The 60,948-nt window shown below is 40.0% G+C and overlaps 8 protein-coding genes, 3 non-coding genes and 3 pseudogenes across 12 annotated transcripts; 6 read left to right on the top strand and 8 right to left on the bottom strand.

Annotated features, from left to right (window-relative positions):
* Positions 1 to 202: 202 nt before the first annotated feature.
* Positions 203 to 309, top strand: LOC147938343 (small nucleolar RNA R71). The gene has a single exon (XR_015567560.1). It is a non-coding gene; the product is annotated as a small nucleolar RNA R71 (small nucleolar RNA).
* Positions 310 to 10,023: 9,714 nt separating this feature from the next.
* Positions 10,024 to 12,771, top strand: LOC104711029 (protein COP1 SUPPRESSOR 2-like). The gene is made up of 5 exons (XM_087467558.1): positions 10,024 to 10,090; positions 10,186 to 10,309; positions 10,405 to 10,478; positions 10,574 to 11,465; positions 11,748 to 12,771. The coding sequence occupies exons 1-4, from the start codon at positions 10,035 to 10,037 to the stop codon at positions 10,635 to 10,637; spliced, it is 318 nt and encodes a 105-aa protein (XP_087323684.1). The 5' UTR covers positions 10,024 to 10,034; the 3' UTR covers positions 10,638 to 11,465; positions 11,748 to 12,771.
* LOC147938342 (transcription repressor OFP5 pseudogene) lies at positions 11,698 to 12,771 on the top strand (annotated as a pseudogene).
* Positions 12,772 to 15,660: 2,889 nt separating this feature from the next.
* Positions 15,661 to 17,561, bottom strand: LOC104711025 (protein NRT1/ PTR FAMILY 2.1-like). Its single transcript, XM_010427697.3, has 4 exons — positions 17,421 to 17,561; positions 17,045 to 17,262; positions 16,453 to 16,961; positions 15,661 to 16,378 (listed from the first exon to the last, which is right to left on the bottom strand). Exons 1-4 carry the CDS (start codon positions 17,482 to 17,484, stop codon positions 15,856 to 15,858), a joined length of 1,314 nt encoding a protein of 437 aa, XP_010425999.3. The 5' UTR covers positions 17,485 to 17,561; the 3' UTR covers positions 15,661 to 15,855.
* A 353-nt stretch (positions 17,562 to 17,914) lies between these two features.
* Positions 17,915 to 19,786, top strand: LOC104711027 (uncharacterized; annotated as a pseudogene). The gene is made up of 2 exons (XR_015567135.1): positions 17,915 to 19,279; positions 19,379 to 19,786. The product of XR_015567135.1 is annotated as an uncharacterized LOC104711027 (transcript).
* Positions 19,787 to 20,309: 523 nt separating this feature from the next.
* Positions 20,310 to 22,477, bottom strand: LOC104711024 (protein NRT1/ PTR FAMILY 2.5-like). The gene is made up of 4 exons (XM_010427695.2): positions 22,268 to 22,477; positions 21,954 to 22,171; positions 21,336 to 21,877; positions 20,310 to 21,263 (listed from the first exon to the last, which is right to left on the bottom strand). The coding sequence occupies exons 1-4, from the start codon at positions 22,359 to 22,361 to the stop codon at positions 20,456 to 20,458; spliced, it is 1,662 nt and encodes a 553-aa protein (XP_010425997.1). The 5' UTR covers positions 22,362 to 22,477; the 3' UTR covers positions 20,310 to 20,455.
* A 551-nt stretch (positions 22,478 to 23,028) lies between these two features.
* Positions 23,029 to 23,131, bottom strand: LOC147938341 (U6 spliceosomal RNA). Its single transcript, XR_015567573.1, has one exon. It is a non-coding gene; the product is annotated as a U6 spliceosomal RNA (small nuclear RNA).
* A 363-nt stretch (positions 23,132 to 23,494) lies between these two features.
* Positions 23,495 to 25,596, bottom strand: LOC104711023 (protein NRT1/ PTR FAMILY 2.3-like). The gene is made up of 4 exons (XM_010427694.2): positions 25,413 to 25,596; positions 25,101 to 25,318; positions 24,482 to 25,020; positions 23,495 to 24,410 (listed from the first exon to the last, which is right to left on the bottom strand). Exons 1-4 carry the CDS (start codon positions 25,504 to 25,506, stop codon positions 23,588 to 23,590), a joined length of 1,674 nt encoding a protein of 557 aa, XP_010425996.1. The 5' UTR covers positions 25,507 to 25,596; the 3' UTR covers positions 23,495 to 23,587.
* A 7,050-nt stretch (positions 25,597 to 32,646) lies between these two features.
* LOC104711021 (protein NRT1/ PTR FAMILY 2.3-like) lies at positions 32,647 to 34,740 on the bottom strand. The gene is made up of 4 exons (XM_010427692.3): positions 34,503 to 34,740; positions 34,187 to 34,404; positions 33,575 to 34,113; positions 32,647 to 33,491 (listed from the first exon to the last, which is right to left on the bottom strand). The coding sequence occupies exons 1-4, from the start codon at positions 34,597 to 34,599 to the stop codon at positions 32,696 to 32,698; spliced, it is 1,650 nt and encodes a 549-aa protein (XP_010425994.1). The 5' UTR covers positions 34,600 to 34,740; the 3' UTR covers positions 32,647 to 32,695.
* Positions 34,741 to 36,140: 1,400 nt separating this feature from the next.
* On the bottom strand, positions 36,141 to 38,401 carry LOC104711020 (protein NRT1/ PTR FAMILY 2.3-like). Its single transcript, XM_010427691.2, has 4 exons — positions 38,168 to 38,401; positions 37,856 to 38,073; positions 37,243 to 37,769; positions 36,141 to 37,172 (listed from the first exon to the last, which is right to left on the bottom strand). The coding sequence occupies exons 1-4, from the start codon at positions 38,262 to 38,264 to the stop codon at positions 36,362 to 36,364; spliced, it is 1,653 nt and encodes a 550-aa protein (XP_010425993.2). The 5' UTR covers positions 38,265 to 38,401; the 3' UTR covers positions 36,141 to 36,361.
* Positions 38,402 to 50,789: 12,388 nt separating this feature from the next.
* LOC147938340 (small nucleolar RNA R71) lies at positions 50,790 to 50,896 on the top strand. Its single transcript, XR_015567481.1, has one exon. It is a non-coding gene; the product is annotated as a small nucleolar RNA R71 (small nucleolar RNA).
* Positions 50,897 to 53,151: 2,255 nt separating this feature from the next.
* LOC104711018 (protein NRT1/ PTR FAMILY 2.7) lies at positions 53,152 to 55,768 on the bottom strand. The gene is made up of 5 exons (XM_019230457.2): positions 55,274 to 55,768; positions 54,954 to 55,171; positions 54,352 to 54,872; positions 53,748 to 54,268; positions 53,152 to 53,662 (listed from the first exon to the last, which is right to left on the bottom strand). The coding sequence occupies exons 1-5, from the start codon at positions 55,371 to 55,373 to the stop codon at positions 53,325 to 53,327; spliced, it is 1,698 nt and encodes a 565-aa protein (XP_019086002.1). The 5' UTR covers positions 55,374 to 55,768; the 3' UTR covers positions 53,152 to 53,324.
* Positions 55,769 to 55,940: 172 nt separating this feature from the next.
* LOC104711019 (mitogen-activated protein kinase 3) lies at positions 55,941 to 58,110 on the bottom strand. Its single transcript, XM_010427690.3, has 6 exons — positions 57,622 to 58,110; positions 57,393 to 57,522; positions 57,134 to 57,271; positions 56,708 to 57,040; positions 56,425 to 56,608; positions 55,941 to 56,324 (listed from the first exon to the last, which is right to left on the bottom strand). Exons 1-6 carry the CDS (start codon positions 57,777 to 57,779, stop codon positions 56,155 to 56,157), a joined length of 1,113 nt encoding a protein of 370 aa, XP_010425992.1. The 5' UTR covers positions 57,780 to 58,110; the 3' UTR covers positions 55,941 to 56,154.
* On the top strand, positions 57,942 to 59,580 carry LOC109126427 (uncharacterized; annotated as a pseudogene).
* Positions 59,581 to 60,948: the final 1,368 nt, after the last annotated feature.

The raw sequence follows: 60,948 nt of genomic DNA, 5'->3' as shown, positions 1-60,948 counted from the left end.
GGCATCTTCCTCTCCTGTAGATCGCACAGAGTGATACTATTCCTCATTGTAGTTGCCATCAGATTGAGCCAAGTTCTCAACTAGATCCCAACCTTCATCAACATCCTTGTTGAGGAAGTTACCATTACTTGCGGTGTCCAACAACATCCGTATCTTTGGAACCACTCCTCTGTAAAGTGTGCTCAGCAATGAAGCATTACTGAAGCCGTGATGTGGACACCGAGTAGTGTATCCCTTGAAACGTTCCCAAGCTTCATTGAACGTTTCATTGTTCTTCTGTACAAAGTCGGAAATGTCATTTTGCAGCCTTGCGGTTCTGGAGTTGGAGAAGAATTTTGCTAGGAATGCCTTCTTGCACGCTTCTCAAGTGGTGATGGACTCCTTAGGGAGCGATTTCTCCCAGATGTGTGCTTTATCTCCCAAAAAAAATGGGAAAAGCCTGAGCTTGAATCCATCTTCACTCACTCCATTGATCTTAGTGATGCTACAGAGCCTATCAAATTCATCCAGATGATCCAATGGGTCCTCTATTGGCAATCCATGAAACTTATTGCGCTGTATCATCTGGATGAGACTACTCTTGATCTCAAAATTGTTGTTCTGCACAGCTGGTGGCACAATGCCATTCCTTTGAGTGTGAGTAGATGGAGCATCTCCTGCTCCTATATTGGTCCTTGCTTGAGGAGCTGGTGGACCGTTCTGATTATTCATCGTCTCCTCAATGATTGCTGGTTCCGGTTGAGCTTGTTGTTGTCTGAGTAGCCGAGGTCTGTCGATGTTGTCGATGAAAGGACTCAGGTTCTGGCTACCTCTGGATTGTGTTTGCATGCACAGGTGTGTATCCGAGTGTGTACATGAGGATCAACTCGATCCAGGTGATCGAGTGACGGGTCGGGTGGGTGCTCGAGTTGTACCTGAGATTCAAAACAAACAATGCAAAAGCAAACAAGTCAGTATCCAAACCGAATATAAACAAACGAACTTGATCTAGAAAGTGCTGAAATCCTAAACGTAGCAAAATTAAGACAACCAAATGGCAACGGCGCCAAATTGATAGACAGGTTTTCACCTAGGGTATCAATCCCCTATGCAGTTGTAGTATAAAGGGTTATCAATCCAAATGGTTGTCTATTGCTAGCAGGAAGGATATGATCAGTACAATACAAGTCAAGCCAAGCAGATAAGGTTTTGGTTCTAACAATCCTAAAATAAACAAAGGAAAAGAATATAAACAAGAAACCACACGACCTAAGTACTCGATGCAAGCAATCAAGTACATGATCGAGTGGGGTGATCAAGTATGCAAGTGAGATATGAACAGCTCGAGGTATTACTCGATGCAGGTTATCGTGTACCTGATCGGGTAGGTAGTCGAGTAAGTGAAGAAAATGCAAATAATGGAAATACGAAAGTTCCTAAGGATGGGGGTAATCGAATCCTAAGTATCTTAGACCAGTACGGATGCCTTACATGCCTCAAGCAATTATTTCCTAGACAATGAACCTCTAAAACCTTATCACCACACTTTCGCACTAGCAACAATTAACCTTGAACACATTACCACACTGTCGCACTAGCAATATGAACAAGCAGGCATTAAAAACGATTCATTATAGTCAGTAGACTTAAACTCATCTAATTTCTTACTCAGAGTTAAGTAAACCTCTAGCATTGGCTAAATCAAGCATTTTATCTACTCCTTTCGGCCTGTAGCATTTGTAAACGCCCTAGATCTAATCTCAACATTTCGGTCTGTTGACAGGATTAAGAACACCAACCTAGAAGGAAATCTATCAATCATTTACAATCAACTAAAGCATCCTAACCGATCAAGAACACAAAATCATCTATCCCATCCCTAGAAACTTTACTACACTACTTGGACATAGAAACGAATAACAAAGCAATCAAAATGAATGAAAATGACATTGTATTAAAAGATAGAGTGGAGTAGAAAGAGTACAAGATAGAAATCTAAGAAAACTACAAAAATAAAAATGCAAAACGAAAAGAAAATGTTTGAGTCGCTCAGTTCTCTCACAGAAGCTCTCGCTCTCTGGTTTGAGGGTCTGTGGCATGCTCGTTTGCAAGCTAGGGGAAGAGGGGGTTTATATATGGAAACCGTTTGACCTAGCTTCCCAGACCTGCCCGATGGTCTACTCGATGGGGTACACGAGGGTGAAGTCGGGTTACTCCTCGGGTGGATCTTCGGGTTGCTCTTCACGCTCTTGGATCCTCTTCGATCGTGTTGGGGTTCGGACTTGTTCTTGTAGCTCGATGGCTCCTTCGGGTACATGCTCGAGTTGTCCTTGTTTTTCCCCATTTTTGGCTCTTTAGCACCTGTTTTCATCCAAAATATGCAAATGCAGAAATGCAACACCCTAAATGGTCTAAAAGTGAATTCCTACAGTTAATGGCCTAAAAATGCTAAGTTAGAGGTATGAACAATGCAAAATATGGAAAAAAAAGGATGCTAAAAACATATAAAAAGGAGAGTTATCAGATTTGTACATGATTGAACAAATAGAGACTTACGTCAAACAACAAGGATGGAGGCCAGGTAATATGACCAATTTATATTTTATTTTTACTACTGTTACTTAAAACATCGTCTTGATATTTTTAAGGAACAATAGTTTTGGGTGTAAATTAAAAGTGGTTGAAGTTGTGAACTGTGCAATAGGTGGCACTACATTTTATGCACTAACTGTAATTTGAAAATAAAAAACTCTGGTTTGACCTTGACACGTCACACTTTCTCTCCATCCGAAGCTGTGAGAATACTCCGGTGTATTGTTTTCAATGAGTCTGGAGTGTGGCAATCCGTTGTTTCATAGTTCTTTTCATATGTTTTTTTTATTTTATTTTGTGTACTAACTATTTGAAGGTACTATTCAAAATAAAATTGCCAACCCAAGTCACTTTTTTATTCTTAGGCCAACTTAGATGAATTGGACGACGAGGTGACTTAGCTCATCAAAGACTTAATAGGGAAGACATTCTATTCCAATGTCAAAGAGTCTACATACAATTTCACGGCTCTATGTACCAGAGTTTCACTGTCAGTCTGTCACATCTATCAAAGACGATCAACACCACTTACCCTTAGAACTTGAGACACACATGTGGAAAGAAATTCAACAAGGAATCATAAACCATTTATGCTTGAATTTTAATATTTTCAATTTTACATTTTTCCCTTTGTTATTTTAACATATAATTACTGATGATGTAAACCAAAGCTTAAAACTGAGGTTGAAGTCTCTCTAAGATTTGCAAGGGATAAAGACATTGATTGGAGTTTTAACATTACTGGTCTATTGTTGACAGGAAATACAACAACAAAAGTAAAACACCTTTTATGTTGGGAGAAACCAGCAGGAAAAGGGAATAAAATCACTTGTCGTTTCATCTGCAAAGCAAAGACAAATACAAGCCACATAAAAAGAAGACAATACAAATTTCAAATTTCACCGTATATTTATTACAACTTGGTAGCATCCAAAAACAACACATTCTAATTGTAAAACAGAGAGATATTTTAATATTTTTTACATTTTGTTATTTAATTAATTAAACAAGACTAATAAATTAAATTATACATCAAGGTTTGTTTTTAGTAATGGAGTGTCGGTTGGATATGGATAAATTATTATTTATGCCATGGATTGTTCAAATCTCCTTGTGATGATGATGTCAAATATCGACAATTAGCCGATCTTTTCATCAGAATTGAATGATTTTAGGTTTTTAGAAATTGATTTGTTGAATTTAGTATTAGACATATCTCTTAAGGATAATATACCAAGTGAAATTTACAAAAACAGGAGGTTTCTATTTTTCTCACTTAAGCTTGTGGGTAGCTCTCTTTTAAAGAGAAAGAGTCTTTTTCAATAGTCAATTATATTAAACGAGAAGTGAAAACGTCCCACATTCAATCTCAGCAAAATTTTACCATTTTACCATTAATGAAATTGCTCTTGACGTTGAAATATTTTGCTCCTGGCCATAAATTTACCTATTTTCGCATTAAAAATAAATCAAAAATCGGTTTAGAAATAATCTAATTGCATAAAAGGTTATTTGCAAAACTAGAATTTGCTAAATTAATCCCTAAATTTTCTGGAAAAACTCTCTTAGACGTTTAATTGGAGAATCTATGACCATAATCTATCATGCACTAAACGAATTTGTTATAATTAATGGGCTTAAATTGTTTGTAGATCAACGTTAATCTAAAAATTAATGGACTTCTGCAGGAAAAAAAATCTGACCACAATAAACCTCCTTACTATAAACCCTAAAAAGATAGGTCTTTACAACTATAAATACAATGCTATTCTCTTCGATTCACCACTTTTAGGGTTTTAATTTTTTCTCGGCTTTGTATCGTCCGAGTTTCTTCAATTAGTTTGATGGGTTGTTAAAAAGGTTTGATCTTTGGTTGATCTATAGATTGGCGTTGGAGGAGGTGAAGTTTTTGCAGAAGCAATAGGGATCACAGCTTTATCTTTAACGGCAGTGGAAAGTGAAACCAGTGGAGAAAGCTGAAGCAGAGTGTAACACCCGCAAACCAAATTTTGGTATTTTGGTAAGGGTGTCGATCGACACCTCCTAGTGAGGCATCGATCGACACCAATTGTGGTCGGTTTGGTCGGTTCAATTTTAATTGTCCGGTTTGCGTGGTTGGTTTAGGGAATCCCTAAATCGAGTTTTAAAGGAAGAAAACGACCTAGGGTCGTGTTGTTTTGTCTTATTCGCCGTTTTTGAGAGAAAACACAAAGAGAGAGTGTTCTTGAGCTTTTGGGAAGAGATTGAGAGATTCCTTGCTGTTCTTGGGAGATCCAAGGCTGGGAAGGTGCTAGAAGCTTGCTAGGAGTGAGGGAATTCGTTCTTGTTGGTCAGAATCTTCCTGCAAAGAGGTGAGTGCATGACCATGGCTTATCTAAGCTAAGATCTCTAGATTCTATGTGTTTTGGTGCTTATGTGGTTGTTTCTTTGAGTTCTCTATGATATTTCGTTGCTGTCTGGGCTGGGTTTGGCTTCTGGGAGTGCAAGGAGCGGATTGGAGAAGATTGGAGGCGAGATTCGGAGTTTCTGATCGAGGGAAATCGCTGCTCGGCATCGGTGTCGGTCGACACCAGTTGGGGTGTCGGTCGACACCAACGCGAGGACGGCTCGGGACTTGGGCGAGTGTCGATCGATGCCATGTGGAGGTGTCGGTCGACACAAACTAGGGTTTTTGGGAGTGTCGGGCAGGGTGTCGGTCGACACCAGTTTGGTGTCGGTCGACACCAGTTTGGTGTCGGTCGACACCAGATAGTCAGTGTCGATCGACACCATCTGGTGTCGGTCGACACCCCTTGTTCAGTTACGATGGATGTTGCATGCTATGTATATTGCCTGGTTTGTTTTATCGATTGTTGTTTGTGGCATGTAGAGATCTTATTGCTTGTGTGTATAGCCCAGTAGATGGGAGGATTGCCTCACTGAGTGTTTATCAAATACTCATGCATCTCAATTTGTGTTTGTGGTGCAGGTAAAGGCAAAGTGTGATCGTGGAATCAAAGGCAATGAAGAGGAGGATGTTCTAGGGACTTGATTGTATGGTTATCTGGCATTGTTAGGTTGCTAGAATTGAGTCTTAGAGCATTGTTAGGATTGCTGGTTGTTTGATTTATGCTGTTTGGGATTAATGCTGGATATTACTTATTTGGTTATTGGATATTGTTTTATTGGATATCTATTGGTATGTTGTTCCGCTGTTGGATTGTGAATGTGGTTAGGTGGCTAGTGGGTATGGGACCACTAGTTGTAGTTATTTATTATATTATTATTTATTATTTATTTATTAAAAAAAAAAAAGGGTCGGTTGTTTCATTTTGGTATCAGAGCCCTTACGGTTCTAGGTTTTGGGTTCACTAGGTTTCTGTTGTAGATGTTTGGGATTGCATGTCTTGATCGATTATGTGAGTTAGTCAATTGTGTGTGGCATGGAGTCCTAGAACATCCTCTTCGAGCCTACAGTGTGATTCCACGGTGAGTTTGTGTTCTTGTGTTTTTGTGTTATGTTAAGATTGCTTGTTAGCCTCTGTTCTTGGAAGTGCATTGGTTAAAGGTGTTTGAGTTGTTGGTCGTGGACGGGGACGTGGTCGTGGTCATGTTTGGGCGGGTCCCAAGGCCAGCGAGTGTGGGGTCCAGAGGTCCACGAGGAGGTACGTCAGAGGGTCGCAAGCGTATCAGGAGGGACCAGAGGGGGTTAGCCGGTGAGCGTGCCGGGGGTGCTGGGAACACAGAGGTGGGATTGCAGCGGGTTTAGCCCAGGGTCGAGATGATCGCTTGGCGGATCTGTTGGCGTGCTGGTGGAGCGGTTACCGAGAAGGGTACCAGGGCAGGCTCCAGTTGTACCGCATGTGGCGGGGTGCAGCCGAGGGATGCGGATGTTGAGGACTTTCCTTCTTATGTTAGGAGGGTGGAGCGGTTGTAGATGACCGGTATGAGATTATTCTCAAGGGGTATCGGGCCTAGAGAGGCGGATAGGGGGATATATGCAGTTAGAGCAAATATTTTTGCAGCTTGGTGGTTAATCCAGTTGGATATTATAAGTTGAGTGGGCAGGTGTAACATTGAAATGTTATACTCGGACCACAGGAGGTACTTTGTGTCGAGAGATGTTTATAGTCGTTAAGGATTGTTGCTCCTAAGGGGATGGTGATTCCCCTGAATACCGATAGCTCGAGGGGCTGAGGGCTCCAAGAGTGGCAGAGGGGATGATGTTCCCTTGAGGGGATGAGTAGTTCCCCTGATACCGAGATCTTGAGGATTGTGGTCCAAGAGTGAAACGGTATAACTCGAAGACGCTGGTCTGAGAGTGAGATCGGTATGGCTCAAAGGTTGCAACCTAAGAGAGGAAGAGTTGGGAGCAAGCAATGTATAGAACGTGAGTATGAACATAACGACGGAATGTAGACCTCGAGAGTGATGATGGTTTAATCTTGGATTTTAGGATTATGTTGGCCGGTGGGCCAGGGTTTTATGACCGGAGTGGTCAAGAATGTGTGGCTGATGTGCCAGGATTGAGTGGCCGGTGGTGCTGGAGTCCCGGAAAGGAGAGCTGCAGCAGATATGAGCCGGTAAGGGCATGGTTGCCAGGTACATAAGATTCACGAGAAGCCTTCATGGCAGGATAAACTAATCATTGCGACGATGGTGGATGAAGTTCATTGGAGATGGACAAGGTTACTAGATTTAAGGTTTTGGTAAGCTTGCTGGGGGGAAACAAGTCAAGTAGGTTAAGTTGGCGGTCTGCAAAGCATTTGGTACAGTGAATCGGAATATGCGAACGTATGGTACTTGTTTGTTTTATTACGCTCGTATTGATGATTTGCTGTGGAGAATAGCTAAGCGGAAAGCTAATTTTGGATTAATCTATCTTGTGGAAGTTTTCCCTAAGAGACAAGTTACTAGAGGTTCTTGGACAAACAAGAGGGTTGACTAACGTACCAACAACGTTTATGAGATTGATGAACAGTGTGTTTCAAGAGTTTCTGGACGTGTCTGTCATCATTTTCGTCGACGATATCCTGGTATTTTCTAAGAGTCCTAAGGAGTATGCAGTGAATTTGAGGGCAGTTCTGGAGAAGCTGCGGGAGCAGTAGTTGTTTGCTAAGATGAGCAAGTGTAGTTTTTGGCAGCGTGAGATGGGTTCTCTGGGTCACATTGTTTCTGCAGAGTGAGTTTCTGTAGATCTGGAGAAGATTCAGGCTATCAGGGATTGGCCTAGACAACAGAATGTCACTAAGATCAGGAGTTTCCTTGGTTTGGCAGGTTACTACAGGAGATTTGTGCAGGGGTTTGCAAGCAGAGCACGTCCTATGACTAAGTTGACAGGGAAGGATGTTCCTTTTTTCTGGTCAGAAGAGTGTGAAGAAGGCTTTGCAAGCCTGAAGGAGATGTTGACTACTGCGCCAGTGTTGGCTTTGCCTGAGCAGGGAGAACCCTATGTGGTTTATACAGATGCATCCAGAGTTGGTTTAGGTTGTGTTCTGATGCAGCATGGGAAGGTGATTGCCTATGCTTTGCGGCAGTTGCGGGTGCATGAAGGCAACTATCCTACCCATGATTTGGAGATGGGTGCTGTAGTTTTTGCCCTGAAGATTTGGAGATCTTATCTTTATGGTGCAAAGGTACAGGTGTTCACAGATCATAAGAGCCTGAAGTATATATTCACTCAGCCTGAGTTGAATTTGAGACAGAGGCGGTGGATGGAGCTGGTGGCAGATTATGATTTGGAGATAGCCTATCATCCTAGTAAGGCTAACACGGTTGCAGATGCTCTGAGTCGGAAGAGGGTAGCTTCGGCTCAAGAGCAGGAGATGGAGTCTCTGGTAGGGGAGATCAGTGCGTTGAGCTTATGTGCTGTTTCACAGGAACCGTTGGGTTTGGAAGCAGTAGATAGAGCAGATCTTCTGAGTAGAGTGCGGTTGGCTCAGGAGAAGGATTTGAGGCTGGTGAATGCCTCTAAGGATGTGGATTCAGAGTATCAGGTCTCAGATAATGGTACTATCTTGGTGCACGGTCGGGTTTGTGTGCCCAAGGATGAGGAGTTGAGACAGGAGATTCTGAGAGAGGCTCATGCGAGCAAGTTGTCCATTCATCCAGGAGCGACTAAGATGTACCGTGATCTCAAGAGGTACTATCATTGGGTCGGGATGAAGAAGGATGTAGCTAGTTGGGTTTCGAGGTGTGATGTGTGTCAGCTAGTGAAGGCCGAACATCAGGTTCCTGGCGGGTTACTGAAGAGTTTACCCATTCCGGAGTGGAAGTGGGATATGATCACTATGGATTTTGTGGTGGGATTGCCAGTGTCACGGACCTTTGATGCTATTTGGGTCATTGTGGACCGGTTGACTAAGTCAGCACATTTTCTGGCCATTAAGAAGACTGATGGAGCAGCGGTCTTGGCTAAGAAGTATGTGAGGGAGATAGTCAGGTTGCATGGGGTGCCAGCGAGCATTGTGTCTGATAGGGATTCCAAGTTCACTTCGGTGTTCTGGAAGGCGTTTCAGGCAGAGATGGGCACTAAGGTGCATATGAGTACAGCTTATCATCCCCAGACTGATGGACAGTCAGAGAGGACGATCCAGACGCTGGAGGATTTGCTGAGGATGTGTGTGTTGGATTGGGGTGGCCATTGGGCAGATCACCTGAACCTGGTAGAGTTTGCTTATAACAACAGCTATCAGGCGAGTATTAAGATGGCTCCTTATGAGGCTTTGTATGGAAGGCCATGTCGTACACCATTATGCTGGACTCAGGTGGGGGAGAGGAGCATGTTTGGTGCTAGTTTTGTTCAGGAGACCTCAGAGAATATTCGGGTTCTCAAGCTGAACATGAAGGAGGCTCAGGATAGGCAGAGGAGTTATGCAGATAGGAGGAGGAGAGATCTTGAGTTTCAGGTGGGAGACAGAGTGTACCTCAAGATGGCCATGTTGCAGGGTCCGAACAGGTCATTGTCAGACACTAAGTTGAGTCCGAGGTATATGGGTCCATTCAGGGTGATTGAGCGGGTTGGACCAGTGGCATATAGATTGGAGTTACCTGAGGTGATGCGTGCATTCCATAAGGTTTTCCATGTGTCTATGTTGCGGAAGTGTCTCCGTGAGGGAGAGGAGGTGTTGGCTAAGATTCCTGAGGATCTTCAGCCTAACATGACTTTGGAGGCGAGACCAGTGAGGGTTCTCGAGAGGAGGATCAAGGAACTTCGGAAGAAGAAGATTCCTTTGATGAGAGTCCTGTGGGACTGTGATGGTGACAGCTTGTCCTGTGGGAAGGTTGTTAAAGGGTGGGGACCAGGGTTCGAGGAACGCCTGGCGCACCAATAACCTACTGTGGATTTGGATGAATAGTTCCATTTTCCCAGTGAGAGGTTATGATCGATGCCCTGCAGGGCCAGCTTCGGGCCTATGGGGGCAAGCTAGCGGTGGGCTAGTGGGGTCAACGGGACGGGTTGTCATACAGAGAAAGAGGAGCTTATGTTGCAAGATATTTTTGCTCAAGAGACTGTTTTTTTTATTGAAGATCCCAACATGTAAGCAAATCTCTCTCCGTTTAAAAATTTTTTAACCTAATTTTCTAGAGTGAGCTGCCTTTACAAGTGTTTTTAGGGTCGTTTTGATTCGTTAGGGTAAAGTACATTGAACAAGAATTGGCTAAGAAGAGGGGGAAAAATATTGATGATGCGGAGGAGGTTGAGAATGAGTTGAAGGGAGTGGAAGATGAGTTATATAGGATACCTGATCATTTTAAAGTAAGTTGCTTTGCCTAATGTAACACATTGGTTGTTTATTGTTTTATGTGGTACAGGGGATTACGAATGTTGTTACTAAACACTTTCCTTCTCAGGTTAAGAAGCGTAGTTTCAAAGAGAGCTCGACACAGTGGACTACCGGAATAGCAGAAGTCCAACTCCCAATCGAGTATGAATATTGTTAAATACACTTTCTTTGATTTGATAATAAACCTTTTAAGTGTTTTAATGACTAATGGTTTGTTATCTGGGTGGATGGTATAGATCTGCCAAGAAGCTTTTGCAAGAGAAGAGGCTTATAGATGGGTCGGCCAAAATCAGAGTTTAGTATTTTATTTTCCTGTTTGTGTAGTGGTTTCTTGGAGAGATATATTATTATGAATTTTTCTCTTTTTGAAGATAAAGCTGGGATCCTTATAGTACAGGGCTAGCATTTAGGATATTGGTCACTAATTACCTTGGTTTAGATGGCTTAAACCATCCTCTCTGCAAGGAAATTCGAGAAGCTGATCGATTCTACTGAAGTTACTCCTGCTGAGTTAGTTGAAGAGCTGATGCAAGACGATGACACTGACATTGTTCTTTGTGGAGTAGTTAGTTTTGTTGAGAAGAGGAAGGTCGAGCGAAGCAAAACCAAGGAGCTGGAGGATATGTGTAAAGTAATTGATGATGACTACGTAGTTGATGATGACGAAATACACAATGGTTCTAGGAATGGTTCGAATAAGAAGAAAGGGAAAGGAAAAGGCAGAGGGAAAGGGAAAGGAAAAGGAAATTAAGACTGAGACTTAATCCTTCCTCTTTATGTGTCATTGTGGTTTTTGCTTAATTTTGCTTTTACAACTCTGTCCTGAAGTGGTAGCTACGTTTTGTATCTATGTCTGTCCAATTTGTATATGATTTTCTGACAGGGACCTTAAGGAAATTGGTTTGCTCTATTGGACTGTACGAGGATCAACTTCACATTACAAAAGTTACTTCTTAATTATACGGAGAAGCTTTCAGATTCTTCTTTGGGGAATAATATAGATGAAGCGAGAGAGAACTGATGTAGATTCCATCAGTGATCTTGACATCAGATGCAGACTGATCAGCGGAAGAGTTACTTATCCTGAAAGCCGCATGTTACTGTCTCAGGCACTAGCCATTTTTCAATGTAAGTGCCTCTGCAGTTCGAAATTGAGAATTAGAACTTTATGTGATATCAGCTATTTTGTTTCAATTAGATAATTAGTACTATTAGACAAAGGGCAACAACCTAAAAATATTACAGCAGTAAGCTCTAGATACATCCCTTCACTTTTATACACCTCTTCATAGTCTATAGCCTAAGTAACCCGGTTAACAAAGACAGCACCAAACGTTTTCAGATTCTTCGATCGTTTGGAATGATGAGATTGTGATGGAAGAAACCTGTTTCTTCTTCATCTTATTCCAGGTTGTCTCGTGCTCTTCCTGTTTCTTGGTTTTCAAAGTTGAGCGGTTCTTCTGACTTGAAACCTGCAAAAGAGAAGAAGCAAGATGATGAAGCTAGCCAGACCATGTCTACAAAATCTTCCTTGAGTTCTACTAAACGTCGAAATGATATTATTGAGAGCAGAAAAAGCTTTCAGAGAGTACAAATAGAAAAGGAGAACGCTGCAACAAGACCAGCGGATAGGGAGTCAAATGAGAAGTTTGAAGAGATAATGAGCAGTGTTAGGAGAAAGTAAGAGACTTCAAAAGAGAGACGTGTGGCTTTCTGGAAGTAGAGGCAATGGATAGAGACAAAGGAACTGTGATCATGACGCCAAGAATTCAGGTGAACAGAGATAAGCAGAGATGTGAGAGACGTGACCAAAGGCTTCTTGAACAAAAGCCAAAGAGTTCAGGACAAGATGTAGAGGTCAAAGCGAAAAAACCAGCAAGAAGGGCAGGTACAGGAAGTTACAGTAAAGAGGATTCTATGAATCTTGGTCATACTGTAACAAAATCGGCTCCTCTGTGGCAAAAGCTCAAGGAAGTATAACTAAGAGAAGTGAAGCTGAAGGCTGACCAACAGAGAAAATCTCTGTACCCTAAAAAGGGAGCTAAACAGACTAGGAACAAAAGAAAACAACAAAGTTAGAGTATTTTCACCAAGAGCATCTGAAAAATGCAGAGTTAAACTGAGAGCACGGGAGCAAGAGTTTCTGATAGAAACAGCGGATGGAGGAATGGAGAAAGAAAGCTTTGCAGTAGTGAAATGCTCGAGCGATCCTCAGAAAGATTTTAGAGATTCAATGATTGAAATGATCATGGAGAATGGTATCAACCCCTGAAGAACTCAAAGAGCTTCTGGTTTGTTATCTCAGACTCAATACCAATGAATATCATGATATGATCATCCATGTGTTTCAGCAAGTGCATAGTGATATGAATTTTCATTAATTTTGGTGTATAATATATAGTAATATAAAGATCTGTGCATGATTGATTCATCATTATGATCTGTGAATAGTTTAAGCTGTCTAGGACGTACCTCCCCTAACTTCATGCTTCTTGGTTATAATTCTATATAACTGATAGAACAAGACCAATACAAAAGTTGAACCAAAAGTAAGACATAATAACCATACGCAGTTTACGGAGTATGGAAATTCTTTAGATAAAACTTATGATTTATATAAAACTTCTTGGTTATAATTCTATATAACTGACAGAACAAGACCAATACAAAAGTTGAACCAAAAGTAAGACATAATAACCATACGCAGTTTACAGAGTATGGAAATTCTTTAGATAAAACTTATGATTTATATAAAACTTCTTGGTTATAATTCTATATAACTGACAGAACAAGACCAATACAAAAGTTGAACCAAAAGTAAGACATAATAAACATACGCGGTTTACAGAGTATGGAAATTCTTTAGATAAAACTTATGATTTATATAAATTTACTAACTTGAAATGATAAAGATGGAAATAACATTGTTTGAAAAAGCAAATTAACATATCTCAAGAATATATATAAATGTTATATATATTTACTTAAATGGATTGTTATCTTTATAATTATAAATATAAAAAATTTAAAGTGATAAATATGGGAATCATCACCTTTTAATTATTTATTAAAATAAAAAAATTACTATTAATAATTTACATATTTGAAACGGTTATGATAAGACATGAGAGTGCCAGTGATTGTATTTAAGTTGTCTTCACGCTATTGAATGGCAGGTAAACACACTTATTTTACCTTTAAAGATATTTACATTTTAAAGTTTTTTTATGTTAGAATTTATATTAAGTTGCTAAATCTGTAGGAATGAATCTGTAAAATGTCATGCCATAAAAATGTCTTCTTCGGAATCAAACGGTGCCATCTCACATATAAATCTGAACCTGTGTTTTGTGTATTGCGCTTTTGGAAGGTTGGAGAATTTGAAGGTACTTACCATACATCTAACATAATCAACAAATGGTAATCTCAAAATTAACTTTAAATTGTAAATGTCTCTAAGTGCACCATGTATTGTAAACACCTTAGCCTCCTCGAGGATCTTTATAAAACCAGAGTTTCAAGGACTTAAACATCACAAGGCTTTGTAAGTTGTTATGAATATTAAAATCAAGTTGTGTATGATGTTAGAGTAAAAATTTTAAATACACTTTCTATAATTACAGTTCTGAATTTGCTGGACGTTTTCACATAAACTATGTGATGTAGCATGAAAGTGAGAGTTCAGGGACTCAAATAGAAGGAGTGGAGGCTTAAAGATCTTTAATGTGTATTTGAACATTAAGATTTTACAATTTGTTAATGGGGTTTCACACTTTTACTATAGTTTGTTTCTTTTAAAGACTAATAATTTATATTGAGTATAATTCTTTCATAAATTTTTTAAAAATATTTATATAACAGCTACTATATGAATAAATCAAATAGAAACTATTTAATATAATCAAGAAATACATATTTAAAATGACATGCGATATAACTATTTTATTACTAACATAATGGAATTAAAAAGGTTCTTTGCCCACACACTTTGACGTATTAAATACAAAATTTACTCATATTTTATGATAACACTTTTATTAATATATGGAAACTGAAAAAGGTTCACTAATTTATATATGCAAATTGAAGTATATGGTCTCCAATACAAATTTTTGATAATCCAATAAAATATTATAAACTTTATTTTTTGTTTGGTAAAGATAAAACACTATATCTTAAGATGAAAATTATTTAATATTAAAAATTTAAATTATCAGATATTTAAAATATCTTTTACAAAAAACACTATATCCTAAAGTGTTAAAACTGTTTTTCTTTTTAAACTGATTAGCAACACTTTGTAAACATAAATTCTGTCTTTTTCCAAATTAAATGTTTGTGGGTGTATAATCGATGTGGAAGATAAAAGGAGGTCTGCGAATATCATTGATAGTAATGAAGTTGTTCTCATATTGTTGAATGGCAGGTAAAAGATATTTATTCTACCTTTAGGACAATTACATATTAAAGTTGTCTCTGTTAAGATTTTTATTGATTTGATAAACATGTAGGTATGAGACTATGAAGTGTCGTTTCAAAGACAACTACGCTTCTCAATTCATGACCATATGGCAATCAAACGGGTGCCATCTCATATACAAATCCGAACATGTGTTCTGTGTAATGCGGTGTATGAGGGTGGGAGAATATGAAGGTATGTAACATTAATTAGTTCTGATATAATCATCATAAGGTAACCAATATATTCACTTTAAATTCTAAATGTCTATAGGTGCACCATGTCTTGAAAACACTTTGGCCTCTTCGAAGATCTTCATAAAACCAGAGTTTGAAGGACTGGAGCATCACCATGCTATGTAAGATGTAATTATGTTTATTAAATCAAGTTTTGTATGGTGTTAAAGTAAAATTTCTTAAAACACTTTATATATTTACAGGTATGAATTTGTTGGACGTTATTACATAAACCATGTGATAAAGCAACAAGGTGAAAGCTCAGGCACTCAAGTGTAAAGATTGGGGCGTTGGCCTTTAATTTTTTCTTTTAGAATGTCTATAAAATTTAGTATGTTTGTATTAACCGCTACTTGAAATCCAACTTTGCATTATACTCTCATCTTTATTTTGTAACTGAGATAATACATTATAAATTATAATTTTGAACTATTGGAAATTGCTTACGCTTTTAAAAATTTGGAATTTACTTATTGAATTTCATATATGTTTTCTACAGTTTAGTAGTTTATTTTAAAGACTCAACTAATATTTTACATTGAGAGTATTATTTATATTTGGTAAAATAACATTTCTGTATATATGCAAATACAAAAACTTCTCTACAATCCAATAAAGCATTTAAAAATTTTTCAAAAGATAAAACACTATATTTAAATATGTCAATTATTACATATTAAGTCATAAAAGCAACATATCATAAAGTTAAAAAACAGTTGTTATTAAAATCTTAATACAGCGCTTTAAGCGCAGGTACCTCCCTAGTTTAATATATGGGGTTTGATTGTAAAATAAGAGTAAAATTAAATCTGTGGAATAACCTCTAGTTCGCCATATAATGGAAGGCATCGCCAATTCCAACTATCACGAGAGGAGGGAATAACCATAAAACTGACATGGGGTGCTCATTTTCAACTGCTTTCAGCCTTTTTACTTCAACGATGGCGTAGATTGCCATGCTCAAGATGTTGAAAACTTGACCTATACCTACTTGTTGAAGCGGTGACAGCTTCTTATGGGTGATCCTCTGGTACATGGGATAGATAGTCCAGTTGTTGAGCACAAGAAAGACGCAGATGAGTACAATGACTGGCAGAGATCCAGCCGGGACTAAGAATTTAGAGCCGAGTTCTCGGTCCGTTACCAGAGCTTGGAGGACCGTCATACTTGCTTGAACACCAATGGAAGTTCCGACGAATAGGATGGCTAACCATAGAGGGACAACTGGAAGAACAGATTTAAAATCTTCTACTTCCTCAACAGAACATAGCCTCCAGGTGTTATAACCCAAACCGTCTTCTTGATTTAAATCCTGTTCAGTCTTCAATGCTGCACGGTTCAAGAACCTGCACATATAATAAAGCTCTTTTAGTTCAGGTTTTAGATTTCAAGAAGACGTACACAAGCTTATTATATTCACCTGAAGCTCTTGGAGGGCATTCCAACAGAAGCCTTGGAATCTTTTCCGACTTCCCGGTGATAATCTTCTTCTTTGGAAGCGACTAAGACGCGGATAAGGCTTGTGAAGGGACTTCCCATTACTTTTTCATGATTGTAAAATCTCTTCCCGGAGATGAAAACAATGAAACTGATCAAATTAGCAGCTGCGCAGAGACCAAACCCGAGTTCCCAGCTAGCATTCTCCTGTGTATATACAATTGCTGTCGCGCTAATAATCGCGCCTGTATTTACCATGAGGAAGTACCAGTTGAAGAAGCTTCCTTTGTCTTTAGGTTTCTCATATTGGTTTGCACCTGCAGATGCCAAAGCCACCCGTGTCCCAGCATTTCCAATGGTCACTAGAGCTAAGGCTGAGTACAGAATCCCAAACTGGAGTTTTGGTGGCGATTGACATAGGAATGAACCTGTTTCACACAGCTGGGGTCTCAAGTTGTTGAAAAATGCGATTAGAGTCAACAGAACGATACCCTAATAAACAAACGTTTCAAAACTTGTGAGTTTTTGTGTACAAGAACATGAAAGAGAACTGATGAAACAGAATTGAGTCTTACAAGCAGAGAAATGAAAGCAGAGGTGGAAATGACGGGAATGTTTCCAAAGAAAGAATCAGCTAGAATGGCTGTAACAACATGCAACATGCTGAGACATCCATTGACAATATTTGAAATCTGAGCAGCAGCGATGTTCTTGATGTTGTATTCCTCGATCAAGAAGACGATTAAGTTCAGTACCCATCCATAAGAAGTCACTGAAATGCCTAATAACGTAGCTGCAACTCATCATAGAACCCCACAATAATCAACATTAGAAGATAATTTTTAGCAACATATAAAAAAAACACCAACAAAACTCTGTGCTAACCCTTCGTAGTATCTAAATCTCACAAAGAAAGAAAAGAAAGAAAAATACCCAAAACACACAACTAACCTATCATGAACGGAAAAGTACTCCAGCCACCGCGGTTGCAATCATCAAAAACTGAATCAGCCATGATAGAGCAGAGTAACTGTGTCTAAGCTGAGAAATGGCGACAAAACCTTTTTCTGACAAAGACTTCTCTTTTCCGGCAATCCTTCCGTTCCGGCGCTGCTCCAGCGCGTCGTCACTCACGATCACCATCATTGGAATCGTCTCATCAATAGCTAGCCATTGAACCAAGTCTCGTTCAGTATTCTCATCTCAGTCGCATGGATCTGTGATTGAAACTGAATGAAACTACCGGCGATCCTACTCCTCCGTCGAGTCTCGACCAGCACACATCATCGCATCACCTTCTCGCATGTCTGGAATCTCCAACTCCGGATCAGCGTTGGCCTAGCAAGCATCGTTGGTCGGCGTCGGTGTTAGCGGGTGAGAACTCCGCTTCCTCTACTCCCGTACATGCTTCTTCTTAGGCAAGAACTGCAAAGATTCTCTCTCCAATGGACCATCCTCCTAATCCAGCGGTGAATCCCTCTGTTGGAAACGCGTCGGATTTGGGACACTCTTCAACTCTGGCGAATTCGCTCCTACCTTCGCTTGAGCATAAACCGACGGAAGCCTCTACTCCGGCGGACTCCCTGAAGAGCTCGTCACCACCGACTTCAACTCCGGTTCTTGGTGAGGCCTTAGTGTCCTCTGGTTCGCCGCCGTTAGCTAATGGTGTTCTCGGTTCTGTTGAGCCACCGCTGAATGTTACAAGCTCCGCTAAGTCAATTAGTGTGAATAAATTAGTATGTCCACATTTGAAAGGTGCTTGGTCAAAGCCACTTAACTTCTCGAATTCTTCTACTTTTGCAACGATTCTTGCTTCGAGGCAATCTCACCAGGATTCAGCGAATGAAGATAATATGAGGTTTCCTTGGGCTGCAAAAATGAATCCAGCAGCGAGGAACTTGTACAGAGCAACATCACCGGAGTACATGGAAGACGGAACTCCAAAGGTAACAATTCCAAGTCATGTTATGATGCAAGGTCTTGAGAATCAAAAGGAATATGTTTTAGGACAGTTCTATAGATGTAGTCCTCCTTCTGGTGGCTTGGTTCATGCGGTAATCAATAGAATCTGGGGTAGAAAGTGTAGAATCTATATGCGCAAGCTAGATGATTCAAAATTTCTATTCCATATTCCGGATGCTTCAACTAGAACCTGGGTTCTTCAAAGAGGGTTATGGCATGTAGATGATTGTATGATGTTTGTAGCTATTTGGTCTACTACAGATACATTTGATCTTCCGGATTGTACTCTATTCCAGGAATTAGCCATATTGCATCAGGGTTAGGTGCTCCTATGGCTACTTACAAACCAAGACTAGACCCTTCACTAATGGGTGAGGCTAAGATCTTGGTGGAAGTTGAGTTGAGTAAAGCTTTTTCTCCTAGGATTGCAGCAGCTGATAAAAAAGGTAATATTTTGATGGTTGATGTTGAATATGCTTGGGTTCCAGCTAAGTGTGCAGGTTGTGGACAGTTGGGACATAAGGCTTCCCGATGTATGCAACCTTCGTTGCCAAATGTGAGTCTCACCAAACTTGCATTCAACAAGGTCAACACTCATGTTCATGAGATTGTAGCTGCTGCCACAGTGTTGGATTCTCCAAAAGCTAATAAACAGGAGCTTCCAATTGTTGATATTACCGCAAAAGCAGTAACCCAAGTAAGTACAGCTTTAGACATTGAGGCTGGTCCAATCCAAGTCACAGGTCAGTGCTCTAAGGAGGCAATTTGCCACGCAAATGTTGAGGTTGAAGTTACTGAGGCGATATGCACAGTTCAGAAAGTTGTGGAAAATGTAGGCACAAAGAATGGTGAGATTCTTAGTGATTGTGAGATAGAAATTGTTCTTGCTGAAAACAGGTTCAGCCGTTTGGGTTCCTCCTTTTCTGATGGAGAATCACTTCCTTCAGATGGAGAGTCCGTTGATTCAAATGGGTCTGATAGTGAGTCTGGATTGATGGATCATATGACTCCCTTCGGGCAAAGGCTGTTGCGTGAGAGACCGGTTCAGCCATCGATCAAAACTAAAGAGGTACAAGAGTCCTCTAATGCTCAAAGAAAAGGTAACCGTGGACGTGGAAACCGTGGCCGTGGAAATCGTGGCCACGGTAACCGTGGTCGTGGCTAGTTGTCCTCCATGATGAACGAAGAAGCTAACCGAAGCGGAAGACTCGGTTACCAAATTTACACTTCTTATAATATTTCATTTTGGCTGTATTGTTTTTTAGTGTTTTAAACTGTGTGACTCATGTCATAGCTTTAATTTGGTTTTAATGGAATTAAAAAAAAAAAAAAGCTGAGAAATGGCTTTGATGAAATAATGTGTCCACTGGTCTTTGTTTATCCATGAAAATCAGTTTCTAACAGCTATGTGAATATTAAAAAGACTGAGCATTCGATAGTCACATGCATTAATCTTCAACAGTTGCGTCCACTAGTTATAATTAAATATTAAAACACGTTTTAAGAATCATATTGTCAATTCACAAAAGAAACGATCCATTGCATGAAATTGAATCCACACAAATTGAAAGATTGAAAATGGTTCTTTGTTACTAAACTTGATGACTTTTATTAATTTCTTCATGATTTTGAGGTGAACCAGGAAAAAGCACGAAGGTTTGGGACCATTTTGACTGCAGCGCAAGTATTACCATCAAAGCATTCTCTTCTGGCTTCTGATAGAACACCAGGTTAACCTCAACCATTCTTTATTCCACTAGAACCTCATTATAATGTAAACTTAAAAATACGAATATCAGTTTTAATTTCAAAGTAACTATAAATTAGTTAAATTAAAACGTATATGCTACTCGGTCACTTCTAATCCAAGATTCAATATAACTAAGTCTAGTGCATACCAATATAGTTATTAGAAGTTCCATGTACAGAGTGGGTTATATGAAAAGAAAACACAACTGTAAAGTGGTAAATAGAAGCACAAACGACAAACAAAGAGTTTGCAGAACATTTTGTGTCTTCCTTGATTAGGTTGTAACATCTTTAAGATCTTGTTTCTGATCATCATCCTTGAGGTTTCTGTACTTGTAAAGCCAAGAGCAGACAAGAAAATAACCAAAATTCAAGGCTCCTCCTATAACTAAGACCCAATAAACATTATCAACTCTTCCATGGTTAATGTCATCTGGTAACCACGCGGTAGTTCTTTGGATCACATCAATAAGAGCTGTACTCAAATAGAAAGAGATTCCAATCACCACCGAAGTCAATGAAGTCGCGGTGTTCTTCAAAGACTCGGGGAATTCTCCATAGAACACTGCAACGTTCGCTGGAAAATGAAATGCTTCGCCTACTCCAACTAGCACGAGAGCAGGAACCAGCCATAGCACTGACATTGGATCCCCATTATCATCAACTGTTTTCAGCCTCTTTGCTTCCACAAGAGCTGATACCGCCATGCTTAAGATGGTGAAAACATGGCCTATTCCAACTTGTTGAAGCGGTGTGAGCGGCTTGCGGATTAGCCTCTGGTACATGGGATAGATAGTCCAGTTGTTGAGCATGATAAAGACACATCCAGATAAGAATACTATGACTTGTAGAGACCCAGCAGAGACTTTGAAGTGAGGGCTAAGTTCGCGGTCCATGACTAAAGCTTGGAGGACCGTCATGCCCATTTGCACCCCTACGGGAGTGGCGAGGAACATTTCGGCTGACCAGAGAGGGAGAAGTCGGAGAACGGTTTTGAAATCTTCTACTTCTTGAACAGAGCATAACCTCCACTTGTTACTAACCGAGTCTTCATCGGTCTTCAGTGCTCCACGGTTCAAGAACCTGCACATGTAAAGCTCTTTTTAGTTCTTGTTTAACTTCCAAGAATATATCATACAAGGTTTTGGTCTTCACCTGAAGCTATCGGATGGGATTGAAGCAGAAGTCTTAGTCTCTTTTTCAAGACCAGAGTGATGATAGTCTTCTTCTTTGGATGTGATCACAGCCTTTCTTTTCAACGTAGCAGCGACTAAAACGCGGATCAGACTTGTATAGGGACTTCCCAAGGATTTGTCATTCTTGTAGAATCTCTTCCCGGCGATGAAAACGATGAAACTGATCAAATTAGCAACAGCACAGAGACCGAATCCAAGTTTCCAGCTAACATTGTCCTGTGTATATACAATTGCTGCTGTGCCAGTAATAGCTCCGGTATATAGTGCGACGAAGAAATAGTTGAAGAAGCTTCCTTGTTCTTTAGGTTTCTTATATTGGTTTGCACCTGCTGATGCCAAGGTGAACCGCGTCCCAGCTGAACCAATGATCACTAGAGCTAAGGCTGCATACAAGATCCCGAGTTGTGGTTTCGATGGAGATTGACATAGGGTTGAGCCCGTTTCACACGGTTTAGGTCTCAAGTAGTCCAAAGATGAGATCAAGGTCAAGAGAGAGATTCCCTGAAAACATGTTTCAAAACTTGTAAGCTTTTGAATTTCAAGAAAACGGAACAGAACAAGTGAGCGTTAGACTTACGATCAGAGAAATGAAAGTGGAAGCCGCGATAATGGAAACGTTCCCGAAAAAGGAATCGGCTAAGATGGCTGCAACAACAGGCAACATGTTGACAACTCCACTGACAACATTTGATATCTGAGCAGCGGCGATGTTCTTGATGTTGAATTCGTTAATCAAGAAGACGATCAAGTTCATTATCCATCCAAAAGAAGTGATGGACATACCTAAGAGTGTAACTGCACCACATAACAACCTCACAATCATCAACATATGTCTATGTTTTGGTTCCAAAAACATTATAAAAAAAAATTTCAAAAAAAAAAAAAACAAACCGAGTATGAACGGTAAAGTGATCCAGCCACCACGCTTTCCATTTGGATCGCTAGAGCGATGAGCTTCTGTGTCACCCGAGTTTGAATCAGCCATGGCAGAGAACAAGAAAGCAGGAGGTACACGTTGACTTGTGTTTGTGTGTTGTTATAATGCAGTTAGATAAAAGCCTTAAACTATATAGATAACGAAATCTATATAACAATTATTATGTTGGTGCAATGATTTTGTAACGATCTTGTTTTGTAACGAAAAGTCGTAATCAGATTCTGACAGTCCATCTACTGTTATTGTTTGCAAAATGACAAGTTGGTGAATGTAATAAACAACTATAAAAGTATTTGACCGAATCTTAAACAGTAGAATCCTTTAATCTTTCAAAACTATAAATAGAAAAGAAAGTTTGATAAAAAAAATTAATATACTCACGATCGTTAGTGACTTGTGTATGATATATAAATTAACAAAAAAACTCATGTATCAGCAAATATAAAAAAGTCTGACCACGTTATCTCACATACTAAACTCTATTTTCATTCCAAGATATTTTGGTTCTCTGAAAGAGACTGATGAATCTTTCTGAAGCCTAATCTTGAGGTCAAACATATCACAAGACCATGCTACCAACACCGTCGTATACTGTTTTCATCGATTAGTTGTCTAGGTCGTTTAGGATTTGTTTTCTTTGGTTTACTACAACCCCATGCAATAGTTAAAACGGACAGATCCAAAATATTACATCTCTGTAATAGAAAGAGAAAAAAAAATTTTGGACCATTTCAAGATTTGTGCGTGTCATCCTTCAGCATGGGCCATGCTAATCTTCTATGTATCATTCCAATTTTATCGGATGTCTCTGAAGGGACAAACCTTGTACCTTATGTTGATGTATATAATTTGATTAGAAGTAAGTTAATGCAACTGATGTGGGATTCATGAGAAAAGGAGCGTCGATCATAGATGATTAATACTAATGATCTCTTGCTGAGCTAGGATATAATCATGCACTACGTACTAATTTGTGTTATCTCTAGTTGTTATTATTGGAATCCTATGTTGTAATTCAAAAGGTAGCAACTTTGTTTTTTTGGGTGTAAAGGCCGTAGTAACTTAATTAGAACTTTGATAAGAATCAGCTGATTACTCTGTCCCATCAGTTTGAAAGTATCATTTTCTGAATGTACTGGAACAGAGTAATTGCAAAAACACACTTTACTCGGTAAAAATTGCAAACAACAGAATCAAAGACCATGTAAGATATTTGATTCAAGATATGTAGACAATTATTGTGGAGAAAACTGAAACAGAACATTTGTGTGTTCTTAGGTTGTAACATCTTTTGGATCTTGTTCATGATCTTCATTTTTCAGGTTTCTGTATTTGTAAAACCAAGCGCAGACAATGAAATAACCAAAATTCAAGACTCCTACAATGACTAATACCCAGTAAACGTTGTCAACTCTTCCGTGGTTAATGTCGTTTGGTAACCACTTGGTGGTCCTCTGGATAAGATGGATGAGTGCTGTGCTGATATAGAAAGAGATTCCAATCACCACCGAGGTCAATGAAGTCGCGGTGTTCCTTAAAGACTCAGGGAATTCTCCATAGAAGAATTCAATATTGGCTGGAAACTGGAAGGCTTCGCCAACTCCTACTATTACGAGGGGAGGAAACAGCCATAGAACTGACATGAGATGCTCAGTTTCAATTGTTTTCAACCTCTTTGCTTCCACAACCGCAGAGACTGCCATGCTTAGGATGGTGAGTACCTGACCTATGCCAACTTTTTGAAGCGGTGTTAGCGGCTTATGGGTTAGTTTCTGGTACATCGGATAGACTAGCCAGTTGTTCATCATGATAACGATGCATGCAGAGATGAGTACAATGACTTGAAGTGACCCGGCCGGGACTTCGAAATGAGGGCCAAGCCCACGGTCTGTGACTAAAGCTTGGAGTACAATCAAGCTTGACTGCATCACCATGGGAACACTAACGAAAATTATGGCTAGCCACAATGGAAAAACGCGGAGAACGGCTTTCAAATCTTCTACTTCTTGCACAGTGCATAGCCTCCAGATGTTATTAACTGAGCCGCTAATGTTATTTACATCATCTTTGGTCATCAAAGCGGCACGGTTCAAGAACCTGCACATGTACATTTATTTCAGCTGTATGTGTAAGTGTCATGAATAAAGAAAGCTTTTTAGTTTCCTCACCTCAATCTCTCCGAGGGCATGGCAGCAGAAGTGTTGGCCTCTGTTCCTAGCCCACGGTGATACTGGTCTTCTCTGGTTAAAATCACTACCTTTCTCTTTGCGGTAGCAGCGACTACAACGCGGATCAGGCTTGTGAAGGGACTTACCATAGGTTTTTCATGCTTGTAGAATCTCTTACCAGAGACGAAAACAATGAAACTGGTCAAATTAGCAGCTGCGCAGATACCAAACCCAAGTTTCCAGCTAGCATTGTCCTGTGTATATACAATAGCTGTTGCGCTAATAATAGCTCCAACGTATAGTGTGAGGAAGTACCAGTTGAAGAAGCTTCCTTTATCTTTAAGTTTCTTATATTGGTTTGCACCCGCGGATGCTAAGGTGAACCGCGTCCCTCCTGATCCAATTGTCAGTAGAACTAAAGCTGTATATAAGATCCCGAGCTGTAGTTTCGATGGTGATTCGCATAGGATGGAGCCTGTCTCACACGGTCGGGGTCTCAACCAGTCTAATGATGCAATCAGAGTCAAGAGAAGGATGCCCTGAAAATGTATATGAACTTGTAAGATTTTGTGTATCAGAGAACACATGAGAGAAGAGAATCAATGAGTCTTGGACTTACAAGTAGTGATATGAAGGCAGAGACCGAGATGACGGGAATGTTACCGAAGAAAGAATCAGCTAGAATGGCTGCAACAACAGGCAACATGCTGAGACATCCATTGGCAATATTTGAGATCTGAGCCGCAGCGATCTTCTTGATGTTGAATTCTTCTATCAAGAAAACGATCAAGTTCGTTACCCATCCGAATGAAGTTATGGACATGCCTAAAAACGTAGCTGCACCACATAAAACCCCACAATCTTATCATTTTTTCAATGTTTTAGATTTTTATAAAAAACACAAAACAGAAACTCCCATTAAAACACAAACCGATCATGAAGGGAAAGGTGATCCAGCCACCGCGCTTGCTGCTTGGATCGCAAGAGCTTTGAGCTTCTGTGTCAGCAGAGACTGAATCGACCATGATAGAGAACAGAGAAAGCAGAGGAGTTACTTACACTTGTGTTGTTTTTTATTATGTATGTTTTTTATTATGTAATGAGATCAAAAATCCTCAAACACTTTACTTATTATTTGTTAATGATATTTTATAGTCCACCTTACCGCATTTAGACAACTTGTCAACAAAACAAAAATATACTAAAACAAAAACTTTGACTAATCTTGATGTAAATTCTCATAATCTACAAAAGTATCCTTAGAGTGATCTACTCTAAGATTCAACCCTAAATGTTGTTATGGTTATGTACGCTTTATATATAAGTTGGGGTTAGCTCTCTCATCCGAGCCACTTATCACTCTCATTTACAAAAGTAGTTTATAAGACATTATTTTCTCTTGATTACCCAATTAAAAATCCATAACTCACAGACTTTCCAATCAATATAATTAGTCAATAGTGATTAAGACTAGTAACACTATTTCACTATTTTAAAACAAAGACATAACTCTACAAATGTTTGTTATTTTGAAAAGTCTTAAAAACATAAATACATAAATTTTAAATTTTGATTTTGTACGTATTGAATTAAGGGAGCTTTAGTAAAGTAGGTATAGTAATTTTTACAATGCCTAAGAAATATGTGGTTTTAAAGTTATAATACATCATATATTGTCTACTAAAACTACCTACTACACCCACCTTACACCAAATATTGTTTTAGATAATCATTCATCCTCCAATATTTTCTTAAAAAATATTGCTAATTATGTTATGAACAGAGAGTTTAGGGATAAAGCTCTTGTGATTGTTATTGATTATGCTCGAGGTTACAAGTATATATAGTAGTGTTACAAGTCTTAGCTTAAACCGACCTAAGTACTAATGGCCGAGTAAGGCTTCGGCTAATGGGCCGAAGCTGTATGGACTGAGTATAGCCAATGGACCGAGACTCCATGGATAACATACGGGCCGGTCTAGTGAGTCCACTAAGTGTTTCACAACACTCCCCCTTGGACGAACGACCATGCCTATGTTGGATGGGATCGCTACAATGTGCTTAGGGGATACTGCCTCATTAAAACCTTACCAGGAAAACCCATTGGGACAAAACCTTGGTGAAGGAAAAAGAGTACAGCACACATTGCTCCCCCTGTTCCAAACATCACTCCAAGTCCCTAAGTCTCCGCATTCCAATCTGGTGCGCGAGCTTCTTGAAAGTTGTTGTCGGTAACAATTTGGTGAAGAGATCGGCTGAGTTGTCACTTGACTGAACTTGCACTATCTGAACTTCTCCGGCCTTTTGTTGTTCATGTGTAGAGAAGACTTTGGTAATATGTGCTTCGTCCGATCTCCCTTGATGTAACCTTCCTTGTGCGATGCAGGCTGTGTTATCTTCATAAATTACGGTTGCTTTTTTGCTGTCTTTGACGATACTGCAATCCGTCCTGATATGTTGAGTCTTCAATCTCAACCATACATACTTAAACTTTCTTTGCTATAACCTGCATCAGCTAAAACCAACTAAAACCTTCTTTGTTATAGTTAGTAAAATATAAACCCAAAAATTAAATGTTCCTCCATAGGTAACATACTTAATTTCACTCTAGTGCCTTTGGGTTTGTCAAGAACTAATTCTTGCTAGGAGGTTCACGGCAAAACTTATCTCTGGTCTAGTGTGGCTAGCCAAGACATTAACTCTCCTATAGCACTGAGCTATGGCATTTTAGGACTGAGAACTTCCTCATTGTCCTTCTTTGGACAAATGGATCTTTATCCAAATCAATACTCCTAACAACCATTGGGCTACTCAATGGGTGAGCTTAGTCCTCATTAAAACTCTTGAGTATCTTTCTGTATATGCCATCTAGTGCACAAGGATACCATTGTTTCTGTACTCAAGCTGCAATCCCAAACAGAATTTTGTCTTGCTTAGGTCTTTCATCTCAAACTCTCTTTTGAGATATTCCACAGTTTGGGCGATTTTCCCAGAGGTTCCAAGGATGTTTAAATCATCCACATAAACTGCTATTATCACAAATCCTTTGTTTGAAAACTTCTTTATAAATATACATGGACTGATTGGGTCGTTCCGATAGCCTTTCTTTGCCAAATAGTCACTTAATCGGTTATACCACATTCGACCACTTTGTTTCAGTCCATAAAGCGATTTGTCTAGCCTTATGCAGTACTGTTCTCGAGAACCACTCTTATCTTTGAGTTCTATTCCCTCTGGTAATCTCATATAGATTTCATTATCCAGTGGACCATATAAGTATGTGGTTACAACATCCATTAACCACAAATTACAGCCAGACTTATTAGATATCTAAAAGTCGTTGCATCCATCACAAGGGAGTATGTCTCCTCATAATCTTTGCCAGGTCTTTGAGAGAATCCTTGTGCTTCAAGCCGTGCCTTATCTCACGCTTTCATTACTTTCATTTCTTTTTCTTACAAAGACCAACTTATGTCCAACTGGCTTTAATTTCAGGTGTTATCCTTAAGGTCGGACCAAACACACTACTCTTCTTCTAAGAGTTTAGCTCCACGTCAATAGCTTCTTTCTTTGCTTTGAGTGCACTCTAATATAGACGTGGGCTCTAGATCCTCATTTATCTCAAGTGCTACCTTGTATGCGAAAATATCATCGATGTCGACATCCTTACAGTTCCAAGTAATTCCAGACATGATATAATTGATAGATATCTCATCTTTATCAATATTCTCAGGACCTAGAGGTTCAGCGTCCTGAACCCCATCCGGCTCCTTATCATTTGCCGCGGCCATGTCTGTACTCTCGGTAATTCCCTTAGCCTCGGTCTGATATGCACCTCTTTTAATTTCCGAGGATTCTTATCTTTGGAACCTAATGGTCTACCCCGTTTCAAACGTGGCGTAGACTCTGTAGCAACTTGATTATTGTGTTCCTTCTGAACATCAATACGTACTGGTGCATTGCAAGCTGGTATGTACGATTTTGTCACCCTCTTTGGGTCAGCAAAGGAATCTGGCAATTGATTAGCTAGCTGCTGAAGATGTACAATCTTCTGAACCTTTGCATCACATGCTAGAGTTCGAGGATCTTGCCAATTTAAGGATGTTTGATTCCATGCTAATTCCTTTACCAGCTTGCTAGTCTCACCACCCAATACAGGGAATTCGGACTCAATAAATTGACAGTCCGCGTATCTGGCCTTGAACAGGTCTCCTGTCAGTGGCTCGAGATACTTTACAATGGTGGGAGACTCATATCCAACATATATTCCCATCCTCCTCTGAGGTCCCATCTTTATTCTCTTGTGATGATGCATTCGATACATAAACGGCACACCCGAATGTCTTTAGATGGGATATGTCTGGCTCATGACCCGTTAGTAATTGGGAATATTTATTCTCACTAGATGGCCTGATGCGTATAAGCTCTACTGCATGTAATATTGTGTGTCCCCAAGCCGACACAAGAAGCTTCGACCTCATGAGTAATGGTCGAGCAATCCGTTTAATGAGGGATTCATCTAATCCACTCTCTGTATGTTCATGTGCCACAGGGTGGACCACACTTCCCCCCATGGACATACCATTATTATTAAACGCTTGGGTTATATGCTCACCAGCACTGTCTAGACTTATAGTCTTAAGTGGATAATCTCTTTATTTACTGGTGATGGCCTTATAATGAGTTTCCCTTGTGTACATACTACACACATGAGATTCTTAGGGATAACTCTTCTCTCTTAGGAGTATGCCCATTTTGATATCGGCTTACGCATCATGTTAGGACCCGGATGGCCAATCCAGTCATGCCATAAAGTGAATTATTGAACATCTTGTTCATTTAACATTATGTGCTTTGCCAAGTTAGCCTCTATCATGTTAATCTTAGCATGGTATAAACCAGAGGCTAGTGCAGGTATAGTCTCTAGGATCTTCTTTTGTCCTTTCACATTTTCTGTAATGTAGAGGAACTCTTTAGATCCTTCACCCTTGGTTTCCACATGATAACCATTCAATCTTATATCTTTAAAGCTCAACAAGTTTCTCTTGGAGCTGGGTGAATATAAGGCATCACTCAATTCAATGTGTGTTCCCTTAGGCAACAACACGTGAGCCTGGCCGTAGCCCTCTATAAGATTTGCTATACCCGCAATTGTACTAACATTGGCACTTTTCATAATTGTGGTTTAATCCACTATCCACCACACTTATTTTCTTGTCCTTAGCCATAATAATGGACAAGAATTTAAACCACAATAATAATCCAATAAACATAGAAATTAAACCAAAGCTATATTTAGGCAACCAGAAATCTCATAATTTAATTGGTCATCATTCTCATGGCCAAATTTCCTTTACCATCGAGATGCACCAAAATTAGTTTCTGGATTCTTTTCAAATTCTCTTGATAGATATTAATTAGATGTTTAGGAGTCATGCATGTCTTTATCCAATGGTTCTCCATACCATATCTATGACAAGTGGACTTGGTCTTATGTTTCGGTTTGAAATGACCCGCGGCCTTTCCCCCGGACCACGGCCGAAGCCTAATCGGTTTCTATGGCCTTGACCATCATAATTATGCCTTTGGTAAGTCCCACGACCAGGACCACCATGTCCACTTCTTCCTCGGCCACGGCCACTCTTGTCCCTACGGACATAGTTAGACTCATTGGTCTCTTTTGGCTCTATAGGCTCTTGAGGATTTTTCTTAGTCATATAAACCTTGTGGGCTTCATTGCACTTTTCATCAATAATATCTCATTGTTTTGCTCATCTAGCATTAAACAAGAGTTTTAGGTCTGCGTAGGTTTAAAAACCTTTCCTCGCGATATTGCTGCTGGAGCACAATGAAATGTTGAGAATGTCTTCTCCAACAATTCCTTCTAAATGACCTTAGTACCACACAACCTTAGGATTGAGACAATCTTTAAAAGCTCTGAGTTATACTCATCCAAGAATTTGAAATCCTGGTTCCTTAGGTTTTTTCAATCGAATTGAGCCTTTGGTAGGAGCACCATCTTGTGGTGTCCTATATTTGCTTTTAAGCTCTGTCCAAAGGTCAATAGGGTCATCTATTGTGAGGTACTGGTTTTCTATTCTCTCAGCAAGATAATTGTTTGATGTCTATATTTTCAGTGCGATCATCATTATTTTCAATGCATCCGCATAGATCATATTTGGAGATTATTAGTCTTTGACATTCACAAGATTTATGACAGGCATCATATCATTAGCATGCGGTATTAGCTCCCATTACCATGCAAATAGGTCATGCGGATTTACCCCTGTTACCATGCCTTTAATTTGTTCATAGGCCATGTTAAAACATGCCTTGCCTTTTTTATAATTTTCGTGGTTTAATATGTCTTGTGTTTATCTCATAATTTCGAACTTAGGACATGCGATATTTAAGATCAAACCATGTCTTAGGCCATGCGATATTTAATATCGAACCATGCCTTATCTTTTCTTATAATTTTCGTGGTTTAATATGTCTTGTGTTTATCTCATAATTTCGAACTTAGGACATGCAATATTTGAGATCGAACCATGCCTTAGGCCATGCGATATTTAAGATCGAACCATGCCTTATCTTTGCTTATATTTTCGTGGTTTAATCTATGCACACAAGACAACAAAACTAAATAGCATGCAATAGTTTCCTTTTCTTAGATAATCTAGAAATTTTCCTTTTTCTTAACTTTTCCTTTTCCAATTAGGAATTTAAACAAAAGTTTAGGGACCTAGACTTTCTCTAGGATCCCGATTTTAATTTGGTTTTTAGGGTTCTTATGCAACCTAAATTTACAGGAAAATTCTATGCCAAATTCGATTAACAATACTCTTATGCAAATCGATTTAATTTCAAAGATGCATGCATGAAACAATCCAAGTTTAAATCTCCTAGAACAGTTAGATCAAATCCTATCTTATGATCCTAACAATTTGATTCTAGGTTCTTATGCAACACAAACAATCAAGCAATCATAGACAATTTAATCAACCAATTCGGATTTTAAGCTTGATATAAGTTTGGTGCAATTATCAATCAATCTAACAATCCTAACAATCCGATTTTAAGTCTTAGGATTTAGGGAATTTAAAGTTTGTTAGATTGTGTACTTGGATGTTTTAGGGTCTGATAGTTTTAAGGTTCCAGATTCGATTATATGGTTTTAAGAAGGTCTCGGATCTTGTTTACCTTTCACCAATTTGGGGTTGACTGGAATTGATCTGGGAGCTAAAGACCTCAGATATACCTTTGATTTCTGATTATGAACCTCGAACCTCGACCACGGACTGCTATCGACCCGATCCTCATACCGCTCTCGAACTGCTTCCGGACTGCTCTCGGACAGATCCTCGTATCGCTCCCGTACCGCTCTCGGATGCTTCCCGGAACCGCGAACTCAAACTCCTTCCCGCGAGCAACTCCTTGCGCGCGAACTCACCCCCGGACCAAGTAACCACAAACCTCGATAAGGTTTTAAGAAAACTCGATCACGAGCTAAGGATGCTCGTGTATCAACAGAAAGAACTTCAAGATCAAGAGAGAATCTCGAAGGAGATGAAGAACAAGAGGCGGTTTAGGGTTTTAGGGAAGAAGGAGAAATCGGCGGCTGCCTTAGGGTTTAGGGTTAGAGGCTATTGTGCTGATAACGTGTTATGAATAGAGAGTTTAGGGATAAAGCTCTTGTGATTGTTATTGATTATGCTCGAGGTTACAAGTATATATAGTAGTGTTACAAGTCTTAGCTTAAACCGACCTAAGTACTAATGGTCGAGTAAGGCTTCAGCTAATAGGCCGAAGCTGTATGGACTGAGTATAGCCAATGGACCGAGACTCCATAAATAACATACGGGCCGGTCTAGTGAGTGCACTAAGTGTTTCACAACAAATTATTAATTCTAGAAAAACCTGAAGATTGTTTATGTGACAAGTTACTGACAGCCTGACAGGGCGCACGGAGGAAGCAAGAGTTACTTTCACCTAATTCTTTTGACTTCAAACTTTAATAAGAAGCAGCTGCTGATTAGTGATTACTCTGTTGCATCAGTTTGAACGTATCATTTTCTAATGCTAGTAAACATACAAAAACACACTTACTAAAAATTTCATACAAATAAAGTTAACAGGAGCATGTAAGGTACTAATTCAAGACATGGAGACAATTGTGATGTATAGAGAAAATTGAAACAACAGGTTGTGTCTTTAGTTTGTAACATCTTTTTGATCTTGTTTCTGATCATTATCCTGGAGGTTTCTGTATCTGTAAAACCAAGAGCATACAAGGAAGTAGCCAAAATTCAAGACACCTAAAATGACTAAAACCCAGTAAACATTGTCAACTCTTCCGTGGTTAATGTCATCTGGTAACCACGCCGTGGTTCTTCGGATAACATCGATAAGAGCTGTACTCAAATAGAAAGAGATTCCAATCACTAGTGAAGTCAACGAAGTCGCAGTGTTCCTCAAAGACTCGGGGAACTCACCATAGAATAATTCAATATTCGCCGGAAACTGGAAGGCCTCGCCAATACCAACTATCACAAGGGGAGGAAACAACCATAACACTGACATGGGATGCTCATTTTCAACTGTTTTCAGCCTCTTTGTTTCGACAAATGCAGAGAGTGCCATGCTAAGGATGGTTAGAACCTGGCCTACACCGACTTTTTGAAGCGGTGTCAGCGACTTATGAGTTAGCTTCTGGTACGTGGGGTAGACAAGCCAGTTGTTCAACATGATAACAATGCATGCAGTGAATATTATTATGACTTGGAGGGATCCGGCTGGAATTTGGAAGTGAGGGCCAAGCCCACGGTCTGTGACTAGAGCTTGGAGTACAACCAAGCTTGTTTGCATGACCATGGGAGTACTAACGAAGATGATTGATAGCCAAAGAGGAAGAACTCGGAGAATGGCTTTGAAATCTTCTACTTCCTGCACAGAACATAGCCTCCAAATGTTATCATCTTCAGTCTTTAACGCTGCACGGTTCAAGAACCTGCACATGTAAATATCTTTCAGTTTTGGTTTTAGTTTCATGCACACGGTTCAAGAACCTACAAGGTTTTTATTATCTTTTACCTAAAGCTCTTAGAGGGCACTGCAGCCAAAGTCTTGCCCTCTTTTTCCAGCCCACTGTGATAGTCTTCTTCTTTGGATGTGATCACAGCTTTTCTTTTTGCTATAGCAGCGACCACAACGCGGATCAGACTCGTAAAGGGACTTCCCATGGGTTTGTCATGCTTGTATAATCTCTTCCCAGAGACGAAAACGATGAAACTGATCAAATTAGCTATGGCGCAGAGACCAAACCCGAGTTTCCAGCTAGCATTGTCTTGTGTATATACAATTGCTGTTGCACCAGTAATAGCTCCAGCATATAGTGTAAGGAAGTACCAGTTGAAGAAGCTTCCTTGTTCTTTAGGTTTCCCATATTGGTTTGCACCCGCAGATGCCAAGGTGAACCGCGTTCCACCTGCTCCAGTGGTCACTAGAGCTAAAGCTGTATACAAAATCCCGAGCTGGAGCTTCGACGGAGACTGGCATAGGATTGACCCCGTTTCACACGGTCTAGGTCTCAAGTTGTCCAAAGATGAGATCAAGGTCAAGAGAACGATGCCCTGAAAACGTTTATGAACTATTAAGCTTTATATATTAAACACACATGAGAGAACCAATGAGTCTTGGACTTACAAGGAGAGAAATGAAAGCTGAGGCCGAGATGACTGGAATGTTTCCAAAGAATGAATCAGCTAGAATGGCTGCAACAACAGGCAACATGCTGAGACATCCATTAGCAACGTTTGAAATCTGCGCAGCAGCGATGCTCTTGATATTGAACTCTTCGATTAGGAAGACGATCAAGTTCATTACCCATCCGAAAGAAGTCACGGATAGGCCTAACAACGTGGCTGCACCACGTAGAACCCAACAAACAATCATCAACGTTTGTCATTGTCTTTGGTTTCAAAAACATAGACCAAAAATAATAAAAATCACTATAGCTAACCAATCATAAACGGGAAAGTGATCCAGCCACCGCGCTTGCTGCCTGCATCATCACCAGAGCTCTGAGCTTCTGTGTCAGAAGAAACTGAACCAGCCATTGACAGAGGAAACAGAGGATTCACGTCAACAATGTGTTTGTGTGTAATGATGCAACTAGATAACAAAAAAAAAAAGAAAACCACTTTAAGGAGTATATATAAGCAAGAACAGAATAATTATATGTTGTGCAATGATTTGTTAATGATCCCTTGTTGTTGGTCCAATTATATAATATCAAATACCTACTCAGATTTTGACCTTTCATCAACTGTTGTCGTGTTCCAAAATAACGTGGTTGAATCTAATAATAATTAACAACTATAAAAAGCATTCCACTTTTCCTCAGTATGCACGCTTATCATCAATCATGGCGAGAGAGAGCATAATTCACAAAAATGGGCATAAGATCAATATTTGTCTTTACACATTCTGTCTCATTGATCCGAGAGAAGAAGCATAATACTCCCTTCGTTTCAATATATAAGATGTTTTAGAGAAGTTTGTTGTTTTATAATATAGGATGTTTTCAAATTTTAATGCAACTTTTAGATTAGTTTAGTATTTTATATTATACAGTATTATTTTTGATTGGTTGAACTTGTTAAAAGTAAAGTCTTCTTAATCTAAGTGCTTTGCTTAAAACATCTTATATTTTGAAACGGAGGGAGTATTATTTACTGTAAATGCTCTATGGTCTCAAGTTCTCTATTACTCGACCTCAATTGGAAGTGGTTGGGATGATTAACGAGAAAAGGTAGATATCAAATGGAGCCTCCACTAATTTATAGTGGACTGCATTATCAGTCGATGATAACAAGAACACATATAACCCTGTTTCTTTTATCTTGTCAAGTCACCACCACGTACGACTCACCACAACTCAAAATCCGTTTGTAATTTGTTTCATGATTTATATAGATATGTGAATTCTAGGAGCTTTAGTTAGCAGAAATTTTGTAGTAAGATTTATAGATGAAAAGGTATACTTCAATTTACGATGCTATTGTCTCGTATATTAAAAGTAAAGATGGAGAGAAAAAGTTAGATTGCAAAAAAGTGATGTTACTGAAAAACCTAACAAAGTAGTTGCACCAAATAGAACACCTAATATATAGATATATCAATATTTTTCTGTGGTTTGGGTTCAATAACATAAAACAATATTTTGCAAAATTATTAGATATTACGAGCCATGAAAAGAACAAGAGGGAGCGTTTGTGTTGTGTGTGATGAACTGATGGTGAAGTCAGATAAAAAGCCTTAACTTATATAAAGCAAAAAAAAAAAAAAAAAAAAAGAAGCAAAAACTTAGCAATTATGTAACTTATGTTGGTGAAATGATTTGGTAAATGATATTGTTCTGACCAATTAGATTAATACCTACCCAACTGTGACATTCATCTACTGTTGTCACTTGCCAATATAATACACAACTAACAAAGGAAATGGCCAGAGATTTTTCAATATCATTATTAGAACAATACATTGACTAGTTTTATGTATCTTTAGAATGGTTTGATAGAATTTGAGACTGTTGCAAAATCAAGAGAGGTATCTTTTGGAATATCAATAAACTTAGGTGACAGATGAAGATGATAGATAGTAAATGACATTTCCTTGATTCGATTACTCTGTTTCATCAGACTGGAAAGAATTATTTTCAGAATGTGGTACATATACAAAATCACATTTCACATAATTGCAAACAAACAAAAAACACACGAAAGGAGCATGTAAGATATTTTGGTTCAAGACATGGAGACACTTAAAATATAGAGAAAGTGAAACAAAACATGTTGTGTCGTCTTATGTTGCAACATATTATGGATCTTGTTCCTGATCATCATTCTTGAGGTTTCTGTATTTGTAAAGCCAACAACACACTAGAAAATAGCCAAGATTCAAGACTCCTCCAATGACTAGAACCCAGTAAACATTGTCAACTCTTCCATGATTAATGTCATCTGGTAACCATGCAGTGGTTCTTTGGATCACATCGATGAGAGCTGTGCTAAGATAGAAAGAGATTCCAATCACCACCGAGGTCAATGAAGTGGCAGTGTTCCTCAGAGACTCAGGGAATTCTCCATAGAATAATTCAGTATTTGCCGGTAACTGGAAGGCCTCACCTATGCCTACTATCACGAGAGGAGGAAAGAGCCATAGCACAGACATGGGATGCTCATTCCCAACTGTTTTCAGCCTCTTTGATTCCACAACCGCAGAGATGGCCATGCTTAGGATGGTGAAAACTTGGCCTATACCAACCTTTTGAAGTGGTGTCAGCGGCTTGTTGGTTAGCTTCTGGTACATAGGGTAGACAAGCCAGTTGTTTATTATGATGACGATACATGCAGAGATGATTGTTATGACTTGGAGAGACCCAGCCGGGACTTTAAAGTGAGGCCCGAGCCCACGGTCTGTGACTAGACCTTGGAGTATCATCATGCTTGCTTGCACCACAATGGGAGTACTAACCAACATGATAGCTAGCCACAGAGGAATAAGTCGAAGAACCGCTTTGAAATCTTCTACTTCTTGAACAGAACATAGCCTCCAAATGTTATTAAATGAGTCATCACCACTAAGTTTTAAGTCCCCTTCAACCTTCAACGCTGCCCGGTTTAAAAACCTGCAAATGTGAAGATCTTTCAGCTCTGTGTTTTAAGTTTTATGTATCAGTCAAGGTCTTTTTGTTTCACCTGAAGCTCTTGGAGGGCATGGCCTCTTCTATGAGCTCATTGTGATGATAGTCTTCCTCTTTAGATGAAATCACAGCCTTTCTTTTCACTGTAGCAGCAACTACAACGCGGACAAGACTTGTGAAGGGACTTTTCATGGGTTTGTCATGCTTGTAGTATCTCTTCCCGGAGATGAAAACAAAGAAACTGATCAAATTAGCAGCAGCACAGATACCAAACCCGAGTTTCCAGCTAGCATTGTCCTGTGTATATACAATTGCTGTCGCGCTAATAATGGCGTCTGTATTTACTGTGAGGAAGTACCAGTTGAAGAAGCTTCCTTTGTCTTTAGGTTTCTCATACTGGTTTGCACCAGCAGATGCTAAAGTCACCCTTGTCCCTGCTGTTCCAGTAGTCACTAGAGCTAAGGCTGCATACAAGATCCCGAGCTGGAGTTTTGATGGTGACTGGCATAGGATTGAGCCTGTTTCACACGGTTTAGGTCTCAAGTAGTCGAAAGACGTAATAAGAGTCAAAAGAAAGATGCCCTGGAAAAAAAGTTTTAATACTAGTAAGCTTTTTGTAATTAAGTAACTTAAGAGATAGTAGAGAGATCAACGAGCTCTTGACTTACGAGAAAAGAAATGAACGCTGAGGCCGAGATGACGGGAATGTTTCCAAAGAAAGAATCAGCTAGAATAGCTGTAACAACAGGCAACATGCTGAAACATCCATTGACAATATTTGAAATCTGAGCAGCAGCGATGTTCTTGATGTTGTATTCCTCGATCAAGAAGACGATCAAGTTCATTACCCATCCGAAAGAAGTTATGGAAAGGCCTAACAACGTAGCTACAACACATAGAACATAGACAAAAGAGTATATCAAGATTTTTATCTCTGTGTTTTGGGATCAAGAAGAACATGAGACAAAAATATTACGTACCCATCAAGAACGGGAAAGTGATCCAGCCACCGCGTTTGCTGCTTGGATCACCAGAACTCTGAGCTTCTGTGTCAGTAGTAGAGATTAAAGCAGCCATTTGACAGAGAACAGAGGAAGCAGATGAGTTGTGTCCAGTACTGTGTTAGTGTCTTGTGATGCAGTTATATAAAAGAAACTAAACAAGTGAGTACAGAATAATTATGTATGTTTTACGCAATGATTTGCTAATGATGCATGATCCACTTTGTTCTAAATTATATAATACCTCAATAACTACATCCAAATTCTGACATTTCATCAATTGTTGTCGTGTTCCAACTTCACGTGGTGAATGTAATCATCATAGACATCTAGAAAAAGATTTTACCAGACCTCCCACTTTACCAAGTATCCACTAACATCGATAGTGGCCACAATATACTTTTCCCAGTCCACAAAAATTGGCATAAGATCAAAATATGTTCCTGTGCACATTCTATTAATTGATTAGTTATTTTAATTTGCTTTATACAGTAAATGGTAAATTCCTCTGAAATGTATTTTACTTTCAATAAGCATCATCGAATCAGATTGTGAATCATTTCGGTTCCTTCAGGTGTTTTGTTGAAGGTTGATATACCTTCTTGTGTTCATTGGAGATGATGTTTCTTCTTCATGCAACTATGCAAGTATAACTACCATGTATGGAGTAAAGGGAAAGAGGGAAAGCCTAAGAAAGATGATAAAGAGAAGAGTGATGGTGCTTGTGTTAAGCAAGCTTCTTGGATAGATTTGTATTAACCAGAAGAAGTTAGAGGTTATGCTAAGCTTGCTCGATTGGATAAACCCATTGGCACTTGGTTGCTTGCTTGGCCTTGTATGTGTTAAGTTTAAAAACTTTGTTTAAAAAATAGACTCAAAGCTGTTTACTGCGAGTTAAGCCATCTCTGTCAGCTTCAAATCAGCCTGTGTGAAAGCAAAACATCGTTCAACCTAATAACATTCAGGAAGTCAACTTAACATGCATGTCCTGTAGATAAATTACTAAAGACAAACCAACTCGTCTTTTATTACTAAAGATTTGTTCATACATCAATAATGCAGATATCTATCTATCTCCTAGAACCAAGCGCACAAAAACATGTTGTAAGTTATTGAATTATAATAGACTACTCACTGCGACAAGCTTTATGCTATCAATGCATTATATTTCATCCTAGATTCACCAAATACCCATTCATTTTCAGAAAAATATGTAATGTCTGCACTATTATAATCATTAATCAACATCACCAAATGATACTAGGTTTTTTTGTGTGTCTTATCCTAGTAGGTTCAATTAACCTTATGTGTTGTAGTACTTAAGGTGTCAATCCAAATGGGATTATGTTGCTAATAATCAAGATGCAATCAAGCAATCACAAGTCAAGCCAAATCAAGAAGAGTGTTTGTCTAACCATCCTAGAATGATCAAAATGCAAAACGAAAATGAGTTACAGAACTAAAAATGAGAATGCATGACAAGAAGCGGAAATGAATAAAAACTTAAACGAGTCTAAACATGAGCTACAAGAAAACGAGGAACGAAATAGTCTCGGGAATGTAATAAAAATCAGAAAGATAAAAGTCTTAAGGATGGGAGTAATTGATCTCGGTGGAGTATCCTAGTCTACAGAGTGTTTAACATGCCACAAGCAATCTATCCCTAAACAATGAACATCATAACTTAGCTAATCCAATCTCTTGGTAAAAGCTACTCAGACTCAACCACTTCCATACCTAGCTCTCGCTAGAGAAACGTGGTCGAGCAGACATGAAAAACAAGTTCATTCACGTCAACAAACGTCCTAGACAACTAATCTCTTAGGCTAGGAACGTAAGTCTCTGGCACTAGTTGGTCTGAAATTTCATCGAACACCTTTTGGGTGTGGAAATGTCTCGAACCTAGTTCCAATTGATCAGAGAGAAACTAGTAATTCTAACTCTAGTCCAGAAGGGAATCATACAAATCAAGCTTAAACACCCTACATCCTAAGATCCTCCACCTAATCTATCCCATCCTCAAGAACTAACGCACTACTCAGATCCGAAAATCATAGTCAAGATTGCAAACACATAAAACATTGAAACAAGCATTCTTAGATAGATTAAAATGTGATAAACAAGTTTGTAGAAGAAATCAAATGCAAATACTCAATGTATCAAAAGATACCTGGATACAAAATCTGAGAACGGTTTTTGGTGGCTAGCGAAACCTTACAAAATAAAAACGAGATCAAAACTAAGATGTTGTCGCGGAGACTTAACAAAACGTATTTATAGTAAAGACATAAAATCCCTAAAACTTAAAACGACAAGATGAAGAGTCGGTTTGGGAATCTCCTGAAGCGTGTAAGATGGAACGTCTTCCTGACATGTGCGAACGAGTAGTGGCTTGAGTGAGTGATGGCGTTGGCTCAAACGGTAGTCGACGATGGAGTGATGGCGCGACTCGAGCGGATGTGTGATGACGGAGTGACGGCGCGACCCGAGCGGATGTGTGATGACGGAGTGATGGCGTGACCCGAGCGGATGTGTGATGACGGAATGATGGCGCGACCCGAGCGGATGTGTGATGACGGAGTGATGGCGCGACCCGAGCAGATGTGTGATGACGGAGTGATGGCGCGACTCGAGACAGCCTAGCTCCAAAGTCTCCTAAATACCTGAAATACTCCAAAATGCACGATGTATGCGAAGATAATGCAAGAACTACCTAAATATGAAAAGTGTACAAAAGAGAGTAGAAATTCATGCAAAACAATTAGTTATCCTAACTAGATGCGTGACAAAAACATGCTTAGCAGAGACAAAATATAGACATATCAACTCCCCCAAACTTATTATTTGCTTGCCCTCAAGCAAACGATCAAGAACAAGGCATGGAGAAGAGGTGTGAAGATGGGGTCTCAGAACCTAAAACATACTGAATAGAGTAGTTAGAATCAAGGTCCTTGTTTTTAGTTCTATGATGCATGGTGAAGGAATTTCATTCGCTTGATCTACACATGCAATCCTATCAATCACCCCCTTTAACATTTATTAACAAAGAACCATGAATCAAGCTATGCAGTGTCATTGAACTCATTTGGCTAGGGTGAAAGGTTAGAGACAAATGTGGTCTCTTTCTCAAGTGGTTCCATCGATACATAACAAGGTTCTCTCATGAAAAGAGTTGAGCTTAAGAGAAGACTAAAGGTTGAAACCAACTGATGCATACAAGAGCAGCGCCCTGTCTACCCAAAGAACATTCCAAACCGAAGTTGGACCTATCTCTACCCTAAACTTCATCTCAAACTCATTCTTTCATTCTTTAGATTTGGTCTTAGGAAGAGTTCACTTCTTATCACTCTAGCGGATTGGGAAAACTCTAATATCACTATGGTTCATTCTCTTTTCTTCTGAAGACACTAGACATCTTAAGCATTTTTACTTTCTTTTCTTTGTCTAATTTTTTTTTTAATTTCATGCCCAGAACCAATTATTCTTTTTACTTTGCTCACCCCAAATCCTTTACTAGACGTGTAAACTTTGAAAACACATCCCCTTCCTTAAGACTTCCTACCCTTTACTTTTCTGCACAAATCCAAACCCAATAACCAATGTCAAGTTCTCACCTAGTCCTACTAGTCCGGATAACGCGAACTAGAGCTACACAGGATCCTACTCTTGTTGGTTAGAACCTAACACTTTCTAACAAGCTCAACTCGGAAAAGACCTGACACTCAAGAATACAATTGGCTTGAAAGAATGGTTGGTTAAGGGTGCGGGAAACTGTTCCAAAGATGGGAATCAGCTACTTGGATTGACAAATGTGGTAAAAATGTGAAAGACAATCCAAGTATGTATATGGTATCCATGAGTTCAACTTCAATGCATAACAAGATAATTGCAAGTCAGGATTAGGTTCAGATAGATAGGGAATGACGTCAATTCAGAACATGCTTCAATCTTACATTTTCAAATTCAATCAACATGCATCAAAAAACTAATAACAAGGGCCTTGATCCTATCCTATTGAATTCAGCATGCTACCAAGGTTACAATCATCATCAACCCCTATGCTAAATGCAACAACCCTATATGAATGACACTAGACTCAATCCTAATATGCAAGTGCAAGCTACATGAACACTCTGTTTTTGTGGAAATTTTCAAAAAATTTCAATTTTTTTTGGTTTTTCTATGCAAATAAATGGATGCTATCTCAAACATGATATTATGCAAAAAATTGAAATAAGAATCACAAGACACAACATCAGATACATCATCTCAAACCCTCCCCCAAACTTAAATTACACAGTCTCTTGTGTAAGAAAAATTTGCAGGAGGATTTAAGAGTCACAACAGAAACAATGCAGAAATGAAATGGTATATACAATGGAAGGTAGGAGTACCTCAGTAGTAGAAGAAGGAGTCTGAGCTCGCCCAAGGAGTTGGTGCGTGGTACTGGCTCTGTCCTTCACCGTGTTCGGGATCCGCAGGAGTGGACTCACCGGGTTGATCGACTTGTTGCTTAACCGCTTGCGTATTCTGATAAGTGCTCGGCTGCTCGTCGCACTGCATGTCGTCGACTCTGGATTCGCCATGGTCCGAGACTAATACTACCACATCCGTAGGCTGATAATCACCTTGCTGCCCAACTTGTTGCTCAACCTCTTGCTCAACATGAGCTGCAGAACAACGCGCTGATCGACGACTTGAGGAGGCTCCTGAACCACGCGAACCTTGTCCCCTTCTCTCCCTAGATTCATGTGACGAATGGCGTGAAGGGACAGGTGTAGGCTGACGCTGCCGTGGCAGAAATGAAGATTGACGCGCTGGAGAGGGAATCAGAGAAGGTGTTCGCGCTAGGTGTGCGGAAGGGCGTCCTGACGTTGGTCTGTTGTCCTCGGGGATAGACCTATGGGCGGCAGTTGTGGAAGTCGAGCAGCTAAACAAACGCACGAGGTTCTTGACAGTCTTGGAAAGGCTGCTAAGCGCCTTGTCTCTGGCTTTCTCCCATTGTTGAAGCTTGTTGAGGCGGTCATGAGCTGCTTTGACCCCTCTGCTCATTCTCGGTTCGGTGTACTCTTCAAAGTAGAATTGGTCAGGGCGGTACTCAACTGCGTCTTCTTCCATTGGATCTTCTCCTGGTTCTGCGACGTCGACATGTTGCTCTTCCACATCAGAGTGGTATAATGCATCCGCTGAGGGAATGAACTCGACATACGCACCCCTCAAGATTGTAGTCAGGTCGACGCAAGGGAGGAGTAATCTCGAGGGTCCAACCGCAGGATGCACAAACTTGTATCGCAATCGTCCATTCCTCAATCCCCAGTCCAAAGTGCGTAGCTGCCGCAAGTTGTTTATGTCTATCCAGCGTGGTGAGTACGGCTCGGATTGTAGAGCAACGCCTGCAGCCTCAAGAAACCAAGTCACTATACCTCCCATACACATTACTCCTGGAGTGCGGTTGCTGGTGAGTCTCGAGACCTAAGTCTTGTATGACATGATGTAGTTGAGAAGGTAGAGCGAGACGGAGGTGTTGGACATATCGCCTTGCAGTGCAGTACAACCCATGGAAGTGAACGAGAGTCCTTTAAGTGCCAGATCGATCATCTCAAGCTCGCCATAAGTAATATATCCCTTAATCTCCTTGGCATAAAAGGCATTTGCGACCGCTTTCTGGAAGTAACGCAACACCGGGCTTCTTAGTTTCTTCGCCTTTGTTTTTGATGTAGTAAATGTTGGCGTGCTTCCGATCGTTGCCCAGAGAGCAGATATCTCATTCCTGTCAAACTGCGGCGTGGTGCCTGTTCAGCTGGGAAAACCGAATATCTCTTCGATGGCTCGGAATGTAAGATTGCAGAACTGGCCATGAACGCGGAAGGTAATGTAGCCCAATCCTCCATCAGACATCATGCCTGGCTCATCCGCGTACCAGTGCATCTCCAAGGTAGAAAGGAACTGAATTGTCTCCTCTTTGTATCCACTCTTGGGGGTGTTCATAATTCTCTCCAGATGACATCGCCGAAACAAGTACTGAACATCCTCCCCAATCCCTAGTAGCTCCATCGTCTCAGGATGTGGATATCTTGTTCCACTGAACTCGCACTGTTGGAACAGCTCGTAGTACTCTTTGGGAGTCAGCTTCGTCTCATATTGTCGTCGTCGTACAGATTTCCTTGGCTCTTGTGCTGGACGCGACGCAGGTTCTTCCTGTTCGTAATCACTGCCTTCGTCTCTGGAGAGGGAAACACGGGCCGGTCTCTTCCCGCGACTCTTGCTCTTGGAGAGTGGTTTGTCTGGTCTGCTCGAACTCGCTGGTTGTTCTGAACCCCCAACAACCTCGTCAACCATGTTTCTCATTTTAATGAAACGCTTCGCCATGGATTCTGGGGATGAACGTTCTCCAGCAACACAACCATATGCCTCTCTCATCTTGTGTATAAGCTCAGTGCTTTTTCTGTTCCTCTGAAACATGTAAACTCAAAGCTAAACGTTAATACGTTAGTGAGCAAATAATAAGAGCAATTAACAACTTTGATATTTAGAATGCTAAGAGAGGAGTGTATCAAACCGCAAAGACAAGTATGGTTCACGTCGGTGAATCAAACGAGCTGGATCGAGTGGACGGTGCTTTGATGGCGTGACACGATCGAAATTTTGACGGCGAGGGTCGAGTGGATGGTGACGGGAGAGACGTGGGTCGACTCGAGCGAGACGGTCCGGTGAGGGTCGAGTCGTGATTCTGACGGCAACTCGAGCAGAGTCGGATTCGGTCGACTTGAACGGTGGTGACTTCGGTGGAACGAGCAGTGACGACGGAGCGAGAAAACCGATCGAGTGAAGTGGTGATGGCGCGACTCGAGTGAGGTGAGTCCAGAGAGGGTCGAGTGGAACGTGAGCAGTACACCAGGGGTCGGGTTACGATGGATGTGGCTCGATCGAATTAACAGCACGGCGGCTCGAGCAGGGTAACTCCGGCGGTCTGTCGATGATGGTTGTGTGCAATGGTTTCGAGCAAAAGGGAGATGAGAGAGTGATGATTGTTTGTGGGTTGGTGAGTTGAGAGTGAAGAAAAGAAAAGAGAGATGGTTTAAAAAAAAGAGAAGGAGAATTGTGAGGATAGGGGTGATGGAGAGAAATGTCGTGCAAGTTGAGAGAAAAAGAGAGTGGTAGTGGGATGATGTGAGAGGATGAGACATAAAGGATGTTTGTCTAGTGGGGGGAAACAAGGGTGAGAGGAGGTGAAATGATGGGCACGTGAGTGAGAGGAGAAAATTGATAAAACCAATAATTAAGATTTTTTCTCCATATTGTCTTCTGTTCCCGCATTAAACCAACATTCTCTCCTTGAATCTGCTTCTCCCTTATATATTTTTTTTTATTCCCAATCTCTTCTGTTGAACTCATCATATTCGACTTCACTCTATATTCACTCTTCTAACCGCATTTTTTTATTGTTGCTTAGACTCCCTTCTGTAGATTCCTGAACACAAGAAAACCAAAAACAAAAATTAAAAACACAAGAATCCTAAAAATTATTTACAGTGATACCTTTGGGACTTCCTCCCAAGTGAGCTTGTTTATAGTCACTAGCTTGACTTTTCAGCTTTTTAGGTTTTTGGGGGTTCATAGAGGGGCACAGAGATCCCCTCTGGTCCGACTTGATCAGCTAAATATTTCTTGACTCTCTGACCATTTACAGTGAATTCACTACCATCCTTGTTCAGAAGAGTGATAGCTCCGAATGGCAGAACTTCCTTGACGTCGACGTTCCAGACCACCTAGACTTAAGCTTTCCAGGAAATAACTTAAGTTTGGAGTTGAAAAGCAAAACCTGATCCCCAGTCTTGAGCTCCTTGACAACGATTTTCTTGTCATGAAAATTTTTGGTCCTTTCTTTGTAGATCTTTGAGCTCTCATAGGCGTCAAGTCTGATTTCTTCCAACTCATGTAGATCAAGAGTCCTCTTAGCCTGAGTTGCGTCAATATCCAAGTTCAGCAACTTGATAGCCCAAAGTGCCTTATACTCAACCTCTACAGGGAGATGACATGCTTTACCATAGATCAACTGAAAAGGTGTTCGTCCTATTGGCGTCTTGAACGCTGTTCTGTATGTCCAGAGAGTCTCGTCCAGCTTGACAGACCAATCTTTCTTCGAAACTCCAACAATCCTTGACAAGATTCCCTTGATCTGCTTATTCGAAACTTTGACCTGTCCGCTGGTCTGAGGGTGATACGCAGTAGACACCTTGTGATTAACCCCATACTTTCTCAACATACTCTCAAACACCTTGTTGACGAAATGAGTTCCACCATCACTAATCACTGCTCTTGGTATCCCATATCTTGGAAAAAATATACTTTTGAACAGCTTTAGAACAACCTTGTGATCATTGGTAGGACTGGCAATGGCTTCAACCCACTTAGAAACATAATCAACTGCCACCAGAATATAGAAATTTCCATTTGATGGCGGGTTGAAAGGACCCATGAAGTCGATACCCCAAACATCAAATATCTCCACTTCCAAGATTGGGTTCTGGGGCATCTCGTTTCTCCTTGTGATGTTGCCCATCCTTTGACAAGCGTCACATTTGGCGATGAAACTGTGAGCGTCTTTGAACAAGGTTGGCCACCAGAGGCCTGCTTGAAGAACCTTCTGAGCTGTCTTGAATGTGGCGAAGTGACCTCCATAGGTGGAGCCGTGACAGTGCTCAAGCACTCCCTGTACTTCCCCTTCTGCTATGCATCTTCTGAACAGACCGTCAGAACCTCTCTTGTACAGATAGGGTTCATCCCAGAAGTAGTGGTTGACTTCTCTGAAAAACTTCTTCTTCCTGTAGGGATCCATGTCATCAGGAACTTCTCCACAGACCTTGTAATTCACGAAATCAGCATACCATGGCGCAGTATACGAGGTGATCGCCATACAGTTGATTTTTAGGTTCTCAACCCCGGCATCATGCATCTGCTTACAAACCTGGGCGACCAGAAGTTGTTCCTCAGGCATTGAGTCATCTATTGGAACAGCATCTTCAATCCTCATCCTTGACAAGTGGTCTGCAACTCCATTTTCTATTCCTTTCTTGTCAACTATCTCCATGTCAAACTCCTGGAGAAGCAGGATCCATCTCAACAGTCTCGGGTTGGTATCCTTCTTCGAGTAGATGTGTCTCAGAGCGGCATGATCGGTATACACAATGACCTTCGAACCCACAAGATAACTCCTGAATTTCTCAAATGCAAACACAACTGCTAGGAGTTCCTTCTCTATGGTAGCATACCTTCCCTGGGTCTCGTCCAAGGTGCGACTCGCGTAGTAGATGACATGAAGCTTCTTGTCAATACGCTGTCCCAGAACTGCTCCAACTGCGTAGTCTGAAGCATCACACATGATCTCAAAAGGATGATCCCAATTCGGAGCTTGCACTATGGGTGCTGAAACCAAGGCTTCTTTAATCTTGCTGAAGGCTTCCAAATATGCTGCATCAAATTCGAACTCAACCTCCTTGCACAGCAACCTTGTCAAAGGTCTTGCAATTTTTGAGAAGTCCTTGATGAATCTCCTGTAAAACCAAGCATGTCCCAAAAAACTCCTGATGTCCTTCACTGTCTTAGGCGGTTGAAGCTGAACCATGACCTCAATCTTTGCCTTGTCAACCTCAATTCCTCTTTCAGAAATCTTGTGTCCCAGAACGATCCCTTCTTCAACCATGAAATGACACTTCTCCCAGTTCAGCACCAGGTTCGTCTCCTCACATCGCGTCAATACCCTGCACAGATTCAACAAACAGGAGGAGAAAGTGGAACCGTATACAGAGAAGTCGTCCATAAACACTTCCACTGACTCCTCAATCAAATCCGAGAAAATTGAAGTCATGCACCTCTGAAAGGTGGCAGGAGCATTGCACAAACCAAATGGCATGCGACTGTAGGCGAAAGTGCCATAAGGACAAGTAAAGGTTGTCTTTTCCTAATCATTTGGGTGGATAGGGATTTGGAAGAATCCACTATACCCATCAAGGAAATAATGATAGGGATGACTAGCTAGTCTTTCCAACATTTGATCAATGAAAGGCAGAGGAAAATGATCTTTCCTAGATACAACATTCAACTTCCTATAATCTATACACATCCTATGTCCTGTGATGGTTCTAGTTGGGATTAACTCATTTTTGTCGTTTTTGATCACAGTTATGCCTCCCTTTTTAGGTACACAGTGTACTGGAGATACCCAAGTACTATCAGAGATAGGATAGATAACTCCAGCATCAAGTAGTTTCAGGATTTCTTTCTTAACTACCTTTTTCAGATTAGGATTCAATCTTCTTTGGGGTTCAATACTAGCATATGATTCATTTTCAAGATTGATCCTATGGGAGTCTAGAATGATCGCGGTCGAGTGAGAGGGGTGCGACTCGATCGAACAGGACAACGGTGTCTCGAGTCGGGTCTTGACGTCGGTCGAACGGCAGATATCACGTTCTGAACTCTCTGTCTCAATTACACATACCTCCTCTGCGTCAGATATCTGCTCGAATTCCTCTGATCCATCCGTTTAAAAAAAGGAGTCTTTATGTCACGTTACCGAGGGCCTCGTTTTTAACTGTTCGTATTTCGTTCATTCCATCGGTATGCTCCCAGGTACCTGTAATTGTTTGATTATTACCGCAGTTAGAAAAATAATTAATTTTTTTCCTTTTTTCAATTGAATATTAATCTATTCTTTTATGCTCGTTTTTCTTTGTGGGAATCTAGCAGATTCTTGTAACAAGTGGTCTCCCCATGCAGAAACCCTTCTTCTCCATCCTTGGTTAGAGCGGTTTTGAGATGATCTTCTTCAGCTAGTCCCTCCAACAACTCGTCAGCCAATTTATCCATCTCTTCAATGTAGAAGACTTGTCCTCCTATCGTTGGCTTCTTCAAGGTATCCTTGATGTCAAATTTCATAGTGAAATCGTCGCCCAGATTGAGGTCAATCTTGCCATTTCTGACATCAATGATGGCTCCAGCAGTCGCTAGGAAGGGTCTTCCCAAAATCAGAGGATCTTTAGGTTCTTCATCCATCTCCAGAACCACGAAGTCGGTTGGCACTTCCACGTCTCTGATCCTGACAGGTAAGTCCTCTAAGATACCATGTGGAAGTCTCACTGATCTATCTGCAAGGATGAGGGAGATGTCGCATCCCTTAAACCTTGTGAAACCCAACCTCTTAGCCACAGAGAATGGCATCAGATTCACCAAAGCGCCAAGATCACATAAGAACCTCTCAAAAGACATAGGTCCAATGGAGCAGGGTAGAGTGAATGATCCAGGATCTTTGAGCTTCTTGGGTACAACCTTCTTCTGGATGATTGCACTGCACTCAAGACTTAGTACAACCATGCCTTGAACTTCTTTTGATCTCTCCATCACCAAGTCCTTGAGGAATTTCTGGTAGTGAGGAACAAGTGCGAATGCATCGAACAAGGCTTTGTACTTCTCAGTAAGCTGCTTCTTGAACCTCACTGGAAAAGGTAGAGGAGGCTTGTACGGTGGAGGGATGAACCTCGCAGGTCTGTCTTCAGGAACAGCAGGCTCCTTAACAGCTTCAGGCTCGGATTGCTTCACTGGCTCGACCGGGTCTTTGACTGCTTCGTCTGGGTTCTCCGTCTGAGTGTCATCCTGACCAAAATCCTCCCCAGCTAATTCCTCACTGTCTTCAGTGACGTCTAGAACTCCTTGCCTGGGAGGCAATGTTTTCCCACTTCGCAGCGTGATGGCATTGGCGAACTCCTTGGGGTTCTGAACAGCTTTACCTAGGAATTGGCCAGGCTTTGGGGCAGAAGTAGAAGTCGATTGGCCCTCCATGTACCTTATCTTTGAATTCAGAGTTTCGAATTTGACGTTCAGATCATTGTAGGAACATTCCATCCTCTGACTAAGGTTAGCGAACTTCTTTGCAGTATCCATGGAACCGCTAGCTTGGCCCTGAAGAATTTGTTGCATCATCTGCTTCATTTCTTGATCTGGGGTTGGTGTAGGCTGAACTGGTTGAGGGCGGAATCCTGGCAGTGGTCCTGAGGGAGCTTGGTAACCCTGCTGGAACTGTTGTTTTGGAACGAATCCCGGATTATAAGGCACAAAAGGTTTTTGTTGCCCTTGCTGTTGTTGTTGCGGCGGGTACACCTGATCTTGTGGATTAGCAACATTGGTACTTCGGTAAGACAAATTGGGGTTCGTCTTGTAGGGGTTGTAACCTTTGTTGTATCCACCCTGATTCTGAACATAGCTGATCTCTTCACTCTGCTCACCCTCCCCATCTGGAACTTGGAAATGGTCGTCCTCAGAGACGAAGTGGACGCTCCTCTGCTGGCTCAGCAAGATACGGTCAAGCTTCTCGTTGACATTCTTGAGGTCCTTCTTGTACTTCTCTTCAGACCCAGCGTCGCCGTGAAATGTGCGGTCATAATCCTCGTTGTAGTTGCCGTCGGACTGAGCGAGATTCTCCACCAGTTGCCAACCTTCATCGACATCCTTGTTCAGGAAGTTACCGTTAGAAGCGGTATCAAGCAGCATACGTATTTTGGGAAGGACACCACGGTAGAGAGTACTCAGTAATGACTCGTTGCTGAAACCATGATGTGGGCACTGGGTGTGGTAACCCTTGAAACGCTCCCATGCTTCACAGAATGATTCTGAGCTCTTCTGAGTGAAGCTGGAAATCTCATTCCTGAGACGTGCTGTTCTGGAGTTGGAGAAAACCTTGGCCAAGAATGCTTTCTTGCAACCATCCCAGGTGGTGATGGATCCCTTGGGAAGGTTTTTCTCCCATTGATAAGCCTTGTCTCCCAAGGAGAAAGGGAAGAGGCGCAACTTGTAACCATCCTCACTCACGCTGTTGATCTTGGTGAGACCACAAAGACGGTCGAACTCGTCCAAGTGGTCGAGTGGATCCTCCATAGGCAACCCGTGAAACTTGTTTCCTTGGATCATGGTAATCAGACCACTTTTGATCTCGAAGTTGTTGTTCGGCACGGCGGGAGGGACGATTCCAGCACGTTGAGTGTGAGTGTTCGGTGCATCCCCAGCACCAATGTTTCGCGGTCCCTGATGTGGTTCATACTGTTGTTCCATAGTGACGTGTGCGGGATGCTCAACGGGTTGACAAGCTTGTCGTGGGCGTTGCAACCGGTTGATTTCGTCGATCATAGGAAGGAGATTCTGATGCCCTCTTGATCTGGTGTGCATGCAAGGTTGCAATCAACAGGTTCCTGAGATGCAAAACAAACAAGCAAACAACCAATACAAGTCAGTACTCAGAATGATAAGTGTAACAGAACTTAATCTTGCAAAACTTGAAATCTCAAATGTAACAAAACGAATCCCAAATGGCAACGGCGCCAAATTGATACTAGGTTTTTTTGTGTGTCTTATCCTAGTAGGTTCAATTAACCTTATGTGTTGTAGTACTTAAGGTGTCAATCCAAATGGGATTATGTTGCTAACAATCAAGATGCAATCAAGCAATCACAAGTCAAGCCAAATCAAGAAGAGTGGTTGTCTAACAATCCTAGAATGATCAAAATGCAAAACGAAAATGAGTTACAGAACTAAAAATGAGAATGCATGACAAGAAGCGGAAATGAATAAAAACTTAAACGAGTCTAAACATGAGCTACAAGAAAATGAGGAACGAAATAGTCTCGGGAATGTAATAAAAATCAGAAAGATAAAGGTCTTAAGGATGGGAGTAATTGATGTCGGTGGAGTATCCTAGTCTACAGAGTGTTTAACATGCCACAAGCAATCTATCCCTAAACAATGAACATCACAACTTAGCTAATCCAATCTCTTGGTAAAAGCTACTCAGACTCAACCACTTCCATATCTAGCTCTCGCTAGAGAAACGTGGTCGAGCAGACATGACAAACAAGTTCATTCACGTCAACAAACATCCTAGACAACTAATCTCTTACACTAGTTGGTCTGAAATTTCATCGAACACCTTTTGGGTGTGGAAATGTCTCGAACCTAGTTCCAATTGATCAGAGAGAAACTAGTAATTCTAACTCTAGTCCAGAAGGGAATCATACAAATCAAGCTTAAACACCCTACATCCTAAGATCCTCCACCTAATCTATCCCATCCTCAAGAACTAACGCACTACTCAGATCCGAAAATCATAGTCAAGGTTGCAAACACATAAAACATTGAAACAAGCATTCTTAGATAGATTAAAATGTGATAAACAAGTTTGTAGAAGAAATCAAATGCAAATACTCAATGTATCAAAAGATATCTAGATACAAAGTCTGAGAACGGTTTTTGGTGGCTAGCGAAACCTTACAAAATAAAAACGAGATTAAAACTAAGATGTTGTCGCGGAGACTTAACAAAACGTATTTATAGTAAAGACATAAAATCCCTAAAACTTAAAACGACAAGATGAAGAGTCGGTTTGGGAATCTCCTGAAGCGTGTAAGATGGAACGTCTTCCTGACATGTGCGAACGAGTAGTGGCTCGAGTGAGTGATGGCGTTGGCTCAAACGGTAGTCGACGACGGAGTGATGGCGCGACTCGAGCGGATGTGTGATGACGGAGTGACGGCGCGACCCGAGCGGATGTGTGATGACGGAGTGATGGCGCGACCCGAGCTGATGTGTGATGACGGAATGATGGCGCGACCCGAGCGGATGTGTGATGACGGAGTAATGGCGCGACCCGAGCGGATGTGTGATGACGGAGTGATGGCGCGACTCGAGACAGCCTGGCTCCAAAGTCTCCTAAATACCTGAAATACTCCAAAATACATGATGTATGCGAAGATAATACAAGAACTACCTAAATATGAAAAGTGTACAAAAGAAAGTAGAAATTCATGCAAAACAATTAGTTATCCTAACTAGATGCGTGACAAAAACATGCTTAGCAGAGACAAAATATAGACATATCACCAAACAATTCTTTTTATACTACAAGAAAACACAGGAAATTCCGACCACGATTTTCGACCATATTATATTACAACAAATTTACAAATCAGTTTTACATATACTTCAAAAACAGTTGAAAAGAGCTTTTCAGACAAAGCTTCTCCCTTTACAGAACTGCAAGTTATGAAAACAAAGGACTTATTATTTCTCTCTCTTTCTCCAGCTTACAGGATCACGAGGACAGAGTAGTAGAGTGAGAGCCAACAGCATCTTTGTCACTATCATCATCCTTAAGGTTTCTGTATCTGTATAGCCAAGAACACACAAGAAAATAACCAAGGTTCAAGACTCCACCTATCACTAAAACCCAATAAACATTGTCAACTCTTCCATGGTTAATGTCATCTGGTAACCACGCGGTCGTTCTCTGAATAAGATCGATTAAAGCAGTGCTTGTGTAGAAACATATCCCAATCACAACTGAGGTGATCGATGTTGCTGTGCTTCTCATAGACTCTGGAAACTCTTGATAGCACAGAGCTACATTCCCAGGGAAATGGAAGGCCTCCCCTGTAACCAAAAATAAGAAACCAAGAACATGATCAATTTTAAACAAAGTTCGAGTAGGATGAATTAGCCAGAGTTGATATCTCACCTATTCCTACTATAACTAGAGGAGGGAATAGCCACAAGACTGACATGTCTGCAACCGATGATGATCCGAGGAAATGACCGTTCTGTACTATCTTCAATCGCTTTGCTTCAACTATTGCAGTCACGGCCATGCTAAGAATGTTGAAAACATGGCCTGTCCCGACTCGTTGGAGTGGTGTGAGGAACTTTCCTGTTAGCTTTTGGTAAAATGGGTAGAGAAACCGATCGTTGACTATGATAAATAGGCAAGTGGAGAGAAGTGTTATGACTTGGAGAGAGCCTGCAGGGATTTTAAAGTTAGGGCCAAGCCTCCGGTCCATTACCAGACCTTGAAGAACTGTTAAGCTTAGCTGCATTGCGATTGGAGTGCTCAAGAATATTGTAGCTAACGCAAGAGGAATGATTCTCATGACTGCTTTGAAATCTTCCACTTGTTGAACGCTGCATAGTCTCCATGGATTGCGAATTGTGCCATCTGGTTTAACCTCGTCTTCTTGTTTCAAAGCTGCACGGTTAAAGAACCTGCGTATTTGAAAACTCATTAGAATGGCCTCTCAGTGCAAGAATGAAACTGTGGTTTTAGAGATGTGTTTTTTTTTTTTTACCTGAAACTCCTTGTGGGAATTGTTGTGATTGATTCATTGTGGTAGTCTTTTTCGTTGGTGGAAACCACAGCTTTTCTTTTGCGTACCGCAGCTATAATTACGCATAGTAGACTTCTGAAGGGACTTCCCAAAGGCTTGTCGTGCTTGTAGAATCTTTTCCCCGCGATGAAAACCAAGAAACTCAAGAGATTAGCAGCTAAAGACAAACCAAACCCGAGAGTCCAGCTGATATTGTCTTCGGTGTAGACAATGGCGGTTGCACTTATAGCTCCAGCTAGATATGTTGTGAAGAAAAACCAGTTGAAAAAGCTTCCTTGGTCTTTAGTTTTTTCGTACTGGTTCGCACCAGCGGTTGCTAATGTGAACCGTGTCCCACCTGTTCCTATAGAGGCTAGAGTAATGGCCGTGTAAAGGACGCCAAGCTGGATTTTCGAAGGATATCGGCATAGGATTGACGCTGTTTCACAGGGTTTGGGTCTTAAAGAATCAAGCGAAGCTGTTAAAGTCATCAGAGCTACACCCTGATCAAGAAGTAGAATTAATGAACTTCTGTTTCAGAGAGAAGTTGATACAAAAAAAAAATGTGGAGTATTAAACTTTACCATAAGAGAAATGAAAGCAGAAACTGAGATAACTGGAATGGTTCCAAAGAAAGAGTCAGATGCAATGGCTGCAATAGCTGGAACCATACAGATACAACCACTAACAATGTTGGCAATCTGAGCTGCTGCGATGCTCTTCACGTTAAATTCCTCAATCAGGTAGACGATCAAGTTAAGTAACCAACCCCATGCAGCTATTGTCAGGCCTAACAACGTCGCTGCACCATAGAAAGATAGATAGCTTCAAATTCCTACTTTAAGTTGTTATGGTTATGAAGTTATGAATAAGATCAATCACAGAGAGAAACAGAATCTCTCACCTATCATAAACGGAAAGGTGATCCAACCTCCACTGCGGCGTTTGGTGCTTGAACCAGCTGATATCTGTGTTTCTGCATCACCTGTAACCGAACTAGCCATGTCTCAAAATATAGCAGAGATCTTTCACTTTTTATTTGTCAACAATGGCCTGGAATTCTGAAACATATACAGACTATAAGTAATAATACATTAATAATGACATTCTCCGGTCCACGATATTTTATTCTTCATGCGCAGCAGCTTCAAACAAGAAGGATTAAGAAACTATAAAGTTCAAATCTTATTGTCGATGCAAGTTGAGCCATCACTGTCAGCTTCGAACAGCCTGTGTGTGAAGACAAAATTATTTTCCAACCCAACATTTTAAGAAGTCAACTCTACATTGTCAGGTAAAAGGATATTGCTAAATAAAGACCCATTTGTGCCTAATTATTGCTTAGGAATTTGACCATTTATGCTTCAATAATGCAAGTACCTACTACCTAGAGCCCAGCCCACAAAAGTCTCTTTTAAGTCATTGAATGAGAATAGACTACTCACAGCGACGAGCATTGACTCTGGTTCTAGCTCTTCAATGGCTCCCACTACTTTTGAGCTAGATGTGTACATTACAAAACTGTATCCTTTCTTCTCTTTGTTTGCTAGAGAAGACTCAAGTACGTTCGGTAAATAAAAGTCTGAAGATATGCTTTAATAACTTAAGTACTTTACATTGGAGCTACACTCAATTCACTAGTAGTAAATAAACATAAACAAACAAATAAAATTACAAGATTATATATGTGGAAAGTACATGAATAAAAGAACAGGCAAAAGATACTAAGCAGCCATTTCGGATGGTTATTGGGTAATACCGGGCATCCACGACGCTGCTGCTCTTCTAACCGTACGTTGGATTGAGTGCTATAGCTTCCTGGTAGATCATATCTTTGATCTGTTCCTCGTCCAGAGGCTGTTGTTCAAACTCGAAAGAGAATGGCTTTTGACAGATTGGCTCATCAGTTGGGTCGTGCAATTTAGCGAGGTACTGATGATTCAGAGCTTCTTCAACTGCACACAGAAGAATTTGACATTGTTTTCAGCTTTGAGTCAAAACCATAAGATGATAAGAAACCCAACAGAGAACAGATGATGCTTATATGTAACTTACCAGTGATTCTTCTGTTGGGGTCAAACGTCAACATTCTGTCAACTAGATCAATGGCCAATGGATTAACATGAGAGAAAAGTTTTGCTAACGGCTGGCGAGGGAAGCTGGGAAGTTGCCGGATGTATCTTTTCGCATCCTCGTTGTGTGTAAAGCCAAGATCAGATTCTGTCGGTGTGCCAAGCAACTGCGAAATTCACACATATTTATCACATATTCCGGGGAAAAGACAGAATCTTTCTTTGAAAACCATACTAAAAAGTAGATAACTTTTCTAATGTCTTACCTCTGTCAATAAGCGCATTTGATGAACATGGTCTTTACCAGGGAACAAAGGCTTTCTATTCATAAGCTCCATAAAGATACAACCAACAGACCAAACATCAATAGCAGCTGTGTAGTCAGAAGAATTCAACAGAAGCTCAGGTGCTCTATACCATCTAGTAACAACATACTCAGTCATAAAGTCATTCTCAGAAGTAGGTCTAGCAAGACCGAAATCACAGATCTTCAAATCGCAGTTCGCGTTCAACAGAAGATTGCTCGGCTTTAAATCCCTATGGATAATGTTAGCTGAGTGAATATACTTCAGCCCTCTAAGAAGCTGGTACAAGAAGTACTGTTTCACAACAAAGACCAAGCCAAGAATCAGTTTCATGTTTCTTCTACCTTAGAAACTAAACATACAATCCAAGATTAGTTTAGTTTTTACCTGACAGTGTTCCTCTGATAAACCCTGGTTAGATCTGATGATTTGGTGAAGATCAGTGTCCATTAACTCAGTAGCAATGTAAACATCACTGAACTGTCTTCGTAGTGGTGGTGGAACCACATCTCTTATAGCTATAATCTGTTATACAAACAAATACCAAATCATGATTTGTTTTGTTAATCTCTCATCTAATTAATCTAATCTAATCTCTCTACAGATAATAATTTCATAAAAAAAAATCAAAAAACGAGAAACTAACGTTTTCATGATCAAGATGACGAAGAAGCTTGATCTCACGAAGCGTACGCTTAGCATCCATATGATTATCAAAAGCATTCGCTATCTTCTTCATCGCTACTAGCTCGTTCGTCTCCGAATCCAACACAGAGCTTCACAATCAAAAAAAAAAACTCCGATCTCAATCAACGAATCAAAAATTTAAAGAAAAAAAAAAAACAAAACTCAGAGAAGCGAAAGCGAAAACATACCAAACGATTCCATAAGCTCCACGACCAATTGGAATAATCGGAGGACGATACTTAGATGTGATCTCGAATAAACTACCGAAGATATCGTAACTTATAAACTGTCCTCCGTGAGTTTCCACCGCCGGGAAATCCGTGTATTGACCGCCGCCGGTGTTCATCTCTCTCTCTTTCTCGATCGATGAGCGTTGAAGATTTTTAAATCAAGTCAAGCTTCACTCGATGTGTTTTTGATGAAGTAGTGAATCTGAAGGTGTTTGTATTGAATCGTTTAACATATATAGTCAGAGTCAACTGAAGAGACTGAGAGGATTAAAGCTGAGATGAGTTTTTTCGCGGTAACTGCGAGGAAGACGAAGATGTAAAGAAGAAGAGAGAAGATGGAAAGATCGTGTGGTTGATATTAGAGCCGCCTTAAATCTGACGGTTGTTGTCCGTTTGTTGACTTCGTCAACGGTCTTCCTCTCTTCTCAACGTCCTTTACAGTTCTGTATCTATCTGCCTTAAATATATTAATTTATAGTTTATTTTTTAAAATATATTAATTTATTATTTATATATATTTTTCTAAATATATTAATTCGTTTTGCTGTAAGAAGTTTTGTTTTATATTTTCGGAGAAATATAAATAACGTGGGGATTTTTAATAAACAAACTCGTTTTTTATACGATCGATAAATAAAATATTACTCGTTTCAGACATTAATTTTTAGTATTGTTTACGTTACGTAATTAAGATTTTTTTTAATGCGATTATTTGAAGTTTAATATAAGTATTCAATATCATGTGTGGTTTTCGAGGGTTAATGATGATACTATTATTATATGATCGCCATTACGTGTTTTAATTCACTACCATGTTCGTTATAGCTTCTTCATTTTTTGTTATATAACAAGAAAAACATTTGATGGATAAACTTGTTTTTGTTATGTTAGGCAGCATAATATGGCTATTTAAAAAGTAAAAATAAAAGATATTATAATTCAACTTGTTAGTATATAAGCTACTGGTTAACTGCACCTTCGAGCCGGTTCTCTAAGGCAATTAATAGTTTGCTTCAGTTGAAGCATACTGTTATTGATTTTCTGAAATGCGAGGTTGGAAATGGCTGCTCTGCTTCGTTTTGGTATGATAACTGGACTGAGTTTGGCCAACTAATAAGGTTTATAGGATCTGCTGGACCTAGAACTCTGCGGGTTAGAGCGGATGCAAAAATTGCTGAAGCTGTAAGAAATGGAAACTGGATGCTGCCAGCGGCCAGATCAGATAATGTGCAGTCTCTATTGGTTGCTTTAACGACCACCCCTGCACCAGCGGCTATTAACGGACCAGATACTTATCTTTGGAGGAACTCAGCCGGAGTCTATCACTCCTCCTTCTCTTCCAAAGAAACATGGGATCAAATCCGTGTTAGATCCCCTCTCGTTCCATGGGCGAATGTTGTCTGGTTTAAGGAGTATGTGCCACGGTGTTCTCTTGTAACATGGATGGCTTTTCTTGCACGCTTACCCACTCGTGATCGTCTGCGTAGATGGGGAATGACAGTCCCTCCTAACTGTGTCTTATGTTCAGGTGGTATCGAGACTCATGAGCATTTGTTTTTTCAGTGTCCCTTCTCTGCTGCAATTTGGTGTTACTTTGCTGGAAAGTTTCTCCCAAATCCTCCTGAAGATCTTCATGCGGTGGCTGACTGGATTCTGCTTCATCAACAGCCCCACCTTGCGTCCTCAGCTACTCTGCTCAAGCTCCTGCTTCAGTTAACGGTCTACTTAGTTTGGAAGGAGCGAAACTCAAGGATCTTCTCCTCCAGCTCCTCATCGCTAGCTGCCCTCCGAATCTCCGTAGATCACTCCATGAGAGACCGTCTTCTTTCCATTCCGGCTCGAAGGTAGTCGTCCTCTTCTCTCCTCTTAATTTATTTCTCTTATATTTCTCATCCGTTGTCTGTAGGTATCGGGTAATATGGTCTGTCTTGTTCCTGTTGGGATTGGGATTTTGTTGTGGAAACTCTTGTACCTTGGTTGATAAATGAAGTTTAACATTAAAACCAAAAAAAAAAACTTGTTAGTATAAGTTAGTTTTCAAAAATATTATAGATACAAGTTTATTTTATAGATACATCAAATGTTTATAGATACATTTTATATACAATATGTTGAAAAAAGGGACATTGTCATGTGTTATCGGAGATTTTTATGGATTTTGCCATTTTCTCTCTCAAATATTATGAATATATCATTTTCACTTAGGTTTTACAGATTTGCCATTTCTTTCTTTTTCAAAATGTGTATTTTTCTATTTTTTTTTTGGTAAAATACATATTTCATATCAAATACTAAATCTTTAGAGAAAATAGAACCAAGAAAACCAAAACATAATATGTAAAATTGTATGTTTTAAATCTAAAAAAATGGCAAATATACAATATTTATTTATTAGAAGAATCAAGTACACAAACCTTTTAGCCCAAAAGTCCAAGAAGAAGACACAAACCTTAGATGTACACAAATTGTACTATATATATTATAAAACCATTTGTTTATTTTTTTTTATGATTCACACACTGCTTTCTCTTCCCCAAACCCTAGATCAATACATCATCTTCCACCGTATTTGCCTCCTCAGAGATTACACATCCCAATGCCACCAAAACCATCAAAGGATTTGAATCCGTCTAAAAGACGTCATGTAAAGGTAAACAATCAAACGTAAACCTGGATTTATACATAACACTTTATTTTGATTTTTCACAAACATAATATGGCATGAAAACTGTATTATAATCTGATGTTTGTTTGTTGATCTTAATCCACTACAAAAATAGGTAATGTTGCATCACTTAAATTGCATCACAAATTTAAATGATAGTAATTTGAGTTATTTATTAACAATTAATATAAAAATACAAAATAGCATCAATTATTAATATCAATGTAAATATTAATTTATGTTGCATCACTTCATTAATATTGATACAAACTAGATCAATTTGTATCACTTTCATATATTGATACAAATTTATAAATTTACATCATTTAAATAATCGATGTATTTGTTAATTTATATTAATATCACTTACAAAATGATATAAAAAATTACATCATTTTAAGTAATCAATGTATATATTTGTTAGTTTATATTGACATCACTTACAACCATGATCATATAAACATTTTGTATAAAAAATGATGCTGATAAAACTTCTACTAATAATTTAATTTCTACTTGTCCTAATAAAACCAATTGACATCATTAAAAACAATCAATACATTATATATATATATATATATATGTATAAAAATTTTATTAATGAATAATATACATCTTTT

The sequence above is a fragment of the Camelina sativa genome, chromosome 9, assembly GCF_030686135.1.
Source record: "Camelina sativa cultivar CO46 ecotype springtype chromosome 9, ASM3068613v1".
Lineage (NCBI taxonomy): Eukaryota > Viridiplantae > Streptophyta > Magnoliopsida > Brassicales > Brassicaceae > Camelina > Camelina sativa.
This window is presented reverse-complemented; position numbering and strand designations above follow the sequence as displayed.

Bases quoted from the DNA above. Each gene is read 5' to 3' on its own strand.
- LOC104711025 (XM_010427697.3), bottom strand. From the start codon at position 17,484: ATGGCTGATTCAGTTTTTGATGATTGCAACCGCGGTGGCTGGAGTACT. The intron at 16,962-17,044 runs GTAAGACTCAAT...TTTGTTTATTAG, and splicing joins CTGCTTTCATTTCTCTGCTT to GGTATCGTTCTGTTGACTCT. The intron at 16,379-16,452 runs GTGAATATAATA...TTATATGTGCAG, and splicing joins ATGCCCTCCAAGAGCTTCAG to GTTCTTGAACCGTGCAGCAT.
- LOC104711021 (XM_010427692.3), bottom strand. From the start codon at position 34,599: ATGGCTGGTTCAGTTTCTTCTGACACAGAAGCTCAGAGCTCTGGTGAT. The intron at 34,405-34,502 runs GTTAGCTATAGT...TACGTGGTGCAG, and splicing joins CACTTTCCCGTTTATGATTG to CCACGTTGTTAGGCCTATCC. The intron at 34,114-34,186 runs GTAAGTCCAAGA...AAACGTTTTCAG, and splicing joins CAGCTTTCATTTCTCTCCTT to GGCATCGTTCTCTTGACCTT.
- LOC104711018 (XM_019230457.2), bottom strand. From the start codon at position 55,373: ATGGCTAGTTCGGTTACAGGTGATGCAGAAACACAGATATCAGCTGGT. The intron at 54,269-54,351 runs GTAAAAAAAAAA...TCAAATACGCAG, and splicing joins ATTCCCACAAGGAGTTTCAG to GTTCTTTAACCGTGCAGCTT. The intron at 53,663-53,747 runs GTGAGATATCAA...TTTTGGTTACAG, and splicing joins TCTAGTTATAGTAGGAATAG to GGGAGGCCTTCCATTTCCCT.
- LOC104711023 (XM_010427694.2), bottom strand. From the start codon at position 25,506: ATGGTCGATTCAGTCTCTGCTGACACAGAAGCTCAAAGCTCTTGCGAT. The intron at 25,319-25,412 runs GTTTGTGTTTTA...TATGTGGTGCAG, and splicing joins CACCTTTCCCTTCATGATCG to CTACGTTTTTAGGCATGTCC. The intron at 25,021-25,100 runs GTAAGTCCAAGA...ATACATTTTCAG, and splicing joins CTGCCTTCATATCACTACTT to GGCATCCTTCTCTTGACTCT.
- LOC104711029 (XM_087467558.1), top strand. From the start codon at position 10,035: ATGTTGCAAGATATTTTTGCTCAAGAGACTGTTTTTTTTATTGAAGAT. The intron at 10,310-10,404 runs GTAAGTTGCTTT...TTTCCTTCTCAG, and splicing joins GGATACCTGATCATTTTAAA to GTTAAGAAGCGTAGTTTCAA. The intron at 10,479-10,573 runs GTATGAATATTG...TGGATGGTATAG, and splicing joins GAAGTCCAACTCCCAATCGA to ATCTGCCAAGAAGCTTTTGC.
- LOC104711020 (XM_010427691.2), bottom strand. From the start codon at position 38,264: ATGGCTGCTTTAATCTCTACTACTGACACAGAAGCTCAGAGTTCTGGT. The intron at 38,074-38,167 runs GTACGTAATATT...TATGTGTTGTAG, and splicing joins CACTTTCCCGTTCTTGATGG to CTACGTTGTTAGGCCTTTCC. The intron at 37,173-37,242 runs GTGAAACAAAAA...TCACATTTGCAG, and splicing joins ATGCCCTCCAAGAGCTTCAG to GTTTTTAAACCGGGCAGCGT.
- LOC104711024 (XM_010427695.2), bottom strand. From the start codon at position 22,361: ATGGCTGATTCAAACTCGGGTGACACAGAAGCTCATCGCTCTAGCGAT. The intron at 22,172-22,267 runs GTTTGTTTTTTT...TATGTGGTGCAG, and splicing joins CACTTTACCGTTCATACTCG to TTACACTCTTAGGTATGTCC. The intron at 21,878-21,953 runs GTAAGTCTAACG...ACATGTTTTCAG, and splicing joins CCACTTTCATTTCTCTGATC to GGAATCTCTCTCTTGACCTT.
- LOC104711019 (XM_010427690.3), bottom strand. From the start codon at position 57,779: ATGAACACCGGCGGCGGTCAATACACGGATTTCCCGGCGGTGGAAACT. The intron at 57,272-57,392 runs GTTAGTTTCTCG...TTTGTATAACAG, and splicing joins GTCATCTTGATCATGAAAAC to ATTATAGCTATAAGAGATGT. The intron at 56,609-56,707 runs GTAAGACATTAG...TGAATTTCGCAG, and splicing joins AAATGCGCTTATTGACAGAG to TTGCTTGGCACACCGACAGA.